At 44.3% G+C, this 71,447-nt stretch overlaps 2 protein-coding genes and 7 non-coding genes across 9 annotated transcripts; 6 read left to right on the forward strand and 3 right to left on the reverse strand.

The window, feature by feature from the left end:
* Window positions 1-1,725: 1,725 nt before the first annotated feature.
* trnai-aau (transfer RNA isoleucine (anticodon AAU)) lies at window positions 1,726-1,799 on the reverse strand. The gene has a single exon. It is a non-coding gene; the product is annotated as a tRNA-Ile (tRNA).
* Window positions 1,800-14,344: 12,545 nt separating this feature from the next.
* On the reverse strand, window positions 14,345-14,416 carry trnaw-cca (transfer RNA tryptophan (anticodon CCA)). Its single transcript has one exon. It is a non-coding gene; the product is annotated as a tRNA-Trp (tRNA).
* A 6,321-nt stretch (window positions 14,417-20,737) lies between these two features.
* Window positions 20,738-20,822, forward strand: trnak-uuu (transfer RNA lysine (anticodon UUU)). Its single transcript is given in 2 exon segments — window positions 20,738-20,774; window positions 20,787-20,822. It is a non-coding gene; the product is annotated as a tRNA-Lys (tRNA).
* A 9,786-nt stretch (window positions 20,823-30,608) lies between these two features.
* On the forward strand, window positions 30,609-32,021 carry LOC137336004 (zinc finger protein 79-like; the record flags this gene model as incomplete). Its single annotated transcript, XM_068001507.1, has 1 exon — window positions 30,609-32,021. A coding segment is annotated over one exon (897 nt), but the record flags the coding sequence as incomplete, so codon positions are not given.
* Window positions 32,022-32,221: 200 nt separating this feature from the next.
* On the reverse strand, window positions 32,222-34,696 carry LOC137336005 (gastrula zinc finger protein XlCGF71.1-like). Its single transcript, XM_068001508.1, has 2 exons — window positions 34,391-34,696; window positions 32,222-32,302 (listed from the first exon to the last, which is right to left on the reverse strand). Exons 1-2 carry the CDS (start codon window positions 34,694-34,696, stop codon window positions 32,222-32,224), a joined length of 387 nt encoding a protein of 128 aa, XP_067857609.1.
* An 11,974-nt stretch (window positions 34,697-46,670) lies between these two features.
* Window positions 46,671-46,763, forward strand: trnay-gua (transfer RNA tyrosine (anticodon GUA)). The gene is made up of 2 exons: window positions 46,671-46,707; window positions 46,728-46,763. It is a non-coding gene; the product is annotated as a tRNA-Tyr (tRNA).
* Window positions 46,764-50,347: 3,584 nt separating this feature from the next.
* Window positions 50,348-50,440, forward strand: trnay-gua (transfer RNA tyrosine (anticodon GUA)). Its single transcript has 2 exons — window positions 50,348-50,384; window positions 50,405-50,440. It is a non-coding gene; the product is annotated as a tRNA-Tyr (tRNA).
* Window positions 50,441-53,835: 3,395 nt separating this feature from the next.
* Window positions 53,836-53,928, forward strand: trnay-gua (transfer RNA tyrosine (anticodon GUA)). The gene is made up of 2 exons: window positions 53,836-53,872; window positions 53,893-53,928. It is a non-coding gene; the product is annotated as a tRNA-Tyr (tRNA).
* A 3,584-nt stretch (window positions 53,929-57,512) lies between these two features.
* On the forward strand, window positions 57,513-57,605 carry trnay-gua (transfer RNA tyrosine (anticodon GUA)). The gene is made up of 2 exons: window positions 57,513-57,549; window positions 57,570-57,605. It is a non-coding gene; the product is annotated as a tRNA-Tyr (tRNA).
* The last annotated feature ends 13,842 nt before the right edge of the window (window positions 57,606-71,447 follow it).

The raw sequence follows: 71,447 nt of genomic DNA on the forward strand, positions 1-71,447 counted from the left end.
TGGCCGATCGGCTGTGGGTGGCACCGAATTCTGCAGTGGCTGCAGTGGTTCATTACCGGTAATGAAAATGAGGTAATATACAACCACAAGCTGCCGCTGAAAATCATTCAATTTCCCAAACTTGACCCACCGAATCAAATGAAACTCGTGGGAAAGCGATAAGACAACGCCGGTCTATCGGGCATCGTTTGAAGCAACTGGCAGTGTAAAGTGGCATCTACAGCCATGCAAGTACTGCCATGTGCCGCTGCGATCGCCGAGTGGTTGAAGCGTTACATTCAAGATCAAATGGAGTTTTCCTTCGCAGGTTTGATTTCTGCTCGCTGAATTATTGTTTAAAGATCCGTTCAATGCTCAAATGAATGAACTGGATCTAACTCACTTCATTTATCTCTCTCAGAGCATGAGAGATACTCGAGCGTGGCCGGCGCTTTTAATTGGGTGCCCAATGTAATCTTGCAAAATTCAAATACACAAGAAAGAATCTTGCCCAATCTGCAACTAAAATTCTGCTACTTTGCAGAACCACCCATTTATACTCGACTTTATTTACATGAATCTCTCTATCTCTCCCTGTCTCTTGTCTCTATGTTGTCCCCTGATGGAATTCTCAGGCTTCCTGGAACGGTGAAGGCTGATCGAACCTGCAACACCAGCAGGGAAAGGGAAAGAAAATAAAGACTGAGACGGTCGGAAAAGGAAAGGTGCAACCCAGCAGATAAATTCGTAGCTAATGTCTCCACATTTTTGTCTCTTCGCCCTCACAGTGAAAGAAAACAGCAATGTGAGTAAAATATACTCATGGCAGCTTGTATCCTCTGACGATGCCGAGACAGATGCCAATGTAGCTTCAGATTAACTAATTCTGAAAAGTATTGTTTGAAAAAACAAGTCGTACATTGTAAACGAATTTAGTAAAGAGAGGCTAATATTGGTGAATGGAAATAGGAAGTGTACAACTTGATATTGCTGCATATAGGAATAGAAAACGAGATTGGGTGGACAGAAGCGGTTGGAAAGGATAGCCGATCGGCGGAAGACTATGTTGAAATGTTAGACCGGCTGCAGGCCTTTCGAGCAAGCGGCTCGTTGATCTTGGGGTATGATTCTCGCTTTGGGCGTCGGGGTATGATTTTCGCTTTCGGCGTTTTTCTAATGAAATATGCGAGAGGTCCTGGGTTCAAATCCTGGACGAGCCCTGTTATCTCACTGCTTTTTCGTGAAAAGTCACCAATTGGATTCTGACATCTTTGCAGTTGTTCGAATTGAATTATATTTGAGCTCCAGAGGACAAAGTGCAGAAGTTTCCAAGGCGCAACACACACGGAGTAAATAAAATGTCTCAAGATGATGTGGAGATTGAAGCTGAATGTGAATTTACCCCAATTCAGGCGGTCTCATTGATATTAGATGACGGGATCGAGAACCACATATCCAAGTTTGCCGATGACACAAAGATAGACAGAATTATAAGCAGTGTGGATGGAAGAATGAGATTACAGAGAGATATTACTAGATTAAGTGAATGGGCAAAACTGCGGTAAATGGATTTCAACGTAAGCAAGTTTGAGGCCGTCCACTTTGGACCTCAAAAAGATAGATCAAAAAACATATTAATGGATGTTACTCCAAAAAATTGACCTCATGACATTTTGTGTGGATTCGCTTGTTTCGAAAGTCTGCCAAACTTTTAAAAGTTAACAAAATATTGCAATAGAAACCATATGGCCCGTACGGGAATCGAACCCGCGACCTTGGCGTTATTAGCACCACGCTATAACCAAGTGAGCTAACCGGCCATGTGTACATCTTCGCTTTATGGGCTTACCCGCGTGTTGGGTAGTTTGTGTTTATTTTTACACCAGCTGACAGGGTTTTACAACGAATATTGAATAAACCACATCACTTAAACATTGTTACTTGTTTCTGTATATACTGTCGAGGATGTAGATCAAAATTAACAAACAAAGAGCACTTTAATGTAACAAATTAAATTCCGATCAATATTATTTTACCAACAATGAACAGCCCATCCATAAAACACTGCCCCGCTCTGAAACCTGTGGGCAGGACCCTGAGAAGCTGTGAAAATGATATCACCGCAACGTGATTCGATCACGCTGCGATTTGACGTTGAGTCAGATGTCTGTCTGTCTATCTGTCTGTCTGTTTATCCGTCTGATTGGGTCTCTGCCTTATTCTCAGGCCAGGCTTTTTGTTTGCTGGCTGCAGGCCTCGCTCCCCGACTTCCTGAACAACTACCGGGCCGTGTGTCAGAATCAATGACTGTGACTGACTGTCTGCCCATTTATGGCCACATTTCTGAGTTCCTGCCATCGCTCTGTGTCGCAGGCCTGTCTCTGTCCCTTCGGATCACAACACACCCACAAGCTTCACGACTGAACGCAGGTTTGGTCAGTCTGTCCTCGCAGGTCCTTCGGAAGCTAATGATTTTGAACTGAATTATTTTTCCTGAGTGACTTGTGAAGCTTTGTTCAGTGATATGTTTGCGAAAGAGAACGGAGGAAATAGTTAGTGTGCAACTCGACATTTCTCTACATCGGAATAGAAAACGTGATTGGATGGATAGAAGAGGTCTGAAAGGATGGCCGATCGGCTGTGGGTGGCACCGAATTCTGCAGTGGCTGCAGTGGTTCATTACCGGTAATGAAAATGAGGTAATATACTACCACAAGCTGCCGCTGAAAATCATTCAATTTCCCAAACTTGACCCACCGAGTCAAATGAAGCTCCTTGGAAAGCTACAAGACAACGCCGGTCTATCGGGCATCGTTTGAAGCAACTGGCAGTTTAAAGTGGCATCTACAGCCATGTAAGTACTGCCATGTGCCGCTGCGATCGCCGAGTGGTTGAAGCGTTAAATTCAAGATCAAATGGAGTTTTCCTTCGCAGGTTTGATTTCTGCTCGCTGAATTATTGTTTAAAGATCCGTTCAATGCTCAAATGAATGAACTGGATCTAACTCACTTCATTTATCTCTCTCAGTGCATGAGAGATACTCGAGCGTGGCCGGCGCTTTTAATTGGGTGCCCAATGTACTCTTGCAAAATTCAAATACACAAGAAAGAATCTTGCCCAATCTGCAACTAAAATTCTGCTACTTTGCAGAACCACCCATTTATAAGCGACTTCATTTCGATGAATCTCACTATCTCTCCTTGTCTCTTGTCTCGATGTTGTCCCCTGATGGACTTCTCAGGCTTCCTGGAACGGTAAAGGCTGATCGAACCTGCAACACCAGCAGGGAAAGGTAAAGGAAAAAAAGATTGAGACGGTCGGAAAAGTAAAGGTGCAACCCAGCTGATAAATTCGTAGCTAATGTCTCCACATTTTTGTCTCTTCGCCCTCACAGTGAAAGAAAACAGTAATGTGAGTAAAATATACTTATGGTAGCTTGTATACTCTGACGATGCCGAGACAGATGCCAATGTCGCTTCAGATTAACTAATTCTGAAAAGTATTATTTGAAAAAACAAGTCGTACATTGTAAACGAATTTAGTGAAGAGAGGCTAATATTGGTGACTGGAAATAGGTAGTGTACAACTTGATATTGCTGTATATAGGAATAGAAAACGAGATTGGGTGGACAGAAGCGGTTGGAAAGGATAGCCGATCGGCTGAAGACTATGGTGAAATTTTAGACTGGCTGCAGGGCTTTTTCGCAAGCGGCTCGTTGGTCTCGGGGTATGATTCTCGTTTTGGGCGTTTTTCTAATGGAATATGCGAGAGGTCCCGGGTTCAAATCCCGGACGAGCCCTGTTATCTCACTGCTTTTTCGTGAAAAGTCACCAATTGGATTCTGACATCTTTGCAGTTGTTCGAATTGAATTATATTTGAGCTCCAGAGGACAAAGTGCAGAAGTTTCCAAGGCGCAACACACACGGAGTAAATAAAATGTCTCAAGATGATGTGGAGATTGAAGCTGAATGTGAATTTACCCCAATTTCGGCGGTCTCATTGATATTAGATGACGGGATCGAGAACCACATATCCAAGTTTGCCGATGACACAAAGATAGACAGAATTATAAGCAGTGTGGATGGAAGAATGAGATTACAGAGAGATATTACTGGATTAAGTGAATGGGCAAAACTGCGGCAAATGGATTTCAACGTAAGCAAGTTTGAGGCCGTCCACTTTGGACCTCAAAAAGATAGATCAGAAAACATATCAATGGATGTTACTCCAAAAAATTGACCTCATTACATTTTGTGTGGATTCGCTTGTTTCGAAAGTCTGCCAAACTTTTAAAAGTTACCAGAATATTGCAATCGGTACCTTTTGCAATATTCTGGTAACTTTTGGTTGGTTAGAGCGTGGTGCTAATAACGCCAAGGTCGTGGGTTCGGCCTTGGCGTTATTAGCACCACGCTCTAACCAACTGAGCTAACCGGCCATGTGTCAATCTTGGCTTTATGGGCTTACCCGCGTGTTGGGTAGTTTGTGTTTATTTTTACACCAGCTGACAGGGTTTTACAACGAATATTGAATAAACCACATCCCTTAAACATTGTTACTTGTTTCTGTATATACTGTCGAGGATGTAGATCAAAATTAACAAACAAAGAGCACTTTAATGTAACAAATTAAATTCCGATCAATATTATTTTACTAACAATGAACAGCCTTCGCACGTTTGATTTTTGCTCGCTGAAGTATTGTTTAAAGATCCGTCCAATGCTCAAATGAATGAACTGGATCTAACTCATTTCATTTATCTCTCTCAGAGCATGAGAGATACTCGAGCGTGGCCGGCGCTTTTAATTGGGTGCCCAATGTACTCTTGCAAAATTCAAAGACACAAGAAAGAATCTTGCCCAATCTCCAACTAAAATTCTGCTACTTTGCAGAACCACCCATTTATACTCTCCTTCATTTACATGTATCTCTCTATCTCTCCCTGTCTCTTGTCTCTGTGTGTTGTCCCCTGATGGACTTCTCAGGCATCCTGGAACGGTAAAGGCTGATCTCACCTGCAACACCAGCAGGGAACGTTGAAGAAATAAAAGACCGAGACGGTAGGAAATGTAATGGTGCAACCCAGCTGATAAATTCGGAGCTAATGTCTCCACATTTATGTCTCTTCGCCCTCACAGTGAAAGAAAACAGCGTTTTTATTGAAGTACACTGATGGTAACTTATATTCTATGACGATGCCGAGACAGATGACAATGTTGCTTCAGATTAACTAATTCTGAAAAGTCTTATTTGATAAAACAAGTCGTTCATTGGAAACGAATTTGGTAAAGAGAGACTAATATTGGTGACTGGAAACAGTGAGTGTACAACTTGATGTTGCTGCACATCGGAATAGAAAACGAGATTGGATGGACAGAAGAGGTTTGAAAGGATGGCCAATCGGCTGAAGAGGGTGGAATGATTCTCGCTGAGTGTGTTTCAACTCCGTGAATATGCGAGAGGTTCCGGGTTCAAATCCCGGATGAGCCCTTTTGTATCACTGTTTCTGTGTGAGAAGTCACCAATTGGATTTTGATATCTTTGCAGTTATTAGAATTGAATTATATTTGAGCTCCAGAGGACAGACTGTGGAAGTTTCCAAAGCGCAACACACACGGAGTAAATAAAATGTCTCAAGATGATGTGGAGATTGAAGCTGAATGTGAATTTACCCCAGTTTGACCGGTCTGATTGATATTAGATGACGGGATCGAGAATCACATGTCCAAGTTTGCCGATGACAGAATTGTAAGCAGTGTAGGTGGAAGAATGAGATTACAGAGAGATATTACTAGATTAAGTGAATGGGCAAAACTGTGGCAAATTGATTTCAATGTAGGCACGTGTGAGGCCGTCCACTTTGGACCTAAAAATGTTACATCAGAATACTTTCTGAATGGTGAATTGCTCGAAACTCTTGAGGTCCAAAGGGACTTAGGGGTCTATGTACATACATCATTAAACTGTCATGGACAGGCACAGGAAATAATCAAATAGTCAAATAGAATGTTGGCCTTTATATCTGGAGGGTTAGAATACAAGGGGTGAGAAGTCATGCTTCAGTTGAACAAAGTTCCTGGTTGGACCAAACCTGGAGTACTGTGATCACTTCTGAGCACCGCACCTTAGGAGTGATATATTGGCCTTGGAGGGAGTGAAGCATAGATTTACCAGAATGGTATCTGGATTCCCAGCGCTAAATTATGAGGAGAGATTACACAAACTAGGGTTGTTGTGGGGAAAATGCTGGAGTCGAAAATTAAGGATAGGGTGACTGAACACCTCGAGAATTTACAGTTAATCAGAGAGAGCCAGCATGGATTTGTGAAAGGTAGGTCGTGCTTGACAAACCTGATTGAATTTTTTGAAGAGGTGACTAAAGTAGCGGACAAGGGAATGTCAATGGATGTTATTCATATGGACTTCCAGAAGGCATTTGATAAGGTCCCACATCAGAGATTGTTAGCGAAGATAGAAGCCCATGGAATCGAAGGAAAAGTACGGACTTAGTTAGAAAGTTGGCTGAGCGAAAGGCGACAGAGAGCAGGGATGGGTAGGTACTCACATAGGCAGGATGTGACCAGTGGAGTCCCGCAGGGATCTGTCTTCGGGCCTCAAATATTTACAATATTCATTAACGACTTCGATGAAGGCATCGAAAGTCTCATATCTAAGTTTGCCGATGACATAAAGATTGGTGACATTGTAAGCAATGTAGATGAAAACATAAAATTACAAAGCGATATTGATAGATTAGGTGAATGGGCAAAACTGTGGCAAATGGAATTCAATGTAGACAAATGTGAGGTCATCCACTTTGGATCAAAAAAGGATAGAACAGGGTCCTTTCTAAATGGTAAAAAAGTTTAAAACAGTGAATGTCCAAAGGGACTTAAGGGTTCAGGTACATAGATCATTGAAGTGTCATGATCAGGTGCAGAAAATAATCAAGAAGGCTAATGGAATGCTGGCCTTTATAACTAGAGGACTAGAGTAAAAGGAGGCAGAAGTTATGCCAGAGCCGTACAAAACCCTGGTTAAACCACACCTGGAGTACTGTGTGCAGTTTTGGGCACCGCACCTTCGGAAGGACATATTGACCTTGGAGGCAGTGCAGCGTAGGTTTACTAGAATGATACCCGGACTTCAAGGTTTAAGTTACGAGGAGAGATTACACAAATTGGGGTTGCATTCTCTACAGTTTCGAAGGTAAAGGGGTGATCTGATCGAAGTTTATTGGGGGAACAGATAGGGTGGATAGAGAGAAACTATTTCCACTGATTGGGGATTCTAGGAGTAGATGGCACAGTCTAAAAATTAGAGCCAGACCTTTCAGGAGTGAGATTAGAAAACATTTCGACACACAAAGTGTTGTAGAAGTTTGGAACTCTCTTCCGCGAACGGCAATTAATACTAGCTCAATTGCTAAATTAAATCTGAGATGGACAGTTTCTTTATGGCAACCAAAGGTATTAAGGGATATGGGCCATAGGCAGGTACGTGGAATTAGATCACAGATCAGCCACGATCTTATCAAATGGCAGAGCAGGAACGAGGGGCTGAATGGCCTATTCCTGTTCCTATGTTGCATTCCCTAGAATTCAGAAGATTAAGGGGTGATTTGATCGAAGTTTCAACATATTAAGGGGAACTGAAGGGGTAGATAGAGAGAAACTATTTCCGCTGGTTGGGGAGTCCAGGATGAGGGAACATAGCGTAAAAATTAGAGCCAGGACTTTCAGGAATAAAGTTAGGAAACAATTCTACACGCAAAGGTTGGTAGAAGTTTGGAACACGGTTCAGCAAACGGCAGTTGAAGCGACCTCAATTGTTAATTTTAAATCTTAGATTGACAGGTTTTTGTTAACCGAAGTTACGAAGAGATATGGGGCTGAGGCGGTTATCGGGAGTTAGGTCACAGGTCAGACATTTTTAATATATTCATGGAATGTGGGCGTCGCTGGCAAGGCCAGCATTTATTGTCCATCCCTAACTGCCCTTGAGAATGTGGTCGTGAGCCGTCTTCTTCAACTGCTGAAGTCCATGTGGTGAAGGTTCTCCCACAGTGCTGTGAGGTTGGGAGTTCCAGGATTTTTACCCAGTGACGACGAGGGAACGGCGATATATTTCCAAGTCGGGACGGGGTGTGAATTGCAGAGGAACGTGCAGCCGGTTTTGTTCCCATGTGCCTGCTGCTCTTTTCCTTCTAGGTGGTAGAGGTCGTGGGTTTGGGAGGTGCTGCTGAAGAAGCCTTGGCGAGTTGCTGCAGTCCACCCTGTGGATGGTACACACTGCAGCCACTGTGCACCGGTGGTGAAGGGAGTGAATGTTTAGTGTGGAGGATGGGGTGCCAATCAAGCGGGCTGCTTTGTCCTGGATGGTGTCGAGCTTCTTGAGTGTTGTTGGAGCTGTACCCATCCAGGCAAGTGGAGATTATTCCATCACCTTCCTGATTTATGCCTTGTCGATGGTGGAAAGGCTTTGGAGAATGAGGAGGTGATTCACTCGCCACAGAATACCCAGCCGCTGACCTGCTCTTGTCGCCAGAGTATTTATGTGGTTGGTCCAGTTAAGTTTCTGATCCGTTGTCACCCCCAGGATGTTGATTTGAGTGATTCTGCGATGGTAATGTCGTTGAAAGTCAAGGCGAGGTGGTTAGAAAGTCTCTTGACTGGCACTTGTCTGGCGCGAATGTTACTTGCCACTTATGAGCCCAAGCCTGGATGTTGTCCAGGTCTTGCTGCATGCGGGCTCGGACGGCTTCATTATCTGAGGGGTTGCGAATGGAAATGAACACTGTGCAATCATCAGCGAACATCCCCATTTCTGACGTTATGATGGAGGGAAGGTCATTGATGAAGCAGCTGAAGATGGTTGGGCCTAGGACACTGCCCTGAAGAACTCCTGCAGCAATGTCCTGGGGCTGAGATGATTGGCCTCCAACAAACTCTACCATCTTCCTTTGTGCTCGGTATGACTCCAGCAACTGGAGAGTTTTCTCCCTGATTCCCATTGACTTCAAATTTACTCGGGCTTCTTGATGTCACACTCGGTCAAATGCTGCCTTGCTGTCAAGGCAGTCACTTTCACCTCACCTCTGGAATTCAGCTCTTTTGTCCATGGTTGGACCAAGGCTGTCATGAGATCTGGAGCCTATTTGTCCTGGTGGAACCCAAACTGAGCATCGGTGAGCAGGTTATTGGTGAGTTCGTGCCGCTTGATAGCGCTGTCGACGACACCTTCCATCACTTTGCTGATGATTGAGAGCAGACTGATGGTGCGGCAATTGGCCGGATTCGATTTGTTCTGCTTTTTGTGGACTGAATTGCGGAACAGACTCGATGGGCGAGATGGCCGACTCCTGATCCCGTGTTCCTCATTGGTGCAGAATTTGGAACGATCCTGCATTGGCCAGGTATCAAGCTCGAATCGCATGATAAGCAGGCGAGAATTCAATGCCAATACCACCAATCCTCCCATGGCCATTTGCTGCATGTGTCCGTTTGGAATCCTGTTTGAAAGCACATGCAGTCTGGCGGAGGTACTGTGATCCCCCTCCTCAGTCTGACCCACAGCTGTGCAAGAATTACTTTGTGCAGCTGCAATGGCCTCGTGTTTGAAACGTTGGACTCTCACCCCACTCGGGTTTTCTTGCCCCGGTTTGAATTCTACTCGGTGAGTTACTGTTTAACGATCTGTTCAATGTCCAAATGAATAAACTAGAGCTAATTGACCGCGTTTACCTATTTCAAAGCAGGAGAGGCATTCCACCGTGGCGGGCGACCAATGCTTTCTTTCAAGATTTCAAGACACGAGAAGGATTATCTCCCAATCAGCAACTTAAATTCTGCTAGATTGCAGAACCTGGCATTTATACTCTTTGTTTATTTCCTTGCATCTCTGTATCCGTCACTGACTCTGTCTCTTGTCGACAAGTGTTTAATTTTTTACATACATTATTCATGTGTATAATATATTATATAATAATTCATGTGTTTAATTTATTATCTAAATAATTCAATTGTTTAACTTATATAAATAATTCAATAGTTTAACTTAATATATCAATAATGGAATTGTTTAATGTATTATATAATGAAATTGTTTAATTGATTGCATAAATACTTCATGTTTAATTTATCATATAAATAATTCATTTTTAAAATTTGCTATATCATCAACTGTTTAATTTATTATATAAAGAACACAAGTCTTTAATTTGTTAATACAAAATTCAATTGTTTAATTTCTTTTATAATAATTTGTGTTTAATTTATTATATAAATAATTCAATAGCTTAATTGGTTATCTAAATAATTCAATTGATTAATTTATCATATGACTAAATCAATTGTTTAATTTATTATATAAATAGTTCAATCCTTTAATTTTATGTATAAATAATTCAATTGTTTATTTTATCATATCAATAATTCAATTGTTTAATTTATTATATAAAGACAAGTGTTTAATTTATTATATAAATAATTCAATTGTTTAATTTACAGTATAAACAATTTCACTGTTTCATTTATTATACAATTTATTCAAGTGTTTATTTTTATATAAACACTTCAAATGTTTAATTATCAAAATAATTAAAATGTTCAATTTATTATAAAAATAACTCAATAGTTTGTTATATAAATAATTCAATAGTTTCATTTATTATAAAAATAATTCATTAATTTAATTTATAATTGAAATAATTCAATTGGTTTATTTATTATATAAATAATTCAAGTGTATAATTTATTATATAAATAATTCACGTGTTTAATTGTTATAAATAAATTTTAAAATGTAATTATATAATAAATTAAAGGGTTTATTATACAAATAATTCAATCGTTTAATGTATTATCCAAATAATTCAATTGATAGAATTCTCAGGCTTCCTTGAATGGTGAAAACTGATCTAACCAGCAACACCAGCTGGCTGAGACGGTAGGAAAAGTAAAGTTAAAACGCAGCTGATGAGTTCGTCGCCAATGTCTCCACATTTATGGAGCTTCAGAGCAATTCATTCAGCAAAGTGTTTCATGATAATGCAAGTCGTACATTCAAAACGAATTTGGTGAAGAGAGGATAATATTGTTGACTTGAAATAATAAATGTTGAATCTGATATCGCTGTACATCATATATTGTAGAAGAAAGCGAGAATGGATGGATACTGTGTTCTGGAAGGATGGCTGATCGGCTGCGTGACAGCGAAATTTTACATTGGCTGCACGGCTCTGTTGCCAGTTGATCTTTGGATCTGATTCCCGCTCAGGCAATTTCACTGGTTCAAATCCAGGAGCTCTTATTCACTTTCACTGGATTTCCCACTAAAGCCCAAATAAAGTTTCACTCTCTTCGGTCCTCCATAAATCCTGATGTCGCAGCCTGTCTCACTCCGGGAGCTGGCGAACAGCAGAAAACTGATGGTTTTGTTGTCGCATCTGGAATGCGGTTTTGAACTGTTGCTATTCGCCGAGACAGCGCTGCAGGAGCCTTTAATGATCTCGTTCAGTGAAGAGAGACCGGCAGGCGGCTCCCAGACAGGGCTCAGGCCGGGACCGGGCAGCGGCTGGATGAGAGAGCGGGGCTCCTGCGCTGTTGCTGTTGCTGCTTCCGCCTTTGTGAGTTCGTGCGGCGGTCGGTACTGATCTCCCTCTTATGGATACGGCTCCAACTATTGGATGTGGGCCTCGTGGCGCAACGGTAGCGCGTCTGATTCCAATGTCGGATAAATGCGTGTTCGATTCACGTTTCCACGGCGGTTAAATGTCTCTCTGTTTTATAGCGGGACCGTCTTTTTGGGATGGGCTGTTCACTGTTTGTAAAATAAAAATTATTGTGGAATCATAGAATGGACACAGTACAGAAGGAGGCCATTCGACCTATCGAACCCATGCCGGCTTTATGTAAGAGCAACTCAGTTAGGCCCTTTCCTCGTAGCCCTGCATTTTTTCCGCTTCAAGTACTTATCAAATTCCTTTTTGAAAGCCACGATTGAATCTGCTTCCACCACCCTTTCAGGCAGCGCATTCCAGATTATAAGTATTCGCTGCGTAAAAAAGTTTTTCCTCATGTCGCCTTTGGTTCTTTTGCCAATCACCTCAAATCTGTGTCCTCTGGCTCTCGACAGTTCCGCCAATGGGAACAGCTTCTCTTTATTTACTTTATCTGAACCCTTCATGACTTTGAACACTTCTATCAAATCTCCTCTGAACCTTCCCTGCTCCAAGGGAACAATCCCAGCACGCGGTAAATGCGGTCAATTGGTTCCAATTCATTTATGTGAGCATTAAACGGACCTTTAAACAGTGGCCATGTTTTATGGAAGCCTGAGCTGGTGGTCAAAAGCGCGTGGATCCAATGTCTGTGTTGTTTCTGGGTTCAAATTTCACCACTGACAGAATTTTTGGCAATGTTCATTTTGACCTGTTCACAGAAAACCCGATTGTAGAGCGATGGAGCAGAGGATGTGAAAGAAGCTGAAAGTGAAAGAGCAGATATTAGTTTCATCACGGGGACAGGACACGTTTCCACAGGTAAGGAAATCTCACCTTAAGATTCTTTGCAGCAGAGTGGGACAGGTGATCAGAGTGACCGGGCTCCAGCGGCACAATCGGTCAGTGCGCGGTCTTTTTATGCCGTAGATTCTGGGGAAATGCCGAGGTTGTTAATTCGAGTCTCACCGAGATCAAACAATCCTTTTGCTTGTGAACATTTCGACCGGAGTTGAAGGTACAATTGGTATGTTCGAAAATGTATAAACTTATTTGAATTGCCATGTGGTTCCTCCGGACCACGCTGTTGCAATAGCAGATGAGATGTTTAGTATTACTTGTTTACAGGAGGGAGGCTGCGGTTTTGGAGACGCAAACTATGATTTTCATCTATTTACAAATCGTGGGATTTAACTGGAAATTTAAACCAGCGCCTTCGACCGCTCAGCCAGGATACTTTCCATCCTAGACTTCAGGAGCTAGTTTTACAGGAATAGAATTACTGCAAGCAAGAATTCTACCCATCAAACACCAATGCTCGCACGTAAACTTCTCGGCATTGTGATAATATACACTCTACCATAAGTATACTTCAATCAAATTAGTGTTTTGTTTCACTGTGAGAGCGAAGAGACATTGATGTGTAGGCATTGGCTGCAGCAGCTGGCTTGCACCTTTACTTTTCCTACTGTCTCAGTCTTTTATTTCTTTACCCTTCTCTGCTGGTGTTGCAGGTTACATCAGCCTTCGCCGTTCAAGGAAACCTGAGAAGTCCATCGGGGACAACGCAGAGAGAGAAGAGCCAGAGACAGGGAGAGATAGAGGGATGAATGCAAAGAAAATAAGGTGTATAAATGTCAGGTTTAGCAAACTAGCAGAATTTAAGTTACAGATTCCGTCTCCGGATCTTGCAAGAGAAGTTTTAACATCCAATTGAAAGCATCGGCCACGCTGTTGTATCTGTCATGTTGGGAGAGAGGTAAATACGGTTAATCAACTCCAATTAATCTGTTTGAGCATTGAAGAGATCTTTAAACAGTAGCGCTTCCAACAGAATTCAAACCTACGCAGGAAAACCAAAATTGGAATTTTGAGCCCAACGTTTCAACCATTCGGCCATCGCAGCTGTCAACCCCATGTTCGTGCAGACAGAATTCCAAATGGACACATGCAGGGACTCTAGGTACGAGCATTGGTGGTTCAGGGGTAGAATTCTCGCTTGCTATATGGGAAAACCGGGTTCGATTCCTAGCCAATGTAGGAACGTTTTGCATTCTGCACCAATAAGTAACTTCGGAACAGGGTCCAATGGTCACTGTTTAAAGGTCTGTTCAATGCTCAAATAAATGAATTGGAACGAATTGACCGCATTTGCCGCGAGCTGGAGTTGTTCCCCTTCGAGCAGAGAAAATTCAGAGGAGATTTGATCGAAGTGTTCAAAATCATGAAGGGTTCAGATGAAATAAAGAAAGAAGAGCTTTTCTGATTTGACGAATGGTCTGGAACCACAGGACCCAGAATTGAGGTGATTGGCAAAAGAACCAAAGGCAACATGAGGGAAAACTTTTTAAAGCAGTGAATAGTTATAATCTGGGATGCGCTGTCTGTGAGGGTGGTGGAAGCAGATTCAATCGTGGCTTTTAAAAATGAATGGATAAACACTTGATGGGGAAAATGCAGAGCAACGGGGAAAGTGCCCGGGACTGGGAAGAACTGGATTGCTCTTACAAAAGGCAGGTACGGGATTGATGGGTCGGACGGTCCATTGTATGATTCCATGATAATTGTTATTTTACAAATAGTGAACACACCATCCGCTGTGAAACAGAGTCAGCGAGACACTGAAACGCCGTGAAAATGTTTATGACCCCGACGTGATTCGAACACGCATCCTTCTGATCTGGAGTCAGACGCGCTACCGTTGCGCCACGAGGTCCATACAGCACCCTTTGAGCCGGATCCATGGGAGGGAGATCGGTATTGAACGCCACAGGGACTCTCAGAGGCGGAAGCAGCAGCAGCAACAGCGCAAGAGCCCCGCTCTCCAATCCAGCCGCCGCCCGTGGTGAGTTACCGGTCCCGGCCTGAGCCCTGTCTGGGAGCCGCCTGCCGCTCTCTCTTGACAGAACGGTACCGATCCTGTTTCAGCTCACACACAGGATCAGGAATCCCGCTCCTGACAGATTCACTTCTTTAAACCTTAGATTCAATTAATTGGGATTTAATTCAATCCTCATCTGCCCTCCCCTTTGTCAATTCAGGACTTCATTTAAACCGATACTTGGAGCTCTGTTTTACAGGTTGCCCACTACAAACACATTTTGCTGCTAAATTCTGCTCAATAAAAAGTGCCCAGGAACTCGGGAATTTCTCCTGGGTACTGAGTTCGAGTTAAGGAACAATAGAGGTGAGATTACACTACTTGGTGTATTCAATAGGCCACCAGCTAGTGGGACGGATATAGAGGTGCAAATGTGCAGGGAAATTACAGAGAAGTGCAAAAGCCATAGAGTAGTGATAACGGGGGATTTCAACTATCCTAATATAGACTGGGATAACAATAATATAAGGCGCAAAGAAGGGGAGGAATTTTTGAAATGTGTTCAGGATAACTTTCTCGACCAGTACGTTTCTGGCCCACTGAGGAAGGAGGCATTGCTGGACGTGGTTCAAGGGAATCAGTCGGGCCAATTGGAGCAAGTGTCAGTGGGGAAGCATTTAGGGAGCAGCGATCAGTATCATAAGGATTAGAATAGCTATGGAAATGGACTTTGTCCACTCTTAGTAAAAATTCTCAATTGGAGGAGGGTCAATTTCAGTGGGATGAGAACAGATCTGGCCCCGGTAAATTGGAATCCAACATTGGCAGGCAAAACTATAATTGGACAGTGGTTTGTCTTTAAAAAGATGATTCGGGTATAGAGAAGGTACATTCCAACGAGGGAGAAAGGTAGGGCAACTAAAGCCAGAGCTCCGTGGGTAATAAGAGAGATAGAGAGTAAGATGAAGTGGAAAAAACAGGCGTATGACAGGTATCAAGCTGATAACACAAGTACCAAACCGAGATAATATAGAAAGATCAGAGAGGAAGTGAAAAAACAATAAGGGGGGGCAAAGAGAGAGTATTAGAAGAGCAGACAACATACAAGGGAATCCAAAAGTCTTCTACAGACATGTTAACAGTAAACGGGTAGTAAGAGGAGGGGCGGGGACGATTAGGGATCATAACGGAGATCCACACATGGAGGCAATTGGCATGGCAGAGGTACTAAATGAGTCCTTCGCATTGTTCTTTAACAAGGAAGAACATGCTGCCAGATTCTCGATAAAGGAAGATATAGTTAAGATACTGGATGGGCTGAAAAATGAGAAAGAAGAAGTACTAGAAAGGCTTGCTGTACTTAAAATAGATAAGTCAACTCGTCTGGATGGGATGCACGCTCGGATGCTGAGGGAAGTAAAGGGGGAAATTGCAGAGGTACTGGCCATAATCTTCCAGACATCCTTAGATATGGGGATGGTGCCAGAGGACTGGAGAATTGCAAAGGTTACAACCTTGTTCAAAAATGTGTGTAAAGATAAACCCAGCAACTATAGGTCAGTCAGTTTAACCTCGGTGATGGGAAAAGTTTTGGAAACGATAATCCGGGAGTGAATTAACAGTCACTTGGACGAGTATGGATTGATTAGGGAATGCCAGCACAGATTTATTAAAGGCAAACCGTGTTTACCCAACTTGATAGAGTTGTTTGATGAGGTAACAGAGAGGGTAGATGAGGTCAATGCAGTTGACGTGGTGTATATCGATTTTCAAAAAGCGTTTGATAAAGTGCCACGTGGTAGGCTTGCGCTCAAGATTGCGGCCCGTGGAACACAGGGAGCAATAGCAACATGGTAACAGAACTGGCTAAATGACAGGAAACAGAGAGTTGTGGTGAATGGTTGTTTTTCGGACTGGAGGGAGGTGTAAAGTGGTGTTCCATACGGGTCGATGCTGGGACCACTGCTTTTCTTGATAGATATTAACGACTTGGACTTGGGAGTAAAGGGTACAATATCAAAATTTGCAGACGACACAAAACTTGGAAGGGTAGTGAACAGTGAGGTGGATAGGCTTCAAGAGGATATGGACACGTCGGTGGCATGGACGGACACGTGGCAGATGCAGTTTAAGACGGCAAAATGCGAGGTGATGCATTTCGGTGGGAAAATGAGGAGAGGCAATATAAACTAGAGGGCACAATTCTAAAAGGGTTAGAGGAACAGAGGGATCTGGGGGTATATGTGGACAAATCGTTGAAAGTGGCAGGGCAGTTTGAAAAAGCGGCTTAAAAAGCAGACTGGATCCTGGGCTTTATAGAGAGGGGCGTCGAGTAGAAAAACAAGGAAGTCATGATGAACCTTTATAAAACAAATCGAATATTGTATCCAGCGCATTTTTGGAAGGATGTGAAGGCCTTGAGAGGGTGCAGAGGAGATTTACTGGAGTGATTCCAGGGATGAGGGACTTAAATTACATGGATAGACTGGAGAAGCTGGGATTGTTCTCCTTGGAACTGAGAAGGTTCAGAGGAGATTTGATAGAGATATTCAAAATCATGAAAGGCCTCGACAGAGTAGATAGAGAGAAACTGTTCCCATTGGCGGAAGGGACATGAACCAAAGGGCATACATTTAAGGTGATTGGCAAAAGGACCAAAGGTGACATGAGCAAAACTTCTTTCCACAGCGAGTGGTTGGAATCGTTGATTTTTTGCGTTGCATGTGATGAAATTTCACCATTTTAAAGACTGTACCGTAAGAGTGCGATGAAAAGTTCAGTGCTTCTGACACCAGGAATCTGCTGCAGCCGTTGTTAAATTTATCAATAACAGGCAATTGTCGCCGTTTATCACAGAAACGCCCTAACCGAATATGCGATCAAGATGAAAGTAACGCAACGAGAAGCATCTGATACAACACAAAGGCATCGGGCGATGACAAACATCCCCACCCGTTTTGCTTTTCCAACATAAAGAGTGTGACATTTATTCTCTGAACATAGAAACAGTCTGGTCTCGCTCACTACAGAAATCTCCATGTCACAGCGAATTAGCCTTTCGGGACCTTGTCTGTCAAGATGAATTGTGATTTACGTGAAACCAATGTTCCATTCCTTTATATGTTTCATGTGCCTGCTATGCGATCACAAGGTTTTTGTTTAGTCCACGGGGTAAATGTTGGACTAACAGCCCTGCTCAGCCGGCAATGATCACGGTACATTTTCTTGCAGACAAAACACACATTGAAACCCTGGAACTTTGAGGCGATGAATCCTGAGGAAAAATAAAATAAGGGCTCGAATCAATCAAACCAATAGCACCACCGAGACAAGTGAAGAGGTCACCTGCTGAACCAACAATTCACTGAGCTGAAGCTTGAGGTTGCAGCGACCAATATAACAGCTGTCTGTCTACTGAGAGGTTACTTTTCTAAAATGAATGGTTGAAGCTTGCAGGACTGAAAATCCAATGAGCCGGTCTTCACTCTCAAACCAGCAACTGTGAAGTTAAGAGGTACGTGCCGGAGAAATACTCAATTTCAGCGCGGTGACATTGGGCCAGAGTAAAGGTCAGTTATATGATTACCGAGTGGCGAGAGGATGGATTTGGAACTCCTGATCGACCGCACTGTGCATTTTCCAGATCTGCATGAAGCATCAATCCCTTCAATTCATCACTTACAGAGACAATTCGATTCTCGTTTTTCTTCCCCTGAGATTGGCGAGATCTTCAAAATTGAAAGCGACCCATATCAGAGCGAACCTCGTCACCGACATGCTCACAGATACAAAGCGGCCAAACTCAGTTTCAGTGAGATGAAAGCCCAGAGCGGTTTCAAGGTGAAAGGCAACTGCAAATAAAGCTCGTTCAATGAAAGTGCAGGTCATTGAGATGCCTTTAAGTTCCTGATTGTTTGAATTGAACTTCTTCCGAAAGCGCTTGAGATTCAGGTGGAGTGATTTGGGGACTTCTTTTCCCACTTTGCAAAAGTTTGTACCGCAGCTCAAGAACAAAAGTCCAGGGCGAAATTAGGGCTTCTCCGGGGTATGAACCTCGAATCGAGAATTATACCGCTACCTGATCGAGCCCAGAAATAAATCAGTCCAAGTAAAATAACGGTATTGGAGAAAATAATTCGACTAAAGATAGAGAAATCTCCACCCCAGGGAACTAAGAGGAATAGATGAGGAAATTTTACATCCTTAAGTCATGATCGTTCAAAACTCTCTTGTTTCAGGAATTGTTCCGTGGATTGAAAAATTTCCAAAGTCACTTCATTATTCAGGAAGGGGAGGAGAGATAAAGTAGAAAATTACAGACCTATTAGTATAACGTCTGTTGTGGGGAATTTACCAGTATCTGTTATTAGGGAAAGAATGACTGAGCAAACCCTAATATTCCTTTCTCCTCCATGTGTTTATCTCGCTTCCGCGTAAATGCATCGATGCTTTTCGCCTTAACTACTCCTTGTGGTAGCGAGTTGCACATTCGAGCGAGTCTCATTGTAAATATGGTTCTCTTGAATGCCATATTGGATTAAATGTGACTATCTTATATTTATGGCCCCAATTTTGTTCTCCTCCCCACAAAATTGCAAACACCTCTGAACTATCAAACCCTTGCATAATCTTAAAGTCCTATTTCAGGTCACCCTCAGCCTTCTATTTTCCATGGAAATGAGCCGAAGACTGTTCAATCTTTCAATATGGGGAAGTGTGAGGTCATCCACTTTGGACCTAAGCAAGATAGATGAGAATATTTTCTAACTGGTGAGAAGCTAGGAACTGTGGGGGAGGAAAGATGTTCACGGGTCCAAGTGCAGAAATCATGAAAAGTCAGTGGGCAGTTCCAAAAAATAATTCAAAAGGCTAATGGAACTTTGGCCTTTATCTTAAGGGAGCTGGAATTCAAAGGGGTGGAAGTTATGTTACAGTTATATAAACTCTGCTGAGAACACATTTCGAGTACTGCATTCAGTTCTAGGCACCACACCTCAGGGAGGATATATTGGCCTTGGAGGGGGTGCAGCGCGGATTCACCACAATTATACCGGGGCTAAAATGTTTACATTATGCGGACAAGTTGCAGAGAAAAGGTTTGTTTTTCATTGTGTATAGAAGATTAAGTGATGATGTAATCGAGTTGTTGAAGGTGATTAAATGAACCAATGATGTGTGTGTGAGCTGTGAGACACCTTGAAATACCAATCCTCTCCACCACTGGGGACTGAGTCTTCCAACATACAGGGATTTTCACTCGTGCAAGTTTCATCCACATTTTCTGCTCTTCATTTCTCCGACCTGCTTGTTGCGCCTTTTCCTTCAATTCAGGACTTACAGGAAAAACTCGATTCTGCCGTCAATCTTCGGGTCACATGGTGAGATTTCAAATAATTGAAATCGACCCTTATCAACCTCAGGATGAAGCTGTTTGATGCGAGCAGTGGTGACACAGACCGTGCGCGGCTGCAGTGGCGCATTGGGTCAGCGCGCGTTACTTCCACAATAATTATACGCTCGATTAATGCTGGAGTTGTGAGCTCCAGCGCCGTCGAAGGTAGTTGAAACTTCTCAACATTTTGACTGGAGTTCAAGGTAAAACCGGTTCCATAACGCATCGACTTCTTCATGTCCCCATGTGGGCACTGAGGCACCTCTGGCCGACCGTCTTGCAATAGCAGGTGAGAGTTTATTTGTTAAAAGGAGGGAGAGTGGGCAATTGGCGACAACTGAAATGGTAAAGCGGCCGGCACGACATCTTTAAATCGAAAGAAACAAAAACACAATTCTTCTTTCCGTGAAGCAGGTATTCATCGGTTTGAAGTGTCGTGTAGGGAAAATTCGGGAGGCAAATCTGCTGCCTGGTGTCACGGTGTGACGGGTGAAATTATTCAGCTTTCAATTCTTGATCGGCTGAAAGGTCGAGAGGCCTTTTCCAGCTCCCGTGTGGAACAAGTTTAGCTTTTGAGCCATTGGGTAAAGTGTTATTTTTAATTGCTGCGAACGAATGACAATACATTTTGTACAAACAAGAAGAGTTGCAAAATCACGAGTTCGCTGTCCATGTTTCATACATCATGTTCAACAGAAACAAGGATTCTCCTCAACACGATGCTGGAAATTGTATAAAAGTGATACTCCCCCAAATTCGAAATCGACAGGTATAATTCAGAGTCCTACCATGAATCTGTATGATGGAAAACAATCCAACAGCGATCCTGAATAGCTCAGTCGGTAGAGCATCAGACTTTTAACACAGGTAGTGATCTGAGGGTCCAGGGTTCAAGTCCCTGTTCAGGCTCAAAATTTTAAAACAGCTGGCAAGTTCTGCTTTTCCAGCGGAACAACAGAAGCGAAAGGAGCAAGAGTTGGCCATGCAGTGGCCTGCTCCGCCATTTGATAACGTCATCGCTGATCTTCGATCTCAACTCCATTTTCCCGACCTCGCTCCATCTCCTTTGAGTTCCTTGGTGTCCAAAAATCTACCAATCTCAGTTTTGAATCGATTCAATGGCTCAGCATCCACAGCTTTCTGGGTCGAGAATTCCAATGGTTCACAACCCTCTCAGTGAAGCAATTATTCCTCATCTCTGTTCTAAATGGCCGGCCCCTTATGTTGAGATTACAACCATTAGTCCAAGACTCTCCAGCAAGGGGAAACAGCGTCCCAGCATCTACCCTCTAAGAATTTCACATGTTTCAATGAAATCACCTCATTATTGTAAACTGCAGAGAATATCGGCCCATTCTACTCAATCTCTCCTCACAGGACAACCCTCTCATCCCAGGAATCAATCTAGTGAACCTTTGTTACACCCATTCGAAGGCAAGTTTATCGTTCCAAAGGTAAGGAGATCAAAACTGTACACAGTACTCCAGATGCGGTCTCACCAAAGCCCGATATAATTCGAGGAAGAATTCCTCATCTTTGTAATCCAACCACCTCGCAATAAAGACCAACATACCATTTGCTTTCCTAATTGCTTGCTGCACCTGCATGTTAACTTTCTGTGATCCGTGTACAAGGACACGCAAATCCCTCTGACTATCAACATTTCGTAGTCTCTCACCTTTTAAAAGATATTGTGCTTTTCTAATCTTCCTACCAAAGTGAATAACCTCACATTTCCACACTTCATGCTTCATTTGTCAACTTCTAGCCCACGAACTTAACCTGTCTGTATCACTTTGCATCCTCTTTGCATCCTGCTCACAGCTTAATTTCCCACCTAGCTTTGTATCGTCAGCAAACTTGGATACATTACACTCGGTTCCCTCATCTAAGTCATTAATATAGATTGTAAATAGCTGAGGCCCAAGCACTGATCTTTACAGCACCCAACTGGTTACAACCTGCCAACACGAAAATGACCTGTTCATTGCGACTTTCTGTTTTCCGTACGTCAACAAATCCCCAATCCATGCTAATATATTACCCACAATCCCATGAACCTTAATCTTGTTCAACAACATTTTGTGTGGCACCTTGTCGAATGCCTTTTGAAAATCCAGATATTCTACATCCACTGGTTCTCCCTTATCTACCCTGCTATCAACATCCTCAAAACCTCTAATAGAGTTGTCAAACACAATTTCCCTTTCATAAAACCATGTTCCATGTGCCTAATCATATTATGAGTTTCTAAGTGCCCTGTTACCACGTCCCTAGGAATAGGTTCTCACAATTTCTCTACTACTATTGTCAGGCTAAATGGCCTGTCGTTCGCTGTTTTCTCTCTCCCTCCTTTCTTGAATGGTGGGGTTACATTTTGTATCTTCCAATCCATGGGGACCTTTCTATAATCCTGGGAACTCTGGAAGGTAAATCCAATGCATCCACTTTCTCTGCAGCTACCTCTTTGAATACCCTAGGATGTAGGCGATCAGGTCCAATGAATTTGTTAGCTTTTAGTCCCATTAATTTCTCCAGTACTTTTTCATTACTAATCTTCATTGCTTTCGGTTCCTCACTTTCATTAGAACCTTGGTTCCCCAATAATTCTGGTATGATTTTTGTGTCTTCTACTGTGAAGACAGATACAAAATACTTGTTTAACGTCTCTGCCATTTCCGTTTTCTCCATTGTAAATTCTCCTGTCTCTGTCTCCAAGGGACCCATGTTTACTTTCGCTAATCTCTTGCTTTATACATACTTGGAGAAGCTCTTACAATCCATTTTAATATTTCTTGCTGGTTTACCTTCATTCTATTTTCTCCCATTTTAGCAATTTCTTGGTCATCCTTTGCTGATTTCTAAAAACCCTCCTAATCCTCAGGCTTACTACTCTTTTTGTCAACATTGTAAGCCTCTTTTAACCTAATACTATCATTAATTTCTCCAGTTAACCAAGGTTGCACCACTTTTCCGGTGAAGTTTTTAATCCTCAAGCGAATGTAATCTTGTTGAAGAATTATGAATTATGTCTTTAAATGTTCGCCATTGCGAATCTACCATCATATTTTTAATCCAATTTCACAAACTACCTGAGCCAACTCACCCCTCATAACTACGTGATTGGTTTTGTTTGAATTCAAGACCCTAGTTTCGGACTTAACGACATCACTCTCAAACTCAATATGAAATTCTATCATATTCTGATCATTCTTCCCCAGAGGATCATTTACAATAAGATTACTAATTAATCCTGTCTCATTGCACAATACTAGATCTAAAATAGCCTGTTCCCTTGTTGGTTCCTCGACATATTGATCAAGAAAACTGGCTCGAATGCATTCCATCAACATAAAACAGGTTATCTTGAGTTGCTAACATCCTGTCAGCACGATGGGACGTATTATGTCTGGAAGACAAGGCCAGATCTGCCAGGTGAATTAGATGTTTGCAGCAAGCACGGAGAATTAATGAAACCAAGACTTCCCTGCAGATCAGGGGATTGGAAAGAAAGATGCTTGGCATTGGGAGGCGAAGGATTTTGTAGGTAGCAGGATGAATGGACAAAAGGATCTCAACAGCCTGCTTCTTTTCTACACTGATAAATCTCGACAAAAATATCATCTCCGTGCTTCTTACAGATAATGAATGTCTGAATGCTCAAGAGATCACTGATCCAAGCCAATTATCTCCTCTCGCACTCTCCTTCCAATCTTGCACACGTTGCTTAGCTTTGAAATTGTTCATTTTTTCACACTGGGATTCAACTTGAAGAAAACGAAGCTGTGATCAGCTGGTGTTGTTCAGGAAATGGAGTAAAAGAAGATACATCAAAGGCTAATGATAACAGTGACTGTTCGAACACTGTGAGCTACATTTAAAGGTTCTTCAACATTTAAAGTGTCAGGCAGCAGATCTTTTCGAAATCATGACAGAAATGGCAAGAAAACTTCATGCAGACTTTGATCAGCGGCACGACTTTCGAACAGGAGGCATTTTACAGAAGGCAAGAAAGTGCATTGTGTATCGCTCTTATGGGTTGTAAAATTGAAGAATGATGGGCTGCTGGCTGTTCAGGCAGGAGCGGTGAAATTGCTCATGTTGATCAGGAGCGAGCTTTGTGCTCAGTCGGGGGAATTTGGTTGGTGCTATTTTGAACAACACCAGGAAAGTCAAGTTCCCTGATCGAGGATCAAACATGGGGCCACGGCGGTGAGAGCGCCGAATCCTCAGCACGAGACCACCAGCGAATCCGCTGCAATTTTAATTCAAGCAAGCAGACCAACGCTGCCTTTCCGACTTGTCCCTTTGAAACTCACGTCACTTTCGTCCCTGACAAGTTGCTCGCAAAAAATGGAATTTACTGTTAGAACACAAAAGACTTGTTCAGACAATGACAGCACCAAGTGCGGGTCGGCAGGTACATGAAATGGACAGTGAGGGGAAATATTACCACAAGCTGCTGATGTAACTGTTTCCATTTCCAAAACACACGCACCGAATCAGTGCAGCTCCTTGGAAAGGTGCAAGGCAACGCAGGGCTGTCATGTCTCACTTGAAGCAATTGACACACACAAGATTCTACCATCACGAGCCATCTCCTTCTGTTTCTGTCACTACTTTATCTCCAGCTTCCTCTGCTCCTCCAGATGCCGGTGAAATAGATGTTCAAAGCAAATACTGCGACTTAACGAGAAAAAAACCTTAACTGGAAAGCAGGAAAGGGGGAGAATGATGCTGGGCATTGAGAGACGACGGATTTTGCAGATTCCAGGATAAATAGACACAACGACCTCATCTCCCAGCTTCTTCGGATACTGAATATCTTAATGCTCAAGAGATGTTCCCACTGCCCCAGACCCATTCCCTCCAGTCGCATCTCCTACCAATCTTGCATATGATGCTTCGCTTTGAAATTGTGCATTTTTCACAATGAGATTCCATTTGAAGGAAACATTGCTGTGATCAGCTCGTGTTGTTAAGGAGATGGAGCGCAAGAAGATATATAAAAGGCTAATGATAGCAGTGACTGTTCAGACACTGTGAGTTACAGTTAAATGTCGGCAACATTTAAAGTGTCAGGTAATAGATCACAAATGGCAACAAAACTTAACGCAGACTTTGATCAATATCACGACTTTCAAATAGCAGACATTTTATACAAGGCAAGAAAGATTTACAAGGATGTCGCCTGGACTGTAAAAATTTAGCTAAGGGAAAAGATTGGAAAGGCTGGGGTTATTTTCTTTGGAACAAGGGAGGCTGAGGGCAGATTTAATGGAGGTGAACAAAATTATGAGGGGCCGAGTGTGGATTGGAAGGACCCATTTCCCTTAGCAGAGAGGTTAATAACCAGGGGCTTTGATTTAAAGTGATTGGTAGAAGGATTAGTGGGGAGCTGAGGAGAAATTCCTTCACCCAAGGGTTGTGGGGGTCTGGATCTCACTGTCTGAAAGGGTGGTAGAGGCGGACACCTTCATCGCATTTAAAGAGTACGTGGGTATGTACTTGAAGTGCCGTGACCTACAAGGCAACAGACCAAGGGCTGGAAAGTGGGATTAAGCAGGATCGTTGTTTGTCGGCCGGCACTGACACAATGGGCTGAATGACCTCTTTCTATGCCGTAAATTTCTTTGATTCCAGGATTCTAATTTACAATAAGCAGCGTAGTTTTTTATATTCATTCATGGGATGTGGGCGTCGCTGACGAGGCCAGCATTTATTGCCCATCCCTAATTGCCCTTGAGGAGGTGTTGGGTGAGCCGCCTTCATGAACCGCTGCAGTGCGTGTGGTGAAGGTTCTCCCACAGTGCTGTTAGGTAGGGAGTTCCAGGATTTGACCCAGCGACGATGAAGGAACGGCAATATATTTCCAAGTCGGGATGGTGTGTGACTTTGAGGGGAATGTGCAAGTCCCAGTCTCTCTGTGGTAATCAGCAGGAGGTTTCCTTGCCCATGTTTGACCTGATGCCATGAGATTTCATTGGGTCCGGAGTCAATGTTGAGGACTCCCAGGGCCACTCCCTCCTGACTGGAAATCACTGTACCGCCACCTCTGGTGGGTCTTTCCTGCCGGTGGGACAGGACATACCCAGGGATGGTGATTGAAGAGACTGGGACTTTGGCTGAAAGGCATGATTCTGTTAATATGGTTATGTCAGGCTGTTCCTTGACTAGTCTGTGGAACAGCTCTCCCAATTTTGGCACAAGTCCCCAGATGTTAGTGAGGAGGACTTTGCAGGGTAGACTGGGCTTGGTTTGCCTTTGTCGTGTCCAGTGCCTAGTGGTCCGATGCCGGGTGGTCCGTCCGGTTTTATTCTAATTATGACTTTTTTTTTTAGCGAGATTGTACAACTGAGTGGCTTGCTCCGCCATTTCAGAAGGCAATTAAGAATCAACCACATTGCTGTGGGTCTGGAGTCACATATAATTTAGGGGTCATGAGAACGCTACTGAAGAAAAATAACTGCTGGGAACCAAGCAATGTGTCTTAGTAAACCACAGGCTAGGGAAGTTCCAGCTCCAGTGACAGAGTTGGATCACTGCAGTGTATAAAAGTGAGGGGAACATGATGTAAGGGGCAGTCGGGACTGGAAACACTGGAAGTCAAACTCAGGGCGCCTGAGGTTCCATCCAGCGGGATCATCTAATGTACACGGGGGACTTGCATGTTTACTCTGGTACGGTAGAGGAAAGAGAATTTTCTCATATATTTGTTAATAAGGCATTAAAGTTGCTGACTCTCAGACTTGTTAATTAATAAGACAATGCTTTAGTTAGAACCTTCCACCCCTAAGTCTCTCTGCTCCTCTACTTTTAAACTTTGACCATTTTGTTTACATTTCATCTCATTTTTCATCCTCTCAAAATGTATCACGTCACATTTCTCTGCATTAAACTTCACCTGTCTGTTTACGAACCTGTGGACGTCACAATGAAGTCACTGACTCCTCTTCACAGTTCCCCACGCTGCTAAATTTGGCGTCATCCAGAGATTTTCACCTTGTGTCCCACATACCCAAGCTCAGATCATTATCTGTATTGAGAAGAGCAATGGTCCCAACACTGACCCTGGGGGACACCACTGTTTACATCTCTCCAGTCTGATGAACATCCATTAAACACGACTCTCTGTTTTCTGCCCTTTGAACAACTTCCTATCCACACTGCCCCACTCATTCAAATACAGCGAATATTAATTTTATCAATAAGCCTCCTGTCTGGCATGTTATCAAACATCTTTCACAATCCATCTACAAAACATCGATTTCATTCCCTTCATCAGTAGCATTGAATTATCTCAAATAATCAATGTTGGCTGTTTTTTAATTAATGTGTTTTTCTAACAAATTATGAAATGTTTGCTCCACCTTATCTGGTTTCATCTGTTTCAAGACACAACAGAAAGGTCGATTTTCTCCTGGAGCTTAAGATAAATTAATTTTTAAAAATGATGCTTCAGACAATGACGGACATCTGGGCTTAGACCCGCCCATTCGATGCCACAACTCCCGACCCTCAAACACTCCGATTGGCTGGAGGACCAACTGTCCGATCATCTCTCCTGTCAATTTACCATAAGACCAAAAGTCCACACGAGATAGGAGCAGGAGTCAGCCATTCGGCCCCTCGAGCCTGCTCTGCTATTTAATGAGATCATGGCTGATCTGATGTTTGCCTCAACTCCACTTTTCCGCCCTTTCCCCAAATCCTTTAACTCCCTTGCTGATCAAAAATTTGTGTAACTCAGCCTTGAATGTATTCAATGACTCAGCCTCCACAGCTTTTTTCGGGGAAAGAATTCCAAAGATTCACGACCCTCTGGGAGAAGAAATTCCTCCTCATTTCCGTCTCAAAAGGGCGACACCTTATTCTGAGACTATGCCCCCGAGTTTTAGATTCCCCCATGAGGGGTAACAACCTCTCAGTATCTACCCTGTCGAGTCTCCTCAGAATCTTGTATGTTTCTATAAGATCCACTCTCATTCTTCTAAACTCCAATGAGTGTAGACCCAGCCTGTTCGATCTTTCCTCATAAGACAACCCTTCCATTCCCGGAATCAACCTAGTGAACCTTATCTCAACAGCCTCCAATGCAAATATGCTCTTCCTTAAATAAGGGCACCAGAACTGTATGCAGTACTCCAGATGTCTCACCAGCACCCTGTACAGTTGTAGCATGACTTCCCTGCTTTAACACTCCAACCCCCTCGAAATAAACGCCAATATTCTGTTTGCCATCCGGATTACCCGCTGCACCTATATGTTGACTTATTGTGTTTCATGCAAGAGGACTGCCAGATCACTCTGTACTACAGCATTTTGTTGTATTTCTCCATTCAAATAATATTTTGCTTTTTTTATGTTTTCCTCCCAAAGTGGATGAATTCACATTTTCCCACATTATATTCCATCTGCCAATTTTTTGCCCATTCGCTTAACCTGTCAGCATCCCTTCGCAGACACTTTGTGTCCTCATCGCAACTTGGTTTTCCACCTATCGTTGCATCATCAGCAAATTTGGCCACAAAACACTTTGTTCCTTCATCCAAGTCATTGATATATATTGGAAATCGTTGAGGCCCCAGCACTGATCCCTGCGGCACCCCACTAATTATTGGAAATTCCGATAAATTTACGCTCCTCCTATTGGTGCAGAACTCTCCTAAATCACCAGGGCGGGTTTAATGGTGAGACTGGCGGTCCTGAGGTGCAGTTGGAAAATAAACCTTAATTGAACCCGTCAGTTGCAACATTTAATACAACAAATTTAATAAAAGTTACCGAAGAAAGTATTTTCTGGAGTTCACCAAAGAGGGGGGAGGGTGGGCGCGTCAACGCTGTGTGTTTGTGCCGGTTCAAATGGCACGAAGGGCTGGGGTTTCAGTTTATTTTCTAATCCTTGGTCCAAACGCGCTCTCTCTGCTTCCAATGTCTTTGCTTTTCGGCCAGAAATTAAGATAATCAATGGCGGCTGCATCACCCAGCATGCAGCGCGGTACAGATTGTGCCCTATCTGAATCAGTGGAGCACAGTGCGCAGGCGCAGTAGTGACCCTTTATCAGGCAGTGAGTCCTGAGCATGCGCGGTCAGTCGAGGCTGCGGGAGGAGCGCGTTCGGTGCAGGTGAGAGGATCGGAGCAAGAGGATCAATAAACCCCGGGGCCCGGGTCCGGGCTCAGGCCCAGGCTCAGGCTTCACAAACCCCGAGTGCGGCCCCAGACCCGAATATAAAACAGTGAACATTATCCCCCCTCACTACCCGCCGGTTTCCGGTTTCTCCCGTTTCGCTCCGGACCAACTCTCAACAAAAGGGCGCGGCCCCGCGCATGCGCGGTGTAAACTGGGAATTCTCAGGGAGCGTCTGTAAATGAAGGAGAAATGGTGATTGGTCAGGGAGCGTCTGTAAATGAAGGAGAAATGGTGATCGGTCAGGGAGCGTCTGTAAATGAAGGGGAAATGGTGATCGGTCAGGGAGAGTCTGTAAATGAAGGAGAAATGGTGATCGGTCAGGGAGAGTCTGTAAATGAAGGAGTACTGGTGATCGGTCAGGGAGAGTCTGTAAATGAAGGGGAAATTGTGATCTCTATGTCTTTCGTCATCCAGGGAGCTCTAGCTTTCGAGGCCGTTCGATTCCTCCTCGTGGGAATCTGTCCATGCTGTACCCAAAGCAACTCCTCCTTGAAGGTCTCCCATTGTTCAATTACTGTTTTGTTGCCAATTTTTGATTCCAATCCACCTGGACAAGATCCCTTTTTAACTCACTGCAATTAACCCTCCTCCAGTTAAGTATTTTCACATTTGTTTGTCCCTTGTCCTTTTCCATAACTATTCTAAACCTAATGAGATTATGATCACTGCTGCCCCACTGAAACATGCTCCACCTGCCCCACTTCATTCTCCACAACGAGCCCACTGCTGCACTCACATTCACTCTCTCACATTCACTCTCTCACACTCACTCTCTCACACTCACTCTCTCACACTCACTCTCTCACTCTCCCACATTCACTCTCTCACATTCACTCTCTCACGCTCTCTCACCCTTTTGCTCATGGTTTAGGGACACTGAATGATGTTGCGATGGGTTTGGATTTCAGCACAGGGAGGAGGGAGAGTGTATTGGACGGGGATTTACAGCTTTGAGGAAAAAGAGAGGAAAGAATGTTCCATAGAAACTCGAATTGTATGTTCTGAATTTCTATCCTGTATTTACAGTGATAACTTTTATAACCTCCTTTTACAGGGTATGAGAACGGGAGGATTTGCAGAGGGAAACTCAAACCAAAGATCACGTCAAATCTGACAGTCATTCGATTCATCAGGACCTGATAATCATCGGCCTTTGAATGTGGAAGGAGAAATGTTTGTCTGTTCTGTCTGTGGGAGAAGATTTCAAACATCAGTGTGAGTGGAAAAGCACCGAGACACACACACCCGAGTGAGAGTGTTCCAGTGCACTGACTGTGGAAAGAGCTTTAACCAGTTACACAGCCTGAAAAATCACCACACCATTCACAGCGGGGAGAAACCGTACACGTGTTCTGTGTGTGGACGAGGCTTCGTCTGATCGTCCAACCTGGAGAGACACAAGGACACCCGGACCATGGAGAAACCGTGGAAATGTGGGGACTGTGGGAAGGGATTCAATTACCCGTCAGAGCTGGAAACTCATCGACACAGTCACACTAGGGAGAGACCATTCACCTGCTCCGTGTGTAAGAAGAGATTCACTCAGTCATCCAACCTGCTGAGACACCAGCGAGTTCACACTGATGAGAGACCTTTTAAATGTTCTGACTGTGAGAGGAGCTTTAAAAGCAAAATTAATCTGCTGAGACATCAAAGCGCTCACACTGGGGAGAGGCCGTTCTCCTGTTCCTTGTATAAGAAAAGATTTACTCAATCATCCCAACTGATGGCACACCAGCGAGTTCACACTGAGGAGAGGCCATTCTCCTGCTCTGTGTGTGGGAAGAGATTCACTCAGTCCTCCACCCTGCTGATACACCAGCGAGTTCACACTGGGGAGAGGCCGTTCTCCTGCTCTGTGTGTGGAAAGAGATTCACTCAGTCCTCCACCCTGCTGAGACACCAGCGAGTTCACACTGGGGAGAGGCCGTTCTCCTGCTCTGTGTGTGGGAAGAGATTCACTCGGTCATCCAACCTGCTGATACACCAGCAACTTCACTCAGATGAGGGACCATTTAAATGTTCCGTCTGTGAGAAGAGGTTTAAAAGCAAAATTAATCTGCTGACGCACAAACGCACTCACACTGGGGAGAGGCCATTCTCCTGCTCTGTGTGTAAGAAGAGATTTACTCGGTCATTCCACCTACTGAGACACCAACGAGTTCACACTGGGGAGAGGCCGTTCTCTTGTTCTGTGTGTAAGAAGAGATTTAATCGTTCATACACCCTGCTGAGACACCAGCGAGTTCACACTGATGAGAGACCTTTTAAATGTTCTGACTGTGAGATGAGGTTTAAAAGCAACAGGAATCTGCTGACACACCAACGTACTCACACCGGGGAGAGCCCTTTAAATGTTCTGACTGTGACAAGGGCTTTAAAAGCACAAATGATCTGCTGAAACACCAACACACTCACACTGGGGAGAGCCCTTTAAATGTTCTGACTGTGAGAAGGGCTTTAAAAGCACAAATGATCTGCTGAAACACCAACACACTGACACTGGGGAGAGACTGTTCACCTGCTCTGTGTGTGGGAAGGGATTCACTAATTCATCCCACCTTCTGAGACATCAACTTGTTCACACTATTGAGTGACCTTTTAATTCACTGACTATGAGAAGAGCTTTAAAAGCAGAAATGAACTGCTGACACATCAACTCGCACCCATTGGGGAGAGACTGTTCACCTGCTCCGTGTTTGGGAAGGGATTCACTCAGTCATCACACGTGCTGAGACACCAGCGAGTTCACATATGACTGCAGGGGTTGGATTCTGCTGTTAATCACATCCAGGACTGAACCATGTTCATTCTGACAGTTGGGGTTTGTTTCTGCTGATGTTAATAACCCCTATAACTGGGCTGGAGTTTAATATTCTGCATACATGTTAAATAAATCAGCTTAGTTTCAAACACCTTGTTGTAGATTTTGGTCTTTCCCACCTGAGTGTTTAGCATCACCTGACTGGAGCTCAGAAAGGACAATCTGGGGGGAGGATCGTCCGGTGGGAACAGAACTTCAGCCTGGACACAGTCCTTCAGGGCCACACTGAGAGGGGCAAACGGCACTTTGGTCTTTCTTGTCTCTCTTTCCTGACATCAAAGTCGCCGTGCGGGTTAATCTTGAGGCGTGTAAGAAATGTGTCCCAGCCGCTCCCTTTTATGGTTCAGGGCTCCTCGGAACAGAACAGAAGGGTCCTGTGCAATGGTGTTTATGAGTCAGGAAGAGCAAGAACAATGTGTAAGGATTAACCCATTAACAGATATAATTTAGTATAATTATAATCAATAGTAGAAGTACTATGAAATGTACTATGAATCTATGAATCAATAAATGTAAACTGTACTGTGTATTAATATAGTATGAACCATGTAACGTGTATTCAATAAGAAAGTGCTGGTGGGTCTAGAAGGATGCATGATGGTTATTATAGTCAAGTTTGCAGTTAAAACTAATAGAATGCTGACAACATTAAAGTGGGAATTAACAGACTGTGGGTAAATCAGAGGCACTAAGGGAGGATGTGCTGGAATAGCATAATGTCTAAAAGACGTAGATAACTGGGACTGAAGGTTAATTAAATCAAGGTGTCACACAGGCTTAGGCCTCTCTATCTCGAGCCTCCTCAAGCTAGTGAATAGAAGTCTGTTTATACAAACGGTTCTGTGAAGGCTGACAATGTAAACTCTAAGATAAGGTTCTGTTCAGTCTGTAACAACAAGGCACGGATGGTACCAGGAGTTATGCTTGGAATGTAACTTCTGAAGGTTGAGAGACATGAATAATGGTGAGGCTGAGAGATGTGGATGTGATAGTGAACTTCCACATAGACTGAAAAAGGGGATAAGGAGAGACCTCAAAAGCTGAGTAAGGCGCACAAGATTCTGGCAAGGAAGAAGAGAACTCTTCAGTCAACAGATCACAGTGAGAGAGAGAGAGAGAGAGAGACCACGCCGCAGTCACTTGGAGGGATACTTCCGAGGTTTCAAGGAACAGACTGTGACTTTTTCATTTTTTTTTAAGTATCACCTTTTTTGTACTAATTGTGATGTGCTGAATAAATCTGTTTTGCCTTCAACCATAATACCAGTACCGTGGTGGTCTTGTTGTTATCAGGAACCAGTTCTTAGATTGGATTAGATTATAATCCTGAAAATAGTGGTTTAAATCCTACAATTGATGACTACGAAGAGACTATTTCTGACAACAGCCAAAACCTGGTATTAATGGATATAAGGTAACCAGAGAACCATAGAAAAGATATAGCACAGAAGGGGGCCATTCGGCCCAACGTGTCCGTGTCGGCTTGAAGAACAACCAGGTGCCCATTCTAATCCCGCATTCCTGCACCCGGTCCATATTCCTGCAGCTGACAGCACTTTAGGTGCAGGTCCAGGTACGTCTTAAATGAGTTGAGGGTCCTTGCATCTACCACCAATTCGGGCAGTGAATTCCATACACCCAGCACCCTCTGGGTAAAAAAGATTTTCCTCATGTCCCCTCGAATCCTCCTGCCAATCAGTTTAAATCTATGTCCTCTAGTTCTTGAACTCTCCGCTAGGGGAAACAGGTACTTCCTGTCTACTCTATCTCCGCCCCACATAATTTTGTACACTATTTATATCACCCCATCCGCTTTGTCTGTAATACTCCTTGCATTGAAGTATATGCACTTTAACCCCGTCAAATTCCTGTGCTGAACACTATTTAACCTTTGCTTCTTTTGGCTTTCTGAGTCGCTCACTATGTAACTAACTGCATTTCTACTTCCCGTTTCCTGGTCTGCATTTGTCCTATCTGTACCTGCCCTTTGGTTCCCATCCCTCGGCGATACCAGTTTAAACCCTCCCCAACAGAACGAGCAAATGCCCCCGCGAGGATATTGGTCCCGGTTCTGCTTGGGTGCAACCCATCTCAGAAGGTGGGATGAATTAGTGAATCCCTTCCTTCACTCGGACCAGGTGAACAGTCTCTCCCCAGTGTGAGTGCGTTGGTGTTTCAGCAGATCATTTGTGCTTTTAAAGCCCTCTCACAGTCAAAACATTTAAAGGTTTCTCCCCAGTGTGAACTCGCTGGTGTGACAGAAGGTGGGATGACCAAGTAAATCTCTTCTTATACATGGCGCAGGAGAACGGCTTCTACCCAGTGAGTGCGTTGGTGTGTCAGCAGATTCCGTTTGCTTTTAAACCTCTTCCCACTGTCGGAACATTAAAAGGTCTCTTATCAGTGTGAATTTGCTGGTGTGCCAGCAGATGGGATGACTGAGTGAATCCCTTCCCACAAACGGAGCAGGTGAACGGCCTCTGCCCAGAGTGACCTCGCTCCTGTGACAGAAGGTGTGATGACCAAATGAATCTCTTCTTACACACGGAGCAGATGAACGGCCTCTGCCCAGTGTGAGTGTGTTGATGTTCCAGCAGTTCGTTTGTGCTTTTAAAGCTCTTCTCATAATCAGAACATTTAAAAGCTGTCTCCCCAGAGTGAACTCGCTGGTGCGTCAGCAGTTCAGATGAAATAGTGAATCCCTTCTCGCACACAGAGCAGGTGAACGGCCTCTCCCCAGGATGAGTACGTTGGTGGCTCAGCAGCATGTATGTGCTTTTAAAGCTCTTTCCACAGTCAGAACATTTAAAAGATCTCTCATCAGAGTGAACTCGCTGGTGTATCAGAAGATGGGATGACCGAGTGAATCTCTTCTCACACACAGAGCAGGAGAACGGCCTCACCCTGGTGTGAGTGCGCTGGTGTATCAGGAGGTCGTATGACTGAGCGAATCCCTTCCCACACACGAAGCAGGTGAAAGGCCTCTCCCCGGTATGAGTGCATCAATGAGCTTCCACCTCTGACGGGGATTGAATCCCTTTCCACAGTCCCCACATTTCCACGGTAACTCCGTGGTCCGGGTGTCCTTGTGTCTCTCCAGGTTGGACGATCAGTTGAAGCCTCGTCCACACACAGAAAACGTGTACGGTTTCTCCCCGCTGTGAATGGTGTGGTGTTTTTTCATGCTGTGTAACTGGTTAAAGCTCTTTCCACAGTCACTGCACTGGAACACTCTCACTCGGGTGTGTGTGTCTCGGTGATTTTCCACTCACACTGATGTCTGAAATCTTCTCCCAGAGACAGAACAGACGAACATTTCTCCTTCCACATTCAAAGGCCGATGATATTCAGGTCCTGAAGAATCGAATGACTCTGTCAGATCTTGACATGATCTTTGGTTTGAGTTTCCTGTCTGCAAATCCTCCCCTTCTCATACCCTGTAAAATGAGTTTACAAAAGTTATCACTGTAAATACAGGATAGAAATTCAAAACAGGCTCTTCTCGTTGCTATGGAACATTCTTTCCTCTCTTTATCCCCCAAAGCTGTAAATCCCCGTCCCACACACTCTCCCTCCTCCCTGTGCTGAAATCCAAACCAATCGCAACATCTTTCAGTGACCCGAAACCATGAGTGAAAGGGTGAATGTGAGAGAGTGAATGTGAGAGGGCGAATGTGAGAGGGTGAATGTGAGAATGAATGGAAGAGAGTGAATGTGAGAGAGCGAATGTGAGAGAATGAATGTGAGAGAGTGAATGTGAGAGAGCGAATGTGAGAGAATGAATGTGAGAGGGTGAATGTGAGAGAGTGAATGTGAGAGCGTGAATGTGAGAGAGTGAATGTGAGAGGGTGAATGTGAGAGGGTGAATGTGAGAGGGTGAATGTGAGAGGGTGAATGTGGGAGAGTGAATGTGAGAGAGTGAATGTGAGAGAGGGAATGTGAGAGAGGGAATGTGAGAGGGTGAATGTGAGAGAGTGAATGTGAGAGAGTGAATGTGAGAGGGTGAATGTGAGAGGGTGAATGTGAGAGGGTGAATGTGAGAGAGTGAATGTGAGAGAATGAATGTGAGAGAGGGAATGTGAGTTAGTGAATGTGAGAGGGTGAATGTGAGAGAGTGAATGTGAGAGAATGAATGTGAGAGAGGGAATGTGAGTGAGTGAATGTGAGAGGGTGAATGTGAGAGAGTGAATGTGAGAGAGTGAATGTGAGTGAGTGAATGTGAAAGGGTGAATGTGAGAGAGTGAATGTGAGAGAATGAATGTGAGAGAGTGAATGTGAGAGAGTGAATTTGAGAGAATGAATGTGAGAGAGGGAATGTGAGTGAGTGAATGTGAGAGGGTGAATGTGAGAGAGTGAATGTGAGAGAGGGAATGTGAGAGAGTGAATGTGAAAGGGTGAATGTGAGAGAGTGAATGTGAGAGAATGAATGTGAGAGAGTGAAAGTGAGAGGGTGAATGTGAGAGGGTGAATGTGAGAGAGTGAATGTGAGAGAATGAATGTGAGAGGGTGAATGTGAGAGGGTGAATGTGAGAGGGTGAATGTGAGAGGGTGAATGTGAGAGGGTGAATGTGAGAGGGTGAATGTGGGAGGGTGAATGTGAGAGGGTGAATGTGAGAGGGTGAATGTGGGAGGGTGAATGTGAGAGAGTGAATGTGAGAGTGAATATGAGAGGGCGAATGTGAGAGAGCGAATGTGAGAGGGTGAATGTGAGAGTGAATGTGAGAGGGTGAATGTGAGAGTGAATGTGAGAGTGAATGTGAGAGTGAATGTGAGAGGGCTAATGTGAGAGAGTGAATGTGAGAGAGTGAATGTGAGAGAGTGAATGTGAGAGGGTGAATGTGAGAGATTGAATGTGAGAGAGTGAATGTGAGAGATTGAATGTGAGAGAGTGAATGTGAGAGGGTGAATGTGAGAGGGTGAATGTGAGAGTGAATGTGAGAGGGTGAATGTGAGAGGGTGAATGTGAGAGAGTGAATTTGAGAGGGTGAATGTGAGAGTGAATGTGAGAGAGCGAATGTGAGAGGGCGAATGTGAGAGAGTGAATGTGAGAGGGCGAATGTGAGAGAGTGAGTGTGAGAGGGTGAGTGTGAGAGAGTGAATGTGAGAGGGCGAATGTGAAAGAGTGAATGTGAGAGGGTGAGTGTGAGAGAGTGAATGTGAGAGGGTGAATGTGAGAGGGTGAATGTGAGAGGGTGAATGTGAGAGAGTGAATGTGAGAGGGTGAATGTGAGAGGGTGAATGTGAGAGGGTGAGTGTGAGAGAGTGAATGTGAGAGGGTGAATGTGAGAGAGTGAATGTGAGAGTGAATGTGAGAGGGCGAATGTGAGAGAGTGAATGTGAGAGGGTGAATGTGAGAGGGTGAATGTGAGAGGGTGAATGTGAGAGGGTGAATGTGGGAGGGTGAATGTGAGAGAGTGAATGTGAGAGTGAATATGAGAGGGCGAATGTGAGAGAGTGAATGTGAGAGGGCGAATGTGAGAGAGTGAATGTGAGAGGGCGAATGTGAGAGAGTGAATGTGAGAGAGTGAATGTGAGAGGGCGAATGTGAGAGAGTGAATGTGAGAGGGTGAGTGTGAGAGAGTGAATTTGAGAGGGTGAATGTGTGAGAGTGAATGTGAGAGGGCGAATGTGAGAGAGTGAATGTGAGAGGGTGAATGTGAGAGGGTGAATGTGAGAGGGTGAATGTGAGAGGGTGAATGTGAGAGGGCGAATGTGAGAGAGTGAATGTGAGAGAGTGAATGTGAGAGGGTGAATGTGAGAGAGCGAATGTGAGAGAGTGAATGTGAAAGGGTGTGTGTGAGAGAGTGAATGTGAGAGTGAATGTGAGAGGGCGAATGTGAGAGGGTGAGTGTGAGAGAGTGAATGTGAGAGGGTGAATGTGAGAGTGAATGTGAGAGGGCGAATGTGAGAGAGCGAATGTGAGAGAGTGAATGTGAGAGAGTGAATGTGAGAGGGTGAATGTGAGAGGGTGAATGTGAGAGGGTGAATGTGAGAGTGAATGTGAGAGGGCGAATGTGAGAGAGTGAATGTGAGAGGGTGAATGTGAGAGTGAATGTGAGAGGGCAAATGTGAGAGAGTGAATGTGAGAGGGTGAATGTAAGAGGGTGAATGTGAGAGAGTGAATGTGAGAGAGTGAATGTGAGAGAGTGAATTTGAGAGGGTGAATGTGAGAGTGAATGTGAGAGAGCGAATGTGAGAGGGTGAATGTGAGAGAGTGAATGTGAGAGAGTGAATTTGAGAGGGTGAATGTGAGAGAGCGAATGTGAGAGAGCGAATGTGAGAGAGCGAATGTGAGAGAGTGAATGTGAGAGAGTGAATGTGAGAGGGTGAATGTGAGAGAGTGAATGTGAGAGAGTGAATGTGAGAGAGTGAATGTGAGAGGGTGAATGTGAGAGGGTGAATGTGAGAGAGTGAATGTGAGAGAGCGAATGTGAGAGGGCGAATGTGAGAGGGTGAATGTGAGAGGGTGAATGTGAGAGGGTGAATGTGAGAGGGTGAATGTGAGAGGGTGAATGTGAGAGGGTGAATGTGAGAGAGTGAATGTGAGAGGGTGAATGTGAGAGGGCGAATGTGAGAGGGCGAATGTGAGAGGGCGAATGTGAGAGGGCGAATGTGAGAGGGTGAATGTGAGAGAGGGAATGTGAGAGAGGGAATGTGAGAGAGGGAATGTGAGAGAGGGAATGTGAGAGGGTGAATGTGAGAGGGTGAATGTGAGAGAGGGAATGTGAGAGAGGGAATGTGAGAGAGGGAATGTGAGAGAGTGAATGTGAGAGAGTGAATGTGAGAGAGTGAATGTGAGAGAGTGAATGTGAGAGAGTGAATGTGAGAGAGTGAATGTGAGAGAGTGAATGTGAGAGAGTGAATGTGAGAGGGTGAATGTGAGAGGGTGAATGTGAGAGAGTGAATGTGAGAGGGTGAATGTGAGAGAGTGAATGTGAGAGAGGGAATGTGAGAGAGGGAATGTGAGAGAGTGAATGTGAGAGGGTGAATATGAGAGAGTGAATTTGAGAGGGTGAATGTGAGAGGGTGAATGTGAGAGGGTGAATGTGAGAGAGGGAATGTGAGAGAGGGAATGTGAGAGAGGGAATGTGAGAGAGGGAATGTGAGAGAGGGAATGTGAGAGAGGGAATGTGAGAGAGTGAATGTGAGAGAGTGAATGTGAGAGAGTGAATGTGAGAGAGTGAATGTGAGTGCAGCAGTGGGCTCGGTGTGGAGAATGAAGTGGGGCAGGTGGAGCATGTTTCAGTGGGGCAGCAGTGATCATAATCTCATTAGGTTTAGAATAGTTACGGAAAAGGACAAGGAACAAACAAATATGAAAATACTTAACTGGAGGAGGGCGAATTCCAGTGAGTTAAAAAGGGATCTTGTCCAGGTGGATTGGAATCAAAAATTGGCAACAAAACAGTAATTGAACAATGGGAGGCCTTGAAGGAGGAGTTGGTTCAGGTACAGAGCAGACAGATCCCCACGGGGGAGAAAGGAAGGGCATTCAAAGCTAGAGCTCCCTGGATGACGAAAGAGATGGAGATTAAAATGAAACAGAAAAAGGAGGCTTATGACGAATGTAAGGTTCATAATATCGTAGTGAACCAGGCTGAATAAAGAAAGTACAGAGGAGATCTAAAAAAGGGAATAAGAGGTGCAAAGAGAGAGTATGAGAATAGATTGGCGGTTAACATAAAAGGGAATCCAAAAGTCTTTTATAAACATACAAACATTAAAAGGGTAGTGAAAGGAAGGGTGGGGTCGATTAGGGAAAAAAAATATATCTTTTTGTGGAGGCAGAGGGCATGGCTGAGGCACTAAATGAATACTTTACATCCGTCTTCACCAGAGAAGAGGATTCTGCCATTGTCGCAGTTAAGGAGGAGGTCGTCGTGATACTGGAGACGATAAAAATAGATAAAGAGGAGGTACTTAAAAGATTGGTTGTGCTCAAAGTAAAAAAGTCTTTCCGTCCAGATGGATGCCTCCTAGATTACTGAGGGAAGTAAGGGTGTCGATAGCGGAGGCTCTGACCACAATCTTCCAATCCTCCTTGGTATGGGAGTGGTGTCTGAGGACTGGAGGATTGCAAGTGTCACACCCCTGTTCAAAAATGTGGGAGAGGGATAAACCCGGCAATTACAGACCAGTCAGCCTAATGTCGGTGGTGGGAAACTTCTGGAGACCAGAATCCGGGACAAAATTAATTCTCACTTGGAAAAACGTGAGTTAATAAATGAGAGCTAATATAGATTTGTTAAAAGTAAAATCATGTCTGACTAATTTGATTGAGTTCTTCAATGAAATAATGGAAAGGGTTGATGAGGGTAGTGCACTTGATGTTGTGCACATGGACATTTAAAAGGCGATTGGTAAAGTACCACCGAATGGACCTGTTGGTAAAATTGAAGCCCATGGCAGCATGGATACAAAATTGGCGGAGAGACAGAATGCAGAGAGCAGTGGTGAACCATTTTTTTACAGACTGGAAGGAAGTATGCAGTGATGTTCCGTAGGGATTGGTATTAGGACCATAACTCTTTTTGATATATATTGATGACCGAGACGTGTAACTAGTGGGGTGCCGCAAGGATCAGTGCTTGGGCCTCAGCTATTTACAATATATATCATTGACTTCGATGATGGGACCGAGTTTAAAGTATCCAAGTTTGCTGATGATATAAAGCTCGATGGGAAAGTAAGCTGTGAGGAGGGCACAAAGAGTCTGCAAAGGGATATAGACAGGTTAAGTGAGTGGGCAAGAAGGTGGCAGATAGAGTATTATGTGGGGAAATGTGAGGTTATTCACTTTGGTAGGAAGAATCGAAAAACAGAATATTTTTTAAAACAGTGAGAAACTATTAAATGTTGGTGTTCAGAGAGATTTGGGTGTCCTCGTACAAGAAACACCGAAAGATAACATGCAGGTACAGCAAGCAATTCGCAAGGCAACTGGAATGTTGGAATTTATTGCAAGGGGGTTGGAGTAGAAGAATAAGGAAGTCTTGTTGCAATTGTACACGGCTTTGGTGAGACCACACCTGGAGTACTGTGTACAGCTTTGCTCTCCTTATCGAAGGAAGGATATACTTGCCTTCGAGCCGGTGCAGCAAAGGTTCACTGGATTGATTCCTGGGATTAGAGGGTTGTCCTCTGAGGAGAGATTGAGTAAAATGAGCTAATTCATTCTCTCTGGAGTTTGGAAGAATGAGAGGTGATTTCATTGAAACTTATAAGTTTCGGAGAGGGCTTGAGAGGGTAGATACTGAGAGGATGTTTCCCCTGGCTGGACAGTGTAGAACTAAGGGCATAGTCTCGGGATAAGGGGTCGGCCATTTAGGACTGAGAAGAGGAGGAATTTCTTCACTCAGACGGTTGTGAATCTTTGGAATTCTCTATCTCAGAGGGCTGTGAATGCTCAGTCGTTGAGTTAATGCAAGGTTGAGATCGATAGATTTATGGACTCTAAGGGAATCAAGGGTTATGGGGATCGGGCAGTAAAGTGGAGTTGAGGTCGAAGATCAGCCTTGATCTTATTGAATACAGAGCAGGCTCAAGGGGGTGTACGGCCTACTCCTGCTCCTATTTCTTATGAACCGTCACATGTTCTTCCTCATTTACAGACTCTCCCTGACATTGAATATTTCTCCTTCATTTAGAGACGATTCCTTACCGATCACCATTTCTCCTTCATTTACAGATGCTCCCTGACCGATCACCATTTCTCCTTCATTTACAGATGCTCCCTGACCGATCACCATTTCTCCTTCATTTACAGATGCTCCCTGGCCGATCACCAGTTCCCCTTCATTTACAGACTCCCTGACCTTCACCATTTCTCTTTCATTTGCAGATGCTCCCTGACCGATGCACATTTCTCCATCATTTACAGACGATGCCTGACCGATGACCAATTCTCCTTCATTTACAGATGCGCCCTAACCGATCTCCATTTCACTTTCATTTACAGACGATCCCTGACCGATCACCATTTCTCCTTCATCTACAGACGATCCCTGACCAATCACCATTTCTCCTTCATCTACAGACGCTCCCTGACCAATCACCATTTCTCCTTCATTTACACGCTTCCTGACCGAGGACCACTTCTCCTTCATTTACAGATGTTCCCTGACTGATCAGCATTTCAACTTCATTTACAGACGCTCCCTGACCGAGGACCACTTCTCCTTCATTTACAGACGCTCCCTGACCGTTCACCATTTCTCCTTCATTTACAGACGCTCCCTGATTCGATGAGTCACGAGGTTTGACGCTGACTCTGCGCATGCTCGGAGGCCGCGGGCCGTGTGTTGAGTTTCGGGTCTGATCTAAACCGGAGCCCCCGGAGTGTAGAGAGAGAGAGGAGAATGTTCACTGTTTGATATTCGGGCCCGGGGCCGCACTCGGGGTTTGTGAAGCCCCCGCCCCCTCCCCCTCCCCCTCCCCCGGGGTTTATTAACCCGCTCCCCCCGCCCATCTCTCACCTGTTGCGGACACGATCTCGGCCTCACTCCCCGCCCGCCGCGCATGCTCAGCTCACACTGCCCGGGTGATTGACGGGAGCTCCGGACCAATAGGAAGAGCGGAGAGGGACTGGAGGACCGAGCGGGCGGTTGGTCCTCCAACCAATGGGAGTGTGTGAGGGGCGGGACTTGCGGCACCGAGTGGGCGGGGCTGAGCCCGGATCTCCCTCATTGGCTGAAAGTCTGCCTCATTTTGAAAGCTGATTGGTGTGAAACTCTTGGGGAAAACTGGCCCTTTGTGTTGTGGAGAAAAACCGATGGAACCGAGTGGGTGGAGCAAAGATTTCAACATTGGGAATGAAATGGATTAATTCAGGACAGACAGCAGGGATTATTGGAGGGAATAACACAGTGTGGGGATAAAATGCAATGGAGGTTGTGAAGATGGATTGTTAAAAAGTGTTTGAGAAGATGCCGGACAGGAGGCTTGTTGATCAGATTCAAGCTCACGGTATTAAAGGGAGTGGGTCAGTGTGGATGGGAAGTTGGAGAAAGGGCAGAGTGGTGGTTAATGGATGTTTTTCAGACTGTGGGGATGTAAACAGTGGTGTCCCCCAGGGGCAGTGTTGGGACCATTGCTCTTCTCAGTACAGAGAAATGACCTGGGCTTGGGTACAAGGGCAGAAGATCAACATTTCCTGACAACACCAAGATAGGGAGCATTAAGAACTGTGAAGAGGAATGTTAGCAACTTCAGTGTGGCATCGGAACATTAGGAACAGGAGTAGGCCATTCAGCCCCTCAAGCCTGTTCCACCATTCAGTGAGATTGTTGTCATTGCGTATGGGGTCGGTTGATATCAGACAGAAGGAGATTGGTGTCAGTAACTGTGGGGTTGATTTATATCAGACAGGATAAGTTTTGTGTCAGTTACTGTGGGATTGGTTTATATCAGACAGGAGGAGATTGGTATCAGTGACTGAGGGGTTGATTTATATCAGACGGTTTGAGCTTGGTGCCTGTGACTGTGAGGTTGGTTTATATCAGACTGGAGGAGATTGGTATCAGTGGCTGTGGGGTTGGTTTATATCAGACAGGAGGAGATTGGTATCAGTGACTGAGGGGTTGATTTATATCAGACGGTTTGAGCTTGGTGCCTGTGACTGTGAGGTTGCTTTATATCAGACTGGACGAGATTGGTATCAGTGGCTGTGGGGTTGGTTTATATCAGACAGGAGGAGATTGGTATCAGTGACTGTGGGGTTGGTTTATATCAGACAGGAGGAGATTGGTATCAGTGACTGTGGGGTTGGTTTATATCAGACAGGATAACATTGGTGTCTGTTACTGTGGGGTTGATTTATATCAGACAGGAGGAGATTGGTATCAGTGACTGTGGGGTTGGTTTATATCAGACAGGATAAATTTGTGTCAGTGACTGTGGGTTTTATTTATCAGACTGGAGGTGATTGGTGTCAGTGACTGGGTTCAGGAACTGGAATTAGCCATTTAGCCCCTGAAGCACACTCTACCATTCAATTGGATCAGGACTAATCTGTACCACAACTCCATTTACTTGTCTTTGCTTCATATCCCTTGCAACCTTCACACAACACAAATCTATCAATCTCAATATTGAAAATTTCAATCGAGCCCCAGCATCCACAGCCTTTCGGGGAAGTGAGTTTGTAATTTCCACTCCCCTTTGTGTGAAAAATTGCCACCTTATTTTGCTCATAAATGACCGAGCTCTAATTTTAAGATTATCATGAAGGTGGCAGATGGAGTACAATGTGGGGAAATGTCGAAATCATTCACTTTGGTAGGAAGAATAGAAAAGCATAATATTTGTAAAAGTTAAGAGACTAAGAAATGACGGTGTTCAGAGGGATTTGGGTGTCCTTGTACACTGATCACAGAAAGTTAACATACAGGTACAGCAAACAATTAGGAAAGCAAATAGTATGCTGGAGTTTATTGCAAGTGTGTTGGAAAATAAGAGTAAGGAAGTCTTGCTGCAGTTATATTGGGCTTTGATGAGACCACACCTGGAGTACAGTGCACAGTTTTGGTCTCCTTACCTGAGGAAGGATATACTTGCCTTAGAGGGGGTGCAACAAAGGTTCACTCAATTGATTCCTGGGATGAGAGGATTGTTGTAAGATGAGAGTTTGATAGAATGGCCCTATATTCGATGGAGTTTAGAAGAATGAGAGGTGATCTCATTGAAACGTCTAAAATTCTTAGAGAGCTTGACAGGGTTGATGCTGAGAGGCTGTTTCCCCTGGCTGGAGAGTCTAGAACTAGGGGGCATAGTCTCAGGATAAGGGATCGGCCATTTAGGACTGAGATGAGGAAAAATTTCTTCACTCAGAGGGTTGTGAATATTTGGAGTTCTCTACCTCAGAGGGCTGTGGATGCTCAGTCATTGAGTATATTCAAGAATGAGATCGAGAATTTTTTGGACTCGGAGGGAATCAAGGAATTGGGCAGGAAAGTGGAGTTAAGGTAGAAGATCAGCCATGTTCTTACTGAATGGCAGAGCAGTCTCGAGGGGCCGTATCCCCACTCCTGTTCCTATTTCGTATGCCCTCTTGTTCTGGATTCCCCCTCCAGAAGAAATCATTTCTTTGTATCTACCTTATTGAATCCCTTTATTATTTTAAACATCTCGATGAGGTCACATCTCAATGTTCTAAACTCATGGGAATAAAAACCAAGTTTATGCCACTTATCCTCCTAAATTAATCATTTTAACCCCGGCATAATTCTGGTGAATCTACACTATATCTTTTCCACGGCCGATTTATCTCTCCTTAGTTTCGGTGCCCAGTTCTCCAGGTGGGGTCTGACCAAGGTTCTTTGCAACAGAAGCATCACTTCTGTATTCCAACCCCACTCAAGATGAAGATCAACATTAAATTAGACTTGTTGATTATTGTCAAGATTTGCAAGGTATTTGCAAAGGATTCGTGGTGATCTTAGATTTGGGATTTTTCTTTATTCTGTCCACTCAAGGAGTTTGATAACTACTTTGAATTTAGTGCTGGATCATTGAGCCGTGATGTGTTTACTTGTTTGTATTTTGTTAAATACATTTGCTGAGTGAATTTAAATTTAAGACGAGATTTCCAGGCCTGATGCTCTATTCACACATCGAAGGTGAGAGAGATGCTGTGGGACACACGATAATCCAGTTGCTGAAAGTGATTCACAGACTGGGTTTTGTGTTTAGTGATCCCGGGTACATTACCGATACCTTCCCTGGATCCCAAGGCTGGAAAAGGCACTCGGGAAGGTCTGGGGAACTGGGACTTGGCCATGAGAGTAATTGAAGGTATGCGAACTGAAATAATCTGCAGTGAGAAAGGAGAAAAGGCATAATAATCGGTAATTAGGACATCAATTAGTCTCTTATCTTGAATTCAGCAAGTACTTGAACCATTCTGTTTGAAACAAAGTTGATTTATTTGACATAGATCCAGAATATTGAATTTCAGCCCAGTTATAGCGGTTATTAACATCATCAGAAACAAATCCCAACTGCCAGAATGAAGTTCTGCTGCTGAAACCCTCATCCGTGCCTTTGTTTGCTTCTAGACTCGACTATTCCAATGCTCTCCAGGCCCGGCCTTCCACTTGACACCCTCCGTAAACTTAAACCCACAATCTCCAGGTCAATAATCAGTCACATTATTCATTGTGTCACTGGCCCAGGCTGTGGAGAACACAGAGCAGCTCACACTCCCACAGCGCTGTGGTATGAGCAGGTACCGAGTCAGCCTCAGTCATGAGCACTGGAATCCACGAGTCCGGGTGTGTCAAAGGTGCACGGTGAACAATCACCAACGTGAAACATTTTTGCCGCTTCCCTTCGATATCTCAGCTGGTCGAGCGACAAGACTGTCGTGGAAAATAAGACAAAGTCATCATTACGTCATTTGTTCAATTCCTGCTCGAAGGAGTATGCGTGATTTTGCAATAAGCAGCAGTTAGTTCAAGGTCGCTCCCTTAACTTTACAGGCACCTTACAGATTAACATGTTGCCATGAAGGCACAGGACGCCTCTTTTCCTTTCTCAAGCCGCAAAACTTTTTGTGTCTGCCCAAACAAGGCTGTTTTGCCTCTGCTCACCAGCAGGGAGTGCTTTTGAGCAGCAATACTTCAAAACACTCAGTTCTCGCTTTCAGGTGAAAGAAGTCTTCGATCAGCACTGGAGTCCATGAGTCTGAACATGTCAACAGGCGCACGGTGAATAATCACCACAGACATCAATTTTTATCACTTCCCTTCGATAGCTCAGCTGGTAGAGCGGAGGACTGTAGTGAATTAAACAATTGAAGTAATCCTTAGGTCGCTGGTTCAATTCCGGCTCGAAGGAGTGAGTGTGCTTTTGGAATAAGCAGCAATTACCTCAAGGTCGCTCTTTGAACTTGACAGGCACCTCCCAGATTAACATGTTGCCACTGAGTCACAGGACACCACTTTTCCTTTCTCAAACCTGAAAGCTTTCTGTTTCTGCCCAAGCACGGCTGTTTCACTCGAGCATTTGCCTCTGCTCACCAGCAGGGAGTGCCTTTGAGCAGCAACACTTCAAATCGCCCTCAATTTCAGGCAAAAAGGTCTTCGATCAGTCAGTCAGTCAGGGCTCACGCTGCTCCCTCAAGCTCGGGCGGCTGTTGCTTTCCGGTGACCTCGTCTTCCTTCCGCAGGCTCGGGCTCTTCTCAGCATCATTCATGATTACTGTGGCTTCCCGTTCTGCTGTTCCTCACTTGCTGATGCTCGATACCGCTGATTGGAGCAAAGTATTTCATATATTCAGGGAGCGGCAACCCAAGGCAAGATTTCTCTGCTGGTCGTGGAGCAGCTTGGAGGCGAGTGCGAGACGGGAACTGTGAAGGGCGATTTACAAACAGCAAACGAGGAATTAGCTCAACTGGTAAAGCTGTCACTTAGCATGTGAGAAGTAGTGGGATCATTGATTATATTCTCCACTCACCGTTTGTCTTGGTGCAATTCTACAGAAACAAGAGTGTTGTCAGTGATTCCATAGCCCATGTATTTCCTAAACTTCGCTGTGTGTTTGAGTACAGAGAGGTCAAGGGGCAGCAAATCTTTTGATGTGCTGCAGCAAGCAAAAGTTCTTGATTTTGCTCTGCAGCAAAGATGGAAAGATGAGGTGAGAGAAGGGAAAAAAAAGCTTCGTAATCCTTGATGTCTTCTGTGAAGATTGAAATCAGGACTTTCAAATTATGACACTGATGCACTGCTTGCTGCACTAAGAAGGCACTTACCAGGTATGCAGCCCGGCAGCACCAGCAAGTAGGACAGCTTACAAGGTATTGAAGGCCATAAAATAATGCACAGTTTGCAAAAAAAAAATCCAAGCCTAATTGGAGTCGAACTTATAATCTTGTGATTTTTAGTCAAATGCGTTATCCATTGCACCACTGGCCCAGGATAGAGTGAGCAAGTAGCAATAGGAGGCAGTGGGCATGGCGGAGGCACTAAATAAATACTTTGCATCTGTCTTTCCCAAGGAAGAAAATGCTGCCAAAGTGTCAGTAAGGGAAGATGTCGTTGAGATATTGGATTGGCGAAAAATTCATAAAGAGGAGGTACTTGAAAGGCTGTCTGTATTTAAAGTAGAAACGTCACCTGGTCCGGATGGGATGCATCCTACTTTGCTGGGGGAAGTAACGGTGGAAATTACAGAGGTACTGGCCATAATCTTCCAAACATCCCTTGGTATGGGGGTGATGCCAGAGGACTGGAGAATTGCAAATGTTACACCCTTGTTCAAGAAAGGGTGAAAGATAAAACCCAGCATCTACAGACCAGTCAGTTTAACCTCGGTAGTGGGGAAAGTTCTAGCAACGATAATCCGGGATAGAATTAGCAGTCACTTGGACAAGGATTAGGGAAAGCCAGCACGGATTTGTTAAAGGCAAATCGTGTTTAACTAACTTGATACAGTTTTTTGACAAGGTAACAGAGAGGGTCGATGAGGACCATTCGGTTGATGTGGTGTGTATGGACTTTCAAAAGGCGTTTGATACAGTGCCGCATAATAGGCTTGTCATCAAGATTGAAGCCCATGGAATAAAAGGGGCAGTAGCAGCATTGATACAGAATTGGCTGAATAACATGAAGCAGAGTGTAGTGGTGAATGACTGATTTTCGGAATGAAGGGAGGTATACAGTGGTGTTCCCCAGGGGTCGATTCTGGGACCACTGCTTTTCTTGATATATATTACTGACTTGTTCTGGATTCCCCATCCAGAAGAAATCATTTCTCTGTATCTACCTTATTGTATACCTTTATTATTTTAAACACCTCGGTGAGATCACATCTCAATGTTCCAAACTCATGGGAATAAAAACCAAGTTCATGCCACCTATCCTCATAATTTAATCCTTTTAACCCCGGCATCATTCTGGTGAATCTACACTGTATCTTTCCCAAGGCCGATTGATCTCTCTCTCGGTTCAGTGCCCAGTTCTCCAGATGGGGTCTGACCAAGGTTCTTTGCAACTGAAGCATCACTTCTGTATTCCAACCCCACTCAAGATAAAGGTCAACATTAAATTAGACTTGTTGATTATTGTCAAGATTTGTAAGGTATTTGCAAAGGATTCGAGGGAATCTTAGAGTTGGGATTTTTCTTTATTCTGTCCACTCAAGGAGTTTGATAACAGACTTACTCCTTTGAATTTAGTGCTGGATTATTGGTCCGTGATGTGTTTACTTGTTTGTATTTTGTTAAATACATTTGATGAGTGTATTTAAATTGAAGACGAGATTTCCAGGCCTGATGCTCTATTCACGCATTGAAGGTGAGAGAGATGCTGTGGGACACACGATAAGTCCAGTAGCTGAAAGTGATTCACAGACTGGGTTTTGTGTTTAGTGATCCCGGGTACATTACCGATACCTTCCATGGATCTGAAGGCTGGATAAGGCAATCAGGAAGGACCGGGGAACTGGGACTTGGCCATGAGAGTAATTGAAGGTATGCGAGCTGAAATAATCTGCAGTGAGAAAGGAGAATAGGCATAATAATCGGTAATTAGGACATCAATTAGTCTCTTATCTTGAATTCAGCAAGTAATTGAACCATTCCGTTTGAAACAAAGTTGATTTATTTGACATAGATCCAGAATATTGAATTTCAGCCCAGTTATAGCGGTTATTAACATCAGCAGAAACAAATCCCAACTGCCAGAATGAAGTTCTGCTGCTGAAACCCTCATCCGTGCCTTTGTTTGCTTCTAGACTCGACTATTCCAATGCTCTCCAGGCCCGGCCTTCCACTTGACACCCTCCGTCAACTGAAACCCACAATCTCCAGATCAATAATCAGTCACATTATTCATTGTGTCACTGGCCCAGGCTGTGGAGAACACAGAGCAGCTCACACTGCCACAGCGCTGCGGTATGAGCAGGTACCGAGTCAGCCTCAGTCATGAGCACTGGAATCCACGAGTCCGGGTGTGTCAAAGGTGCACGGTGAACAATCACCAAAGTGAAACATTTTTGCCGCTTCCCTTCGATATCTCAGCTGGTAGCGCGACAAGACTGTGGTGGAAAATAAGATAAAGTCATCCTTACGTCATTTGTTCAATTCCTGCTCGAAGGAGTATGCGTGATTTTGCAATAAGCAGCAGTTAGTTCAAGGTCGCTCTCTTAACTTTACAGGCACCTTACAGATTAACATGTTGCCATGAAGGCACAGGACGCCTCTTTTCCTTTCTCAAGCCGCAAAACTTTTTGTGTCTGCCCAAACAAGGCTGTTTTGCCTCTGCTCACCAGCAGGGAGTGCTTTTGAGCAGCAATACTTCAAAACACTCAGCTCTCGCTTTCAGGTGAAAGAAGTCTTCGATCAGCACTGGAGTCCATGAGTCTGAACATGTCAACAGGCGCACGGTGAATAATCACCACAGACATCAATTTTTATCACTTCCCTTCGATAGCTCAGCTGGTAGAGCGGAGGACTGTAGTGAATTAAACAATTGAAGTAATCCTTAGGTCGCTGGTTCAATTCCGGCTCGAAGGAGTGAGTGTGCTTTTGGAATAAGCAGCAATTACCTCAAGGTCGCTCTTTGAACTTTACAGGCACCTCCCAGATTAACATGTTGCCACTGAGTCACAGGACACCACTTTTCCTTTCTCAAACCTGAAAGCTTTCTGTTTCTGCCCAAGCACGGCTGTTTCACTCGAGCATTTGCCTCTGCTCACCAGCAGGGAGTGCCTTTGAGCAGCAACACTTCAAATCGCCCTCAATTTCAGGCAAAAAGGTCTTCGATCAGTCAGTCAGTCAGGGCTCACGCTGCTCCCTCAAGCTCGGGCGGCTGTTGCTTTCCAGTGACCTCATCTTCCTTCCGCAGGCTCGGGCTCTTCTCAGCATCATTCATGATTACTGTGGCTGCCCGTTCTGCTGTTCCTCACTTGCTGATGCTCGATAACGCTGATTGGAGCAAAGTATTTCATATATTCAGGGAGCGGCAACCCAAGGCAAGATTTCTCTGCTGGTCGTGGAGCAGCTTGGAGGCGAGTGCGAGGCGGGAACTGTGAAGGGCGATTTAAAAACAGCAAACGAGGAATTAGCTCAACTGGTAAAGCTGTCACTTCGCATGTGAGAAGTAGTGGGATCATTGATTATATTCTCCACTCACCGTTTGTCTTGGTGCAATTATACAGAAACAAGAGTGTTGTCAGTGATTCCATAGCCCATGTATTTCCTAAACTTCGCTGTGTGTTTGGGTACATGATGTGGAGTTGCCGGTGATGGACTGGGGTTGACAATTGTAAACAATTTTACAACACCAAGTTATAGTCCAGCAATTTTATTTTAAATTCACAAGCTTTCGGAGGCTTCCTCCTTCGTCAGGTAAATTTACCTGACGAAGGAGGAAGCCTCCGAAAGCTTGTGAATTTAAAATAAAATTGCTGGACTATAACTTGGTGTTGTAAAATTGTTTACAATTGTTTGGGTACAGAGAGGTCAAGGGGCAGCAAATCTTTTGATGTGCTGCAGCAAGCAAAAGTTCTTGATTTTGCTCTGCAGCAAAGATGGAAAGATGAGGTGAGAGATGGAAAAAAAAGCTTCGTAATCCTTGATGTCTTCTGTGAAGATTGAATTCAGGACTTTCAAATTATGACACTGATGCACTGCTTGCTGCACCAAGAAGGCACTTACCAGGTATGCAGCCCGGCAGCACCAGCAAGTAGGACAGCTTACAAAGTATTGAAGGCCATAAAATAATGCACAGTTTGCAAAAAAAAAATCCAAGCCTAATTGGAGTCGAATTTATAATCTTGTGATTTTTAGTCAAATGCGTTATCCATTGCACCACTGGCTCAGGATAGAGTGAGCAAGTAGCAATAGGAGGCAGTGGGCATGGCGGAGGCACTAAATAAATACTTTGCATCTGTCTTTACCAAGGAAGAAAATGCTGCCAAAGTGTCAGTAAAGGAAGATGTCGTTGAGATACTGGATTGGCGAAAAATTCATAAAGAGGAGGTACTTGAAAGGCTGTCTGTACTTAAAGTAGAAACGTCACCTGGTCCGGATGGGATGCATCCTACTTTGCTGGGGGAAGTAACGGTGGAAATTGCAGAGGTACTGGCCATAATCTTCCAAACATCCCTTGGTATGGGGGTGATGCCAGAGGACTGGAGAATTGCAAATGTTACATTCTTGTTCAAGAAAGGGTGAATGATAAAACCCAGCATCTACAGACCAGTCAGTTTAACCTCGGTAGTGGGGAAAGTTCTAGCAACGATAACCCGGGCACAATTAGCAGTCACTTGGACAAGGATTAGGGAAAGCCAGCACGGATTTGTTGAAGGCAAATCGTGTTTAACTAACTTGATACAGTTTTTTGACAAGGTAACAGAGAGGGTCGATGAGGACCATTCGGTTGATGTGGTGTGTATGGACTTTCAAAAGGCGTTTGATACAGTGCCGCATAATAGGCTTGTCATCAAGATTGAAGCCCATGGAATAAAAGGGGCAGTAGCAGCATTGATACAGAATTGGCTGAATAACATGAAGCAGAGAGTAGTGGTGAATGACTGATTTTCGGAATGGAGGGAGGTATACAGTGGTGTTCCCCAGGGGTCGATTCTGGGACCACTGCTATTCTTGATATATATTACTGAATTGTTCTGGATTCCCCCTCCAGATGAAATCATTTCTCTGTATCTACCTCATTGTATACCTTTATTATTTTAAACACCTCAGTGAGATCACATCTCAATGTTCCAAACTCATGGGAATAAAAACCAAGTTCATGCCACGTATCCTCATAATTTAATCCTTTTAACCCCGCCATCATTCTGGTGAATCTGCACTGTATCTTTCCCAAGGCCGATTTATCTCTCTCTCGGTTCAGTGCCCAGTTCTCCAGATGGGGTCTGACCAAGGTTCTTTGCAACTGAAGCATCACTTCTGTATTCCAACCCCACTCAAGATAAAGGTCAACATTAAATTAGACTTGTTGATTATTGTCAAGATTTGTAAGGTATTTGCAAAGGATTCGAGGGAATCTTAGAGTTGGGATTTTTCTTTATTCTGTCCACTCAAGGAGTTTGATAACAGACTTACTCCTTTGAATTTAGTGCTGGATTATTGGTCCGTGATGTGTTTACTTGTTTGTATTTTGTTAAATACATTTGATGAGTGGATTTAAATTGAAGACGAGATTTCCAGGCCTGATGCTCTATTCACGCATTGAAGGTGAGAGAGATGCTGTGGGACACACGATAAGTCCAGTAGCTGAAAGTGATTCACAGACTGGGTTTTGTGTTTAGTGATCCCGGGTACATTACCGATACCTTCCATGGATCTGAAGGCTGGATAAGGCAATCAGGAAGGACCGGGGAACTGGGACTTGGCCATGAAAGTAATTGAAGGTATGCGAGCTGAAATAATCTGCAGTGAGAAAGGAGAATAGGCATAATAATCGGTAATTAGGACATCAATTAGTCTCTTATCTTGAATTCAGCAAGTAATTGAACCATTCCGTTTGAAACAAAGTTGATTTATTTGTCATAGATCCAGAATATTGAATTTCAGCCCAGTTATAGCGGTTATTAACATCAGCAGAAACAAATCCCAACTGCCAGAATGAAGTTCTGCTGCTGAAACCCTCATCCGTGCCTTTGGTTGCTTCCAGACTCGACTATTCCAATGCTCTCCAGGCCCGGCCTTCCACTTGACACCCTCCGTCAACTTAAACCCACAATCTCCAGATCAATAATCAGTCACATTATTCATTGTGTCACTGGCCCAGGCTGTGGAGAACAAAGAGCAGCTCACACTCCCACAGCGCTGCGGTATGAGCAGGGACCGAGTCAGCCTCAGTCATGAGCACTGGAATCCACGAGTCCGGGTGTGTCAAAGGTGCACGGTGAATACTCACCACAGACATCAATTTTTATCACTTCCCTTCGATAGCTCAGCTGGTAGAGCGCAGGACTGTAGTGAATTAAACAATTGAAGTAATCCTTAGGTCGCTGGTTCAATTCCGGCTCGAAGGAGTGAGTGTGCTTTTGGAATAAGCAGCAATTACCTCAAGGTCGCTCTTTGAACTTGACAGGCACCTCCCAGATTAACATGTTGCCACTGAGTCACAGGACACCACTTTTCCTTTCTCAAACCTGAAAGCTTTCTGTTTCTGCCCAAGCACGGCTGTTTCACTCGAGCATTTGCCTCTGCTCACCAGCAGGGAGTGCCTTTGAGCAGCAACACTTCAAATCGCCCTCAATTTCAGGCAAAAAGGTCTTCGATCAGTCAGTCAGTCAGGGCTCACGCTGCTCCCTCAGGCTCGGGCGGCTGTTGCTTTCCGGTGACCTCATCTTCCTTCCGCAGGCTCGGGCTCTTCTCAGCATCATTCATGATTACTGTGGCTTCCCGTTCTGCTGTTCCTCACTTGCTGATGCTCGATACCGCTGATTGGAGCAAAGTATTTCATATATTCAGGGAGCGGCAACCCAAGGCAAGATTTCTCTGCTGGTCGTGGAGCAGCTTGGAGGCGAGTGCGAGGCGGGAACTGTGAAGGGAGATTTACAAACAGCAAATGAGGAATTAGCTCAACTGGTAAAGCTGTCACTTAGCATGTGAGAAGTAGTGGGATCATTGATTATATTCTCCACTCACCGTTTGTCTTGGTGCAATTCTACAGAAACAAGAGTGTTGTCAGTGATTCCATAGCCTATGTATTTCCTAAACTTCGCTGTGTGTTTGGGTACAGAGAGGTCAAGGGGCAGCAAATCTTTTGATGTGCTGCAGCAAGCAAAAGTTCTTGATTTTGCTCTGCAGCAAAGATGGAAAGATGAGGTGAGAGATGGAAAAAAAAAGCTTCGTAATCCTTGATGTCTTCTGTGAAGATTGAATTCAGGACTTTCAAATTATGACACTGATGCACTGCTTGCTGCACTAAGAAGGCACTTACCAGGTATGCAGCCCGGCAGCACCAGCATGTAGGACATCTTACAAGGTATTGAAGGCCATAAAATAATGCACAGTTTGCAAAAAAAAAATCCAAGCCTAATTGGAGTCGAACTTATAATCTTGTGATTTTTAGTCAAATGCGTTATCCATTGCACCACTGGCCCAGGATAGAGTAAGCAAGTAGCAATAGGAGGCAGTGGGCATGGCGGAGGCACTAAATAAATAATTTGCATCTGTCTTTACCAAGGAAGAAAATGCTGCCAAAGTGTCAGTAAAGGAAGATGTCGTTGAGATACTGGATTGGCGAAAAAATCATAAAGAGGAGGTACTTGAAAGGCTGTCTGTACTTAAAGTAGAAACGTCACCTGGTCCGGATGGGATGCATCCTACTTTGCTGGGGGAAGTAACGGTGGAAATTGCAGAGGTACTGGCCATAATCTTCCAAACATCCCTTGGTATGGGGGTGATGCCAGAGGACTGGAGAATTGCAAATGTTACATTCTTGTTCAAGAAAGGGTGAATGATAAAACCCAGCATCTACAGACCAGTCAGTTTAACCTCGGTAGTGGGGAAAGTTCTAGCAACGATAATCCGGGATAGAATTAGCAGTCACTTGGACAAGGATTAGGGAAAGCCAGCACGGATTTGTTAAAGGCAAATCGTGTTTAACTAACTTGATACAGTTTTTTGACAAGGTAACAGAGAGGGTCGATGAGGACCATTCGGTTGATGTGGTGTGTATGGACTTTCAAAAGGCGTTTGATACAGTGCCGCATAATAGGCTTGTCATCAAGATTGAAGCCCATGGAATAAAAGGGGCAGTAGCAGCATTGATACAGAATTGGCTGAATAACATGAAACAGAGAGTAGTGGTGAATGACTGATTTTCGGAATGGAGGGAGGTATACAGTCGTGTTCCCCAGGGGTCGGTGCTGGGACCACTGCTATTCTTGATATATATTACTGACTTGTTCTGGATTCCCCCTCCAGAAGAAATAATTTCTCTGTATCTACCTTATTGTATACCTTTATTATTTTAAACACCTCAGTGAGATCACATCTCAATGTTCCAAACTCATGGGAATAAAAACCAAGTTCATGCCACCTATCCTCATAATTTAATCCTTTTAACCCCGGCATCATTCTGGTGAATCTGCACTGTATCTTTCCCAAGGCCGATTGATCTCTCTCTCGGTTCAGTGCCCAGTTCTCCAGATGGGGTCTGACCAAGGTTCTTTGCAACTGAAGCATCACTTCTGTATTCCAACCCCACTCAAGATAAAGGTCAACATTAAATTAGACTTGTTGATTATTGTCAAGATTTGTAAGGTATTTGCAAAGGATTCGAGGGAATCTTAGAGTTGGGATTTTTCTTTATTCTGTCCACTCAAGGAGTTTGATAACAGACTTACTCCTATTAATTTAGTGCTGGATTATTGGTCCGTGATGTGTTTACTTGTTTGTATTTTGTTAAATGCATTTGATGAGTGTATTTAAATTGACGACGAGATTTCCAGGCCTGATGCTCTATTCACGCATTGAAGGTGAGAGAGATGCTGTGGGACACACGATAAGTCCAGTAGCTGAAAGTGATTCACAGACTGGGTTATTTGTTTAGTGATCCCGGGTACATTACCGGTACCTTCCATGGATCTGAAGGCTGGATAAGGCAATCAGGAAGGACCGGGGAACTGGGACTTGGCCATGAGAGTAATTGAAGGTATGCGAGCTGAAATAATCTGCAGTGAGAAAGGAGAATAGGCATAATAATCGGTAATTAGGACATCAATTAGTCTCTTATCTTGAATTCAGCAAGTAATTGAACCATTCCGTTTGAAACAAAGTTGATTTATTTGAAATAGATCCAGAATATTGAATTTCAGCCCAGTTATAGCGGTTATTAACATCAGCAGAAACAAATCCCAACTGCCAGAATGAAGTTCTGCTGCTGAAACCCTCATCCGTGCCTTTGTTTGCTTCTGGACTCGACTATTCCAATGCTCTCCAGGCCCGGCCTTCCACTTGACACCCTCCGTAAACTTAAACCCACAATCTCCAGATCAATAATCAGTCACATTATTCATTGTGTCACTGGCCCAGGCTGTGGAGAACACAGAGCAGCTCACACTCCCACAGCGCTGCGGTATGAGCAGGTACCGAGTCAGCCTCAGTCATGAGCACTGGAATCCACGAGTCCGGGTGTGTCAAAGGTGCACGGTGAACAATCACCAAAGTGAAACATTTTTGCCGCTTCCCTCCGATATCTCAGCTGGTAGCGCGACAAGATTGTCGTGGAAAATAAGATAAAGTCATCCTTACGTCATTTGTTCAATTCCTGCTCGAAGGAGTATGCGTGATTTTGCAATAAGCAGCAGTTAGTTCAAGGTCGCTCTCTTAACTTTACAGGCACCTTACAGATTAACATGTTGCCATGAAGGCACAGGACGCCTCTTTTCCTTTCTCAAGCCGCAAAACTTTTTGTGTCTGCCCAAACAAGGCTGTTTTGCCTCTGCTCACCAGCAGGGAGTGCTTTTGAGCAGCAATACTTCAAAACACTCAGCTCTCGCTTTCAGGTGAAAGAAGTCTTCGATCAGCACTGGAGTCCATGAGTCTGAACATGTCAACAGGCGCACGGTAAATAATCACCACAGACATCAATTTTTATCACTTCCCTTCGATAGCTCAGCTGGTAGAGCGGAGGACTGTAGTGAATTAAACAATTAAAGTAATCCTTAGGTCACTGGTTCAATTCCGGCTCGAAGGAGTGAGTGTGCTTTTGGAATAAGCAGCAATTACCTCAAGGTCGCTCTTTGAACTTTGCAGGCACCTCCCAGATTAACATGTTGCCACTGAGTCACAGGACACCACTTTTCCTTTCTCAAACCTGAAAGCTTTCTGTTTCTGCCCAAGCACGGCTGTTTCACTCGAGCATTTGCCTCTGCTCACCAGCAGGGAGTGCCTTTGAGCAGCAACACTTCAAATCGCCCTCAATTTCAGGCAAAAAGGTCTTCGATCAGTCAGTCAGGGCTCACGCTGCTCCCTCAAGCTCGGGCGACTGTTGCTTTCCGGTGACCTCGTCTTCCTTCCGCAGGCTCGGGCTCTTCTCAGCATCATTCATGATTACTGTGGCTTCCCGTTCTGCTGTTCCTCACTTGCTGATGCTCAATACCGCCGATTGGAGCAAAGTATTTAATATATTCAGGGAGCGGCAACCCAAGGCAAGATTTCTCTGCTGGTCGTGGAGCAGCTTGGAGGCGAGTGCGAGGCGGGAACTGTGAAGGGCGATTTACAAACAGCAAACGAGGAATTAGCTCAACTGGTAGAGCGCTCACTTGGCATGTGAGAAGTAGTGGGATCATTGATTATATTCTCCACTCACCGATTGTCTTGGTGCAATTATACAGAAACAAGAGTGTTGTCACTGAGTCCATAGCCCATGAACTTCCAAAATTTCACTGTGTGTTTGGGTACAGAGAGGACAAGGGGCAGCAAATCTTTTGATGTGCTGCAGTCAGCAAAAGCTCTTCATTTTGCTCTGCAGAAAGATGGAAAGATGAGGTGAGAGATGGAAAAAAATCTTCGTAATCCCTCATGCCTTCTCTGAAGATTGAATTCATGACTTTCAGATTATGACACTGAACCATTGCTTGCTGCACTAAGAAGGCACTTACCAGGTATGCAGCCAGGCAGCACCAGCAAGTAGGACAGCTTGCAAGGTATTGAATGTGATGAAATAATGCACAGTTTGCAAAAAAAAATTCCAAGCCCGATAGGAGTCGAACTTATAATCTTGCGATTTTTAGTCAAATGCCTTATCCATTGCACCACTGGCCCCAGTTATAGTGAGTAAGTAGCAGTGGGAGACAGTGGGCATGGCGGAGGTACTAAATAAATACTTTGTATCTGTCTTTACCAAGGAAGAAAATGCTGCCAAAGTGTCAGTAAAGGAAGATGCAGTTGAGATACTGGATTGGCTAAAAATTCATAAAAAGGAGGTACTTGAATGGCTGGCTGTACTTGAAGGAGAAACGTCACCTGGTCCGGATGAGATGCATCCTACGTTGCTGAGGGAAGTAATGGTAGAAATTGCAGAGGTGCTGGCCATAATCTTCCAAACATCCCTAGGTATGGGGGTGATGCCAGAGGACTGGAGAATTGCAAATGTTACACCACTGTTCAAGAAAGGGTGAAAGATAAAACCCAGCAACTGCAGACCAGTCAATTTAACCTCGGTAGTGGGGAAAGTTCTAGCAACGATAATCCGGGATAGAATTAGCAGTCATTTGGACAAGGATTAGGGAAAGCCAGCACGGATTTGTTAAAGGCAAATCTTGTTTAACTAACTTGATACAGATTTTTTGATAAGGTAACAGAGAAGGTCAATGAAGGCAATGCAGTTGATGTGGTGTGTATGGACTTTCAAAAGGCGTTTGATAAAGTGTCGCATAATGGGCTTGTCATCAAGATTGAAGCCCATGGAATAAAATGGGCAGTAGCAGCATGGATATAGAATTGGCTAAATAGCAGGAAACAGAGAGTAGTGGTGAACAGTTGTTTTTTCCGAATGGAGGGAGGTGCGCAGTGGTTTTCCCCAGGGGTCGGTGCTGGGACCACTGCTTTTCTTGATATATATTAATGACTTGGACCTGGGTATACAGGGCACAATTTCCAAATTTGCAGATGACACAAAACTTGAAAGTGCAGTGAACAGTGAGGATAATAAACTGTGAGGAGGAGAGTGATTTACTTCAAGAGATTCCCAATTTGATTCGGAAATTCAGCGGATCCGTGGCTCTAACGCAGGCGGACACCCTAAATGGGAAGATATGGAGGACAAATTAGGATAAATTGGATGGTGGCCGGGTATGAGACGGGATATTAAAGATCTTGTGGTGGGATGTGTGATTGGTGCTCGGTGGATGGGATGCCAATCAACCGGGCTGCTTTGTCCTGGATGGTGTCGAGCTTCTTGAGTGTTGTTGGAGCTGCACTCATCCAGGCAAGTGGAGAGTATTCCATCATACTCCTGACTTGTGCCTTGTAGATGGTGGAAAGGCTTTGGAGAGTCAGGAGGTGAGTCACTTGGCGCAGAATACCCAGCCTCTGACCTGCTCTTGTAGCCACAGTATTTATATGGCTGGTCCAGTTAAGTTTCTGGTCAATGGTGACCCCGAGGATGTTGATGGTGGGGGATTCGGTGATGGTAATGCCATTGAATGTCAAGGGGAGATGGTTAGACTCTCTCTTGTTGGAGATGGTCATTGCCTGGCACTTGTCTGGCGCGAATGTTGCTTGCCACTTATCTGGCCAAGCCTGGATGTTGTCCACGTCTTGCTGCATGCAGGCACAGACTGCTTCATTATCTGAGGGGTTGCGAATGGAACTGAACACTGTGCAATCATCAGCGAACATCTGCATTTCTGAACTTATCATGGAGGGAGGGTCATTAATGATGCAGCTGAAGATGGTTGGGCCTAGGACACTGCCCTGAGGAACTCCTGCAGCAATGTCCTGGAGCTGAGATGATTAGCCTACAACAACCACTACCATCTTCCTTTGTGCTAGGTATTACTCCAGCCACTGGAGAATATTCCCCCGATTCCCATTGACTTCAATTTTGCTGTTCAATTTTGTCCCCGTTAATGAAAATTGGAACTATGTGAGCTACCTTCCAATCTCAGGGGACTATCGCTGACTCTATTGAGCTGTTGAAGATACAGGCAATGGGCTCACAGAGCACCCGTCCCATCTCTTTGAACACCCGGGGGTGGATATCATCTGGACCTGGAGCACAATCCATTTTGAGATTTCATATTTTATCCAAGATCACATCCCTTTCTATTTTAATATTTATGATGTTATTGTTGACAGCACATCCCACAGCTGGAATCTGAGCATCATCCACAGGAGTGTAGACTGATGAGAAATAGTCATTTAACAGCTGTACCATAGCCCAGGGATCTGTCCTGAACTGTCTTTCAGTGGACCTAAACCATCTTTAATGGTCTTCTGAATCCTGACGTAGCTGGAAAATCTTTTACTATTATTACCACAATTGTGCACCATCTTATTTTCCAAAGATCTCTGAGTTTCTCTAATGGCTGCTTTTGTCTCCCTCGATTGTGGGTGATATTTGTCCCAATTCTCCTGTAAACTGAATTGATCCTGATCCGATCTGGGTTAAATGTAAGACAGTTCGGGGACTCAGGAATCATTCACCGCTAGACCCACACTGAGAGGTCAAACCCCAGACGGTTCCTTAGTAAGGATTCCTCTGGTTCCTCGGCATATATTTGTCAGGATACCGAAACCCAGCTTTCTCACAGTCCACTCCTGGAGGCCCCACTCCCTGAGCCTGCAACCTTCAGCAGGGTCAGTGGTGGAGTCCCGCAGCGGGGGTGATCCCAGAGTAACTGTCGAGATCGCCCCCACCCCGTGAATGGTCAGGGTCGTGTATCTTTCATTATCCTGGTGTCTAACACAAAGACATCAATAAAACAGGGAGTTCTGGAAACACACTGCAGGTCCTTCTTTACCTACAGATCAAATGACTGTTGTATAATTGTACCAGCAGTTAACAGGCTCCTATGAATTAACTCTTCTGCTATTTTATTGCACGCTTTAACCCACTGATTTTAAATGGGTTTATTTTCGCCTGCCTTAATTGGTAGACTCAGGACTGTCACACAAACAATTTAAATCTTCATAGAATAATTACCAGTTATTTTTAGACTGGAGACTTAAACCTGCCGTTTCACTTCCAATCAGGAATCGATCACAGTTTTACACCAATCTCTGATTTGACAGCACTTTTCCAGCATTCACCATTGTCCTTCTTGACTCCATTGGAAAGGACCCTTCTGTTCCGTGCCTAGGAGATCGGAACCATGAAAGAGAGCGGCTGGGACACATTTCTTACACGCAAGATAAACCCGCACGGCAACTTTACTGTCAGTGAAGAGAGACGAGAAAGACCAAAGTGCCGTTTGCCCCTCTCAGTGTGGCCCTGAAGGACTGTGTCCAGGCTGAAGTTCTGTTCCCACCGGACGATCCTCCCCCCAGATTGTCCTTTCTGAGCTCCAGACAGGCGATGCTAAACACTCAGGTGGGAAAGACCAAAATCAACAATAAAGTGTTTAAAATAAAGCTGATTTATTTTACAGATATTCAGAATATTAAACTCCAGCCCAGTTATAGGGGTTATTGACATCAGCAGAAACAAACCCCAACTGTCAGAATGAACATGGTTCAGTCCTGGATGGGATTAACAGCAGAATCCAACCCCTGCAGTCATATGTGAACTCGTTGGTGTCTCAGCACGTGTGATGACTGAGTGAATCCCTTCCCACACACGGAGCAGGTGAACAGTCTCTCCCCAATAGGTGTGAGTTGATGTGTCAGCAGTTCATTTCTGCTTTTGAAGCTCTTCTCACAGTCACTGAGTGTAAAGGTCACTCAATAGTGTGAACAAGTTGATGTTTCAGAAGGTGGGATGAATTAGTGAATCCCTTCCCACACACGGAGCAGGTGAACAGTCTCTCCCCAGTGTGAGTGCGTTGGTGTTTCAGCAGCTCATTTGTGCTTTTAAAGCCCTTCTCACATTCAGAACATTTAAAAAGTCTCTCCCCAGTGTGAGTACGTTGGTGTGTCAGCAGATTCCTTTTGATTTTATATCTCTTCCCACAGTCAGAACTTTTAAAAGGTTTCGCATCAGCGTGAACTCGCTGGTGTCTCAGCAGGTTGGATGACTCAGTGAATCTCTTCCCACACACAGAGCAGGAGAATGGCCTCTCCCCAGTGTGAACTCGCTGGTGTATCAGCAGGGTGGATGACTGAGTGAATCTCTTCTTACACACGGAACAGGAGAATGGCCTCTCCCCAGTGTGAATTCGCTGGTGTCTCAGCAGGGTGGACGAACGAGTAAATCTCTTCTTACACACAGAGCAGATGAACGGCCTCTCCCCAGTGTCACCGTGCTGATGTCTCAGAAGTTTGTTTCTGCTTTTAAAGCTCTTCCCACAGTCAGAGCATGTAAAAGATCTCTCATCAGAGTGAACTCGTTGGTGTGTCAGCAGGTGGGATGACTCAGTGAATCTCTTCCCACACACGGAGCAGGTGAACGGCCTCTCCCCGGTGTGTCTGCGTCGATGAATTTCCAGCTGTGACGGGTAATTGAATCCCTTCCCACAGTCCCCACATTTCCACGGTTTCTCCGTGGTCCGGGTGTCCTTGTGTCTCTCCAGGTTGGACGATCAGTCGAAGCCTCGTCCACACACAGAACACGTGTACAGTTTCTCCCCGCTGTGAATGGTGTGATGTCTTTTCAGGCTTTGGAACTGGTTAAAGCTCTTTCCACAGTCAGTGCACTGGAACACTCTCACTCGGGTATGTGTGTCTCGGTGCTTTTCCACTCACACTGATGTTTCAAATCTTTTCCCAAAGACAGAACAGACAAACATTTCTCCTTCCACATTCAAAGGCCGATGATATTCAGGTCCTGATGAATCGAGTGACTCTGTCAGATCTTTACGTGGTCTTTGGTTTGAGTTTCCTGTCCGCAAATCCACCCCTTCAAATACCCTGGAAAAGGAGTTTATAAAAGTTATCACTGTAAGTACAGGATAAAAATTTAGAACAGACAATTCTAGTTTCTATGGAACATTCTTTCGTCTCTTGTTCCTCAAAGCTGTAAATCCCCGTCCCACACACTCTGCCTCGTCCCTGAGCTGAAATCCAAACTCATCGCATCATCTTTCAGTGGTGCTGAACCATGAATGAAAGGGTGAGAGCGTGAATGTGAGAGAGTGAATGTGAGAGAGTGTGAAAGAGTGAATGTGAGAGAGTGAATGTGAGAGAGTGTGAAAGAGTGAATGTGAGAGTGAGCGTGAGAGAGTGACTGCGACAGAGTGAATGTGAGAGAGTGAATGTGAGTACAGCAGTGGGCTTGGTGTGGAGAATGAAGTGGGACAGGTGGAGCATGTTTCAGTGGGGCAGCAGTGATCATAATCTCATTCGGTTTAGAACAGTTATGGAAAAGGACAAGGGACAGTCAAATGTGAAAATTCCTAACTGGAAGAGGGCGAATTTCAGTGAGTTAAAAAGGGATCTTGTCCAGGTGGATTGGAATCAAAAATTGGCAACAAAACAGTAATTGAACAATGGGAGGCCTTCAAGGAGGAGTTGGTTTGAGTACAGAGCAGACAGATTCCCACGAGGAGGAAAGGAACGGCCTCCAAAGCTGGAGATCTCTGGATGACAAAAGGTGTAGAGATCGTTATTTCTCCTTCATTTTTAGACGCTCCCTGACCGATCACTATTTCTCCTTCATTTACAGACACTCCCTGACCCACCATTATTTCTCCTTCATTTATAGACACTCCCTGACGGATCAGCATTTCGACTTCATTTACAGACGCTCCCTGACCGATCACCATTCCTCCTTCATTTACAGACGCACCCTGACCGATCACCATATCTCCTTCATTTACAGACGCTCCCTGACGGATCAGCATTTCTACTTCATTTACAGACGCTCCCTGACCGATCACCATTTCTCCTTCATTTATAGACACTCCCTGACTAATCACCATTTCTCCTTCATTTACAGACGCTCCCTGACCCACCATTATTTCTCCTTCATTTATAGACACTCCCGGACCGATAACCATTTCTCCTTCATTTACAGACGCTCCCTGAGAATTCCCAGTTTACACCGCGCATGCGCGGGTCCGCGGCCTTTTGTTGAGAGTTGGTCCGGAACGAAACGGGAGAAACCGGAAACCGGCGGGGAGTGAGGGGGGGATAATGTTCACTGTTTTATATCCGGGTCTGGGGCCGCACTCGGGGTTTGTGAAGCCTGAGCCTGGGCCTGAGCCCGGACCCGGGCCCCGGGGTTTATTGATCCTCTTGCTCCGATCCTCTCACCTGCACCGAACGCGCTCCTCCCGCAGCCTCCATTGACCGCGCATGCTCAGGACACGCTGCCTGATCATGAGTCACTATTGCGCCTGCGCACTGTGCTCCTCTGATTCAGATAGGGCACAATCTCTACCGCGATGCATGCTGGGTGATACATCCGCCATTGGTTATCGTAATATCTGTAGGACAAGCAAAAACATTTGAAGCAGGGAGAGCGCGTTTGGATCAAGGATAATGAAATAAACTGAAAGCCCAGCCCTTCGTGCCATTTAAACCGGCACAAACACACGGCACAGAAGCCCCCCCACACAAATTTTGTGAACTCCAGGAAATATTTTATTCGGTAACTTGTATTAATTTCGTTTTATTAATTGTTGCAACTGACGGGTTCAATGAATGTTTATTTTCCAACTGCACCTCAGAACCGTCAGTTTCTCCATTAATCCCGCCATGATGATTAATGAGATATCCGGCCCAAAAGGAGCAGCAGGAATTTATTGCAATTTCCTGTAACGAGTGGGATGCCACAGCGATCAGTGCTGGGGCCTCAACTTTTTACAGTATATAATAATGGCTTGGATGAAGGAACAGAGTGTCTTGTGGCCAAATTTGTTGATGATACAAAGATAGGTGGAAAAGCAAGTTGCGATAAGGACACAAAGTGATTGTAAAGAGATATTGACAGGTTAAGCGGATGGGCAAAAATTTGGTAGATGGAATATAACGTGGGAAAATATGAAGTCATGCACTTTGGGAGGAAAAATAAAAAAGCAAAATATTATTTGAATGGAGAAATACTACAAAATGCTGCGGTACAGAGGAATCTGGGTGTCGTCGTACATGAAACATAAAAAGTCAACATACAAGTGCAGCAGGTAATCCGGAAGGCAAATGGAATATTGGCCTTTATTTCGAGGGGGTTGGAGTGTTAAAGCAGGGAAGTCATGCTACAACTGTACAGGGTGCTGGTGAGACCACATCTGGAGTACTGCGTACAGTTCTGGTGACCTTATTTAAGGAAGGGCATACTTCCATTGGAGGCAGTTCAGAGAAGGTTCACTCGGTTGATTCCGGGTATGGAAGGGCTGTCTTATGAGGAAAGATTGATCAGGTTGGGTCTATACTCATTGGAATTTAGAAGAATTAGAGGAGATCTTATTGAAACATACAAGATTCTGAGAGGACTCGACAGGGTAGATACTGAGAGGTTGTTACCCCTCATTGGGAATCTAAAACTAGGAGGCATAGTCTCAGAATAAGTGGTCGCCCGTTTAAGACGGAAATGAGGAGGAATTTCTTCTCCCAGAGGGTTGTGAATCTTTGGAATTCTTTACCCCAAAAAGCTGTGGAGGCTGAGTCATTGAATACATTCAAGGCTGAGTTCGACAAATTTTTGATTCGCAAGGGAGTCAAAGGATATGGGGAAAGGGCGGGTAAGTGGAGTTGAGGTAAACATCAGATCAGCCATGATCTCATTAAATGGCGGAGCAGGCTCGAGGGGCCGAATGGCCTACTCCTGCTCCTATCTCTTATGATCTTATGGTCTTATGGTAAATTGACTGGAGGGATGAGAGAACAGTTGGTCCTCCAACCAATCGGAGTGTGTGAGGGGCGTGAGTTGCGGCACCGAATGGGCGGGTCTGAGCCCAGATGACGCCATTGTCTGAAGCATCATTTAAAAAAATAATTTATCTTAAGCTCCAGGAGCAAACTCGACCTTTCTGTTGTGGCTTGAAACAGATGAAACCAGATGAGGTGGAGCAAACATTTCAACATTTGTTGGATAAACACATTAATTAAGAATAGCCAACATGGATAATTTGAGATAACTCGAGTCTACCGTTAAAGGGAATGTAGTGGATGTTGTGTAGATGGATTGTGAAAAGGTGTTTGATAAGATGCCGGACAGGAGGCTTGTTGATAAAATTAATACTCACGGTATTAAAATGAATGGGGCAGTGTGGATAGGAAGTTGTGTAAAGGGCAGAAAACAGAGAGTAGTGGTTAATGGATGTTCTTCAGACTGGAGGGATGTAAACATTGGTGTCCCCCAGGGTCAGTGTTGGGACCATTGCTCTTCTCAATATAGAGAATGATCTGAGCTTGGGTATGTGGGACACAAGGTGAAAATCTCCAGATGACGCCAAAATTGGCAGCGTGGGGAACTGTGAAGAGGAGTCAGTGACTTCATTGTGACGTCCACAGGTTCGGAATCAGGCAGGTGAAGTTTAATGGAGAGAAATGTGACGTGATAGATTTTGAGAGGAAGAAAAATGAGATGAAATCTACACTAAATGGTCAAAGTTTAAAATAGAGGAGCAGGGAGCCTTAGTGGTGGAAGGTTCTAACTAATACGTTGTCTTATTAATTAACAAGTCTGAGAGTCAGCAACTTTAATACCTTATCAAGAAATATATGAGCAAATTCTCTTTCCTCTACCGTACCAGAGTAAACATGCAAGTCCCCCGTGTACACGAGATGATCCCTCTGGATGGAACCTCAGGCGCCCTGAGATTGATCTCCGGTGTCTCCAGTCCAGACTGCCCCTTACATCAGTATCCGCTCACTTTTATACACTGTTGTGACCCATCCCTGTCACTGGAGCTGGAGCTTCCCGAGTCTGTGGTTTACAGGGACACATTGCTTGGTTCCCAGCAGTTATTTTTCTTCAGTAGCGTTCTCATGACCCCGAAACTACCCTGCTTACTGTTAATTAGAATCAAAGAATCATAGGAATTTACGGCACAGAAAGAGACCGTTCGGCCCATCGTGTCTGTGCCAGCCGAAATACAGCTGTCCAGCTTAATCCCACTTTCCAGCTCTTGGTCTGTCGCCTTATAGTTTACAGCGCTTCAAGTACATACCCACGTACTCTTCAAATGCGATGAGGGTGTCCGCCTCTACCATCCTTTCAGGCAGTGAGTTGCAGACCCCACAACCCTTGGGCGAAAGAATTTCTCCTCAGCTCCACACTAATCCTCCTACCAATCACTTTAAATCTATGCCCCTGGTTACTGTCCTATCTGTGAATGGATATGGGTCCTTCCAATCCACACTAGGCCCCTCATAGTTTTGTACAACTCAATTAAATCTGCATTCAGCCTCTTCTGTTCCAAAGAAAACATCCCCAGCCTATCCAATCTTTCCTCTTGGCTAAAATTCTACAGTCCAGGCAACATCCTTGCAAATCATTCTTGCCTTGTATAAAATGTCTGCTATTTGAAAGTCGTGACATTGATCAAAGTCCGCGTTCCTTTTTCTTGCCATTTCTGTCAAGATTTGGAAAAGATCTGTTACCTGACACTTTAAATGTTGCCGACCTTTAACTGTAGCTCACAGTGTCTGAACAGTCCCTGTTATCATTGGACTTTTATGTATCTTCTTGTGCTCCATCTCCTTAACAACACAAGCTGATCACAGCAATGTTTTCTTCAAATGGAATCCTAGTGTAAAAAAATGCACAATTTCAGAGCGAAGCAACATCTGCAAGATTGGTGGGAGATGCGAATGGAGATAATGGGCCTGGGGCTGTGGGAACATCTCTTGAGCATTAAGATATTCAGTATCCGAAGAAGCAGGGAGATTAGGTCGTTGTGTCTATTTATCCAGGTATCTGCAAAATCCATCGTCTCTCAATACCAACACCATTCTTCCCCTCTCCTCATTTCCAGTTGAGGTTTTTTTCTCGTTAAGTCTCTGGATTTACTTTGAACATCTAATTCACCGGCATGTGGAGGTGCAGAGGAAGCTCGAGATAAAGTAGTGACAGAAACAGAAGGAGATGGCAGGTGATGGCAGAATCTTGTGTGTGTCAGTTGCTTCATGTGAGACATGACAGCCCTGCGTTGCGTTGTAAATTTCCGTGGAGTTTCACTGATTCGGTGCGTGCGTTTTGGAAATGGAAACAGTTGCACCAGCAGCTTGTGGTAATATTTCCCCTCATTGTCCATTTCATGTACCTGCCGACCCGCACTTGGTGCTGTCGTTGTCAGAAAAAGGCTTTCATGTTCTAACAGTAAATTCCATTTTGTGCGAGCAACTTGTCTGGGCGAAAGTGACGTGAGTTTCAAAGGGACAAGTCGGAAAGGCAACGTTGGTCTGCTTGCTTTAATGAAAATTGCAGCGGATTCGCTGGTGGTTTAGTGCTGAGGATTCGGCGCTCTCGCCGCCGCGGTACCATGTTTGATTCCCGATCAGGGAACTTGACTTTCCTGGTGTGGTTCAAAATAGCACCAACCAAATTCCCCCGACTGAGCACAAAGCTCGCTCCTGATCAACATGAGTAATTTCACCGCTCCTGCCTGAACAGCCAGCAGCCCATCATTCTTCAATTTTACAACCCATAAGAGCGATAAACAATGCACTTTCTTGCCTTCTGTAAAATGCCTCCTGTTCGAAAGTCGTGCCGTTGATCAAAGTCTGCATGAAATTTTCTTGCCATTTCTGTCATGATTTGGAAAAGATCTGCTGCCTGACACTTTAAATGATGAAGAACCTTTAAATGTAGCTCACAGTGTTCGAACAGTCACTGTTATCATCAGCCTTTTATGTATCTTCTTTTACTCTATTTCCGGAACAACACCAGCTGATCACAGCATCGTTTTCTTCAAATTAAATCCCAGTGTGAAAAAATGCATAATTTCAAAGCTAAGCAACGTGTGCAAGATTGGAAGGAGAGTGCGAGTGGAGATAATTGGCTTGGATCAGCGATCTCTTGAGCATTAAGACATTCATTATCTGAAAGAAGCACGGAGATGATATTTTTGTCTCGATTTATCAGTGTCGAAAAGAAGCAGGGAGTTGAGATCCTTTTGTCCATTCATCCTGCTATCTACAAAATCCTTCGCCTCTCAATGCCCAGCATCTTTCTTTCCAACTCCTTGCTCTGCAGGGAAGTCTTGGTTTCATTAATTCTCCGTGTTTGCAGCAAACATCTAATTCACCTGGCAGATCAGGCCGTGTCTTCGAGTCAAACGTCATCCCATCGTGTTGACATCATGTTAGCAACTCAAGATAAGCTGACTTATGTTGATGGAATGCATTCGAGCCAGTTTTCTAGATCAATATGTCGAGGAACTAAAAATGGAACAGGCTATTTTAGATCTAATATTGTGTAATGAGACAGGATTAATTAGTAATCTGAAAGTAAATGATCCTCTGGGGAAGAATGATCATAATATGATAGAATTTCAGATCGAGTTTGAGAATGATGTCGTTAAGTCCGAAACTAGGGTCTTAAATTTAAACAACGCCAATAACGGAGTTATGAGGGGTGAGTTGGCTGAGATGGTTTGTGAAATTAGATTAAAAATACGATGGTAGATAATCAATCGCGAACATTTAAAGAAATAATTCATAATTTCTCAACAAAATTACATTCGCTTGAGGATTAAAAACATCAACGGAAAAGTAGAGAAATTAATGATAGAATTCGGGTAAAAGAGGCTTATATTTTTCCCAAAAAGAGCAGTAAGCCTGAGGATTAGGAGGGTTTTGGAAATCAGCAAAGGATGACCAAGAAATTGCTAAAATGGGAGAATATAGAAAGAGGATAAACCAGCAGGAAATGTAAACATGAATTGTAAGAGCTTCCACAAGGGAATTAGGGGTTACGGGGAGCGGGCAGGAAATTGGACATGAATTTAGATTTGAGGTGAGGATCAGATAAGCCATGATCTTATTGAATGGCGGAGCAGGCTCGAGGGGCCGATTGGCCTACTCCTGCTCCTATTTCTTATGTTATTATGTTCTTAAGAATGTTTAAAGGAAGAGATTAGCGTATGTAAACATGAGTCCTTGGAGACAGAGATAGGAGAATTTATATTGGAGAATAAGGAAATGGCAGAGACGTTAAACAAGTATTTTGTATCTGTCGTCATAGTAGAAGACACAAAAATCATACCAGAGATCGTGGATGCATTGGTTTTATCTTCCAGAGTTCCCATGATTCTAGAAAGGTCCCCATGGATTGGAAGGTACCAAAAGTAACCCCGCTATTCAAGAAAGGAGGGAGAGAGGAAACTGGGAACTGCAAGCCATTTAGCCTGACAATAGTAGGAGGGAAAATGTTAGAATCTATTACTAGGGACTTGATAACAGGACACTTAGATAATCATAACATGATTAGGTACATGCAACACGGTTTTGTGAAAGGGAAATCGTGTTTGACAACTCTATTAGAGGTTATCAGGGTGTAGATAGCAGGGTAGATAAGGGAGAACCAGTGGATATAGAATATTTGGATTTTCAAAAGGTAATCGATAAGGTGCCACACAAAAGTTTGTTAGACAAGATTAGGGCTCATGAGATAGTGGGTAATATATTAACATGGATTGAGGATTTGTTGATGTACATAAAATAGAAAGTCGGAATAAACAGGACATTTTCGGGTTGGCAGGTTGTAACTAGTTGGGTGCCGTGAATATCAGTGCTTGGGCCTCAGATATTTACAATCGATATTAATGACTTAGATGAGGGGACCGAGTGTAATGTATCCAAGTTTGCTGACGATACAAAACTAGGTGGGAAAGTAAGCTGTGAGGAGGACGCAAAGAGGATGCAAAGTGATACAGACAGGTTAAGTGAGTGGGCGAGAAGTTGGCAGATGAATTATAACGTGGGGAAATGTGAGGTTATTCACTTTGGTAGGAAGAATTGAAAAGCAGAATATCTTTTCAAAGGTGAGAGA

This window comes from Heptranchias perlo, chromosome 20, assembly GCF_035084215.1.
Source record: "Heptranchias perlo isolate sHepPer1 chromosome 20, sHepPer1.hap1, whole genome shotgun sequence".
In the NCBI taxonomy this organism is placed as follows: domain Eukaryota; kingdom Metazoa; phylum Chordata; class Chondrichthyes; order Hexanchiformes; family Hexanchidae; genus Heptranchias; species Heptranchias perlo.

Excerpts from the sequence above, each read along its gene's own strand:
- LOC137336005 (XM_068001508.1), bottom strand. The coding sequence starts at position 34,696 with ATGCTGCTGAGCCACCAACGTACTCATCCTGGGGAGAGGCCGTTCACC. Across the intron at positions 32,303-34,390 it reads AGAGGCCGTTCACCTGCTCC|GACCCTTCTGTTCTGTTCCG; the intron begins GTTTGTGGGAAG and ends ACCATTGCACAG.